The sequence below is a fragment of the Myotis daubentonii genome, chromosome 11, assembly GCF_963259705.1.
Source record: "Myotis daubentonii chromosome 11, mMyoDau2.1, whole genome shotgun sequence".
In the NCBI taxonomy this organism is placed as follows: Eukaryota; Metazoa; Chordata; class Mammalia; order Chiroptera; family Vespertilionidae; genus Myotis; species Myotis daubentonii.
The window spans coordinates 30,993,735-31,065,823 of NC_081850.1; the positions used below are offsets into that span (position 1 = coordinate 30,993,735).

The 72,089-nt window shown below is 40.5% G+C and overlaps 1 protein-coding gene across 1 annotated transcript; it reads left to right on the forward strand.

Annotated features, from left to right (window-relative positions):
• The first annotated feature begins 19,055 nt into the window (after window positions 1-19,055).
• Window positions 19,056-23,827, forward strand: LOC132211918 (uncharacterized). Its single transcript, XM_059656685.1, is given in 3 exon segments — window positions 19,056-22,182; window positions 22,185-23,454; window positions 23,617-23,827. Coding segments are annotated over 2 exon segments (4,341 nt in total). The 5' UTR covers window positions 19,056-19,106; the 3' UTR covers window positions 23,450-23,454; window positions 23,617-23,827.
• The last annotated feature ends 48,262 nt before the right edge of the window (window positions 23,828-72,089 follow it).

Consider the following 72,089-nt stretch of genomic DNA (forward strand, 5'->3'; position numbering starts at 1 on the left):
GATACTCTATCCACTGAGTCAATCCAGCTAGGGCCTCACTGATTTTTATTACTAGTTTCTCAGCCTGATTGTCTGAATTAGGGGCCTCTTGAATGAAGCCAGTTGCTTTGACAACATAAAACATATTGCTCCTAAATTAAATATATGTTCAGGACAAGCATATGTTTAAGCACCCCCGCAAACCAGCCTTGTCCTTAACTGATTTACTGCTAGGACTACATTGATCAACCAGACACTTCACAGATTTTTAAGTCAGGAACAGTAAGCAATTTTGAGTTGAAAAAAAAAATTTTAATGACAGATAAATCCTTGCCTTGACCCAATGATTATAAAAGTGTTAGGGGCACAGAGTCAAAGGTGAAAGACCTATAATGTCACATCACTCAGAGGAATCCTAAGAGCACCCAAGAAAATATGTCAGGCTTCCAAATGCATGTCTCTGCCTTAGAAATATTCAGCAACTTGTTATTCAAATGTTAATAGAGTGTAGAGAAATAGCCCAAAGGGCAAATGTTAAATGCAGTAATGCCACTAACATGTGACTGAACTTGCATGTGCTTCAGGAATGTGGTAGACAGGATTCTTAAAATGGCCCCCAAGGTTCCCAGACCCCTACTGTACACACATTTTCAGTTATTCAATCAAACACCATTTTAGGTGCCGCTGTGAAGGAATTTGCAGATGTAATTAATGTCCCGGGTCAGTTGATCTTATAATAGGGAGATTATCCAGATTGGCTAATCACCTGAGACTATTAAACCTTGGCTTAGAGGTTAGAGACCTACTTGAGAAGTCAGAGATTAGAAGTAGGAGGGGAAATCAATGCCTGAGAAGTCCTTCCCAGCCCTAGGAGAAAGCCAACATCTATGTTGTGAACTGCCTATTGGGGCCACTGTTTAGGAACTGTAGGCAGCTTGGAGTTGCTGAGTCATCACCAGCCAATTGCTAAAAGGGAAAACAACAACTTCAGTTCTACAACTGCAAGGACATGAACTCTGCCAACAATCCGTGAGCTTGGAAGAGGGCCCTATGAGAACCAAGAACGACAGGCCCAGCCAAGAACTACTTGGTTTTAGCCCAGTGAGACCTTAAGTAGAGTATCTCGCCATGCTGTGAAACTGTGAGATAATGCATTTGTGTTAAGTTGCCAAGTTGGTAGTAATTTGTTACACAGCAATAGAAAAATAATACAAGAAATATTTTGCAGAATCATAGTAATAATATGTGGCATGCCAGACCAAATACACACGCCCATTGTGGGTATCCTGGGAATAGCAGTAAGGGTCCATCTGAATAGCGTTTGTCTTTACAGCTATTGTCTTTACTTATTCTTTCAATGGTGGTTTTCTTTGGTAGTTTTTATTGTCTGTTTTCCAGAAGAATTGTTCCCTGCATTATGCTGAGTACTTTGCAGGATTGTTTAATCCTCTCAGCAACCCTGCCTTACAGATGAGATAACAGGCCTGGAGCAGGTAAACATTTCCCAAGGCCTCAAATGATAAACCAGTAGTGGCTTGGAGAAAAGTATTAATTGGGAGCTGGGAATTTGTTTTCTATAGTCACTTCTTTTAGCATCCCTTCTCAAAGAGTTCAGGTATCAAAATTAGAAATCTTGAATTATTTACCATTTTTCCTCGGTTACCCCTTAATTTAACAGGTATCATTAATCTCTTGGTTTCCTTTTTCTTTTTTAATCATTGAGGTTATATCATTTATCACTCTGACAGCAAATTACACATTAATCCAGAACAAGAACTTCTCCCTGAGCAGGCTCATACCCTTCCATGACTTTCCCCTAATTGTTCTCCTGAAACTCAGACCCCATTTCCCAGCCACAGCAGGGGCCCCCACTTGTCTGTCTTCACAAAGCAGAGTCCCAACATGTCACAGATGAACTTATCTTTTGCCAACCTACCTCGCCTCTATTTCCTATCTCTTCATAGCATTTTTATCTCATCAGCTAGCCAAGCTAGGAACTATGATATTATCTATGAATTTCTTTACTCTCATTCTTTACTTGTGATCTGTTAACAAGTCCTTGCTATTTTAACTCTTTAGATAACCAATAAAGTGTTAATATCCAAAATATGTAACAAACTCATACAATTTAACATAAAAAAAATAAGCATTCCAATTTAAAAAATGGGCAGAGAACCTGAATAGACACTTCTCCAAAGAGAGCAATTCAGTGGACATGAAAAGATGCTCAATATCACTAATTATCAGAGAAATGCAAATTAAAACTACAAGGAGATATCATCTTACTCCTGCCAAAATGGCTATCAAAAATAAGTCAACAAACAACAAGAGTTAGGATGTAAAGAAAAGAGAACCCTCATGCACTTTTTGTGGGAATGCAGACTGGAGCAACAACTATGGAAAACAGTATGGAGGTTTTTAAAAATAAAATAAAAACAGAACTACCTTATGACCCACCAATTCCACTTCTAAGTATTTATCTGAACAAAGCCAAAACATTAATTTAAAAAGATATATGCGTCCCTATGTTTATTGCAGCATTATTTACAATAGCCAAGATATGGAAGCAACCTAGGTGCCCATCAATAGCTGATTGGACAAAGAAGATGTGGTACATATATACAATAGAATATGATTCTGTCATATAAAAAAAAGAAGTCTTACCATTTGCAACAACATGGATGGACCTAGAGGGTATTATGCTAAGTGAAATAAGTCAAACAAAGACAAATATCACATAATTTCACTTATATGTAGGATCTAAAGAACAAAATTAACAAAACAGAAACAGACTCATAGATACAGAAAACAAACCGATGGCTGCCAGATGGAAGGGGTGTTGGGGAGATGGGTGAAAAAGTGAAGGGATTAAGAAGTACAAATTGATAGTTACGAAAATAGTCATGGGGATGTAAAGTACAGCATAGGAAATATGATCAATAATATGGTAATAACTATGTATGATACCACGTATGTCCTAGACCAGTGATGGCGAACCTTTTGAGCTCAGCGTGTCGGCATTTTGAAAAACCCTAACTTAACTCTGGTGCCGTGTTACATATAGAAATTTTTTGATATTTGCAACCATAGTAAAACAAAGATTTATATTTTTGATATTTATTTTATATATTTAAATGCCATTTAACAAAGAAAAATCAACCAAAAAATTAGTTCGCATGTCACCTCTAACATGTGTGTCATAGGTTCGCCATCACTGTTCTAGACTGACTGGGCACAATCACTTTGTAAGTTATATAAATGTCTAACCACTATGCTGTACACCTGAAACTATCTATATATATAAAAGGTGCCGAAACCGGTTTGGCTCAGTGGATAGAGCGTCGGCCTGCGGACTGAGGGGTCCTAGGTTCGATTCCGGTCAAGGGCATGTACCTGGGCTGCGGGCACATCCCCAGCGGCCGATCGATGTTTCTCTCTCATCGATGTTTCTAACTCTCTATCTCTCTCCCTTCCTCTCTGTAAAAAATCAATAAAATATATTTTAAAAAAAATAAAAAAATAAAATAAAAGGTTAATATGCTAAGTGTCCAACCATCTGACCAGTCGCTATGATACACACTGACCACAAGGAGGCAGATGTTCAACGCGGGAGCTGCCGTGACCTGCACTGGCCATTTACAGAGAAATGGCATCATGGACCTGGTGCCCACAAAGCAACACTCAGCTTCCCCCAAGTGGGACACAGGCCCTGCCATTACCCCAGAGTGACAGTCCACCAAATAGCAGAGCAACAGCCCACCAAATCGCAGCCGACGCTGCCAAGACCCCATGGTGCAAAGTGCAGCCCACAGCCCAACCCAGCCGAGAAACGGTGGCTGTGGGCTCCGGGTAATGATGTCACGTAGCAATGCCCGGCTTCCTCTCCCTAGAGCAGGGGTGGGCAAACTTTTTGACTCGAGGGCCACAATGGGTTCTTAAACTGGACCGGAGGGCCGGAACAAAAGCATGGACGGAGTGTTTGTGTGAACTAATATAAATTCAAAGTAAACATCATTACATAAAAGGGTACGGTCTTTTTTTTTTTTAGTTTTATTCATTTCAAACGGGCCGAATCCGGCCCACGGGCCGTAGTTTGCCCACGGCTGCCCTAGAGACTACTAGCCTCCTTGCAGTTTCTTCAGCCCAGGAATACGACTTGCTTTATAGCCAAGTACAAACATTTCACACTTTAACCAAATGTCCATGTCTCATCTCATTTGATCCTCTCAGAAGTCCTGGAGTAGGTAGATAGGAGACTTGGTGGAATCCTATTTTCTTTTCATTAACCAGAAAACAGAGACTTAGAACGCTTAGAAACTTGACCCGACTGAATAGAAGTAAGAAATGGTGGACCTTGAAAATGACTTCAGGTTTTCTCACTGCGCAGAATATAGTCAAACACTACATCTACATGATGGAATACTCTGCTGCTATAAAAAAGAAGGAACTCTTACCATTTGCAATGGCATGGAAGGAACTGGAGAGCATTATGCTAAGTGAAATAAGTCAGTCAATGAAGGAAAAATACCACATGATCTCATTCGTTCATGGATAATAAAGACCATTATAAACTTATGAATAATAATAGATACAGAGGCAGAGCTGCCTCAAACAGATTGTCAAATTGCAGCGGGAAGGCCAGGGAGGGTTGGGGGGCAGAAAGGAGGGGGGTAAGAGATCAACCGAAGGACTTGTATGAATGCATATAAGCATAACCAACGGACATAAGACACTGGGGGGTAGGGGAGGCCAGGGGATTGTCAAGGGTGGGGGGAAAAAAAGGACACATATGTAATACCCTTTGTAATACTTTAAGCAATAAAACAATAAAAAAAACACACTGCTGCAGTTAAATATTTTACTCTTTGTTCTCTCTGCATGATCTACAATAATAATCTGCTTTGTGTTGGTATTTACTGCTGTGTTCCTGATAAATTACCTGAAAGAGAAGTTGAGGTGCTTCGCTGGGCTGGAAAAAGTTTAGCTAAATCAGAAAGTAGGTCTAATTAAGCAGTTTATATATAGAATAAATGTCATGGGGATGTAAAGTACAGCATAGGAAAATAGTCATGGGGATGTATATATAAAAGGCTAAGTTGACTTGCGCATGCGTGCTACATATAATGCTCTTGCCGGTGCCAATCGCACCCGTATGTTTCTATCTGTCATTATCAATTGTGAATTTGGTTGACATTTCTATTATGGAGAAAGGGCGAATAGTGTTATTAAAATATTTCTTCTAATTAATTTCCTTTCAATATGCACGAATTCGTGCACCGAGCCTGTAGTTATAAAATAATACTGAATGTCAACTGTAATTGAAATATCTGAGAAATGCAAATCAGAACAATGAGGTATAATCTCACACCTGTCAGAATGGCTATCATCAACAAATCAATACATGACAAGTGCTGGCAAGGATGTGGAGAAAAAGGAACCCTAGTGCACTGCTGGTGGGAATGCAGACTGGTGCAGTCACTGTGGAGAACAGTATGGTGTTTCCTCAAAAAATTAAAAACGGAACTTCCATTTGACCCGGTAATCCCACTTCTAGGAATATATCCCGAGAAAACAGAAACACCAATCAGAAAGGATATATGCACCTCTATGTTCCTAGCAGCATGATTTACAATAGCTAAGATTTAGAAACAGCAGATGAGTGGATTAGAAGATTGTGGTACATCTACACAATGGAGTACTACGCTGCTGTAAAAAACAAGGAATTTGCAACAGCATGAATGGAACTGGAGAGCATTATGCTAAGCGAAATAAGCCTGTCAGAGAAAGATAAATATCATATGATCTCACTCATTTGTGGAATATAATGAACAACATAAACTGATGAACAAAAATAGAACCAGAGTCATAGAAGCATCGAGCAGACTATCCAACCTATGAGGGAAGGTGGGGGATGAGGGGGTAAGAGATCAATCAAAGGACTTGTATGCATGCATATGAGCATAACCAATGGACACAGATGAGGGTGGGGGGTGAGGGCATGTGCTGGGGGGTGGGGGCAGCCAGGGAGAGGTCAAGCGGGGGGAAAGGAGACTTATGTAATACTTTAAACAATAAATAATTTAAATTAAAAAAGAAATATTTAAAAAACACCTAAATTTTAGAACCACTGGTGTAGTTGAACTTAATTGATGTGTGTTCATGAAAGCAGATCTCAGCTTTAATGTAGTGGAAAGAACATCTGACTGAAGCCATAAGACCCAGGTTCTAATCTCAGTTCTGCTACCAGTTCCTAATGTGCTCTTGAACAAGTCAACCTTCAGAACATTACCCTCTGTAAGCCAGAAGACCAGACTAGGTAATTTCTAAACGCCTTTTCAGCACTAAGATTCCCTCTCTGTATAAAGGATATGTACCCTGATGCCAAAGGACAGAGATAGTAGTGGGGAATTGAGAAACAACTGAAAATGCCCCCTCTGCAGTGACCGTGTGAAGCTACCACAGATCAGACATTGCTCTTGCAGGTTCACTCCCTGGCATCTTGAAGCTGCAAATGCTGGATGCTTCACAGGAATTGACCAACCCCTCACCCCAATTAATACACCTGTCCAACCAAACAATTCTACAGGAGGGAAGGGGTCCTTCCTGACCCTCTCATGATCTAGTTACTCCCTGAAGCATGAAATGTGTCTATCCTCTCCTAGCTTTCGTAACTGCCCAGGCATTCAAAAGAAATAGGCAAAGTCCAGGAAAGATTGGGATTGGTAGTAATGGAGGTCATGGTGATACTGTGTGTGTGTGTGTGTGTGTGTGTGTGTGTGTGTGTGTGTGTGTATTGTCCCTTTCTGTTCCCCAAGAACCCAAATAGGAAAATCCCTTCTTCAGTTTTATCCTGCATAATACTGGTTTAGTGATATGAATTAAACATGTTGTTATGTGGGCTGTGTCTAAAATAACAACAAACCTAGGCAAAGAAAAAGATGCCATCAGTGAATGGATAAAGCAGACTAATTAAAAATGCACATGCTGTCCTTTATCTGGAGGTATCAGAATACACGCATGCGCATACACACACACACACACACACACACACACACACACACACATACACACTGGGGCAAAAGGAGGTTTATAGTTGTTCATATGGAAAGTAATAAAATAATAAATAATATACAAGAACTCTGCTTCACATACTCACAACTATAAACCTACTTTTGCCCCACTGTGTGTGTATGTGTGTGTGTGTGTGTGTGTGTGTGTGTGTACTATGATATCCATCTATATATGAAGCTGAGTGGACACAATAAAGCCCCAAAGGTGACTCCATCACTGTAATTGCCAAATACAGAAATACCCATGAAGCCTGGATCAGAACCCAGGACGGGTGAAAGCCCTAGATTCTGGTCTTGTAATCACCAAAAAGGTTTCAATAACTAGAAGAAATCAGGCCTCATTTCCTTCAGGGGAGTTGCCATTTCCAGGTACCTCTGATGCATGGTAGTAAGATTCAGTTTCATATGCATTTATCAGCCTTTGTTCTGTGCCAGGCACTCTGCTAGGTATGCTAGGAATATTTCAGGGTCCCTGTTCCAAGAAGTTGAGAGTCTAGTGGGAGAGACAGACACTTTAACAAATGACTGTGACATAAGGAAGAATTACCTACCAAATACTTAGAAACAAGGAAAAGAGATATTTTAGATCATGTTAAATAGGCAGACAAATCAAGCCTGATATCTTACTCAGAGCAAAATCCAATCACCAGTGGGGCAGACTAAGGACCTGTGTGCCTCCCACTAGGAGGATGAATAAAACAAACACGTGCTAATTGGTAGGGCTACCAACACTTATACACAGGCTTGTCATCAAACAGAAACTCTACGGGGAATTCTCCAAGTTCCTCGACTTGGGGTTGCTGTAAGCAGCATGCTGTGCAGCCAAGCTAGTGTGACAGAGACCTGTAAAATGCCTGTCAGAAGCCTTGACAAGTGAGAAACAGGAAACTGGGGGAGGAGGGACGCTTGTTCTCCATCCTCACCAGCCCGTGAACACCTGCTACTAACAGAGCAAGCTGAGAGACACACTGGGCACGTGTTGGCTGCACCAGTGAATCAGCCCCTCATGATTCAGTGAAAACATGGTCCTTTCCCCGTGCCTTCCGCTGCACAAACCCCTTTCCTTTGCTTTAGCAGGGGTCCTCAAACTACGGCCCGTGGGCCACATGCAAATACAAATATTGTATTTGTTCCCGTTTTGGTTTTTTACTTCAAAATAAATTCCTATGCAGTGTGCATAGGAGTTTGTTCATAGTTTTTTGTTTGTTTTTTTAAACTATAGTCCAATGGTCTGAGGGACAGTGAACTGGCCTCCTGTTTAAAAAGTTTGAGGACCCCTGCTTTATAGTGATTAGACTGGACAGAAAGAGGTAAACTTGAGTAGAATTGACCATTTTGGCAAATGGTAAATTTTTTTAGATGAGAAAATTCACACTAACCCCATCTGTAGGGAGTTTTTCAATTGACAAGAAATAGTTTTATTCATTTATATATCTGACTCTAGCAACCCAGGAGAATGGGCAGGGCATCCCCCACAGTTCCCAGTTTATAGAGGGAGAAACGGAGGTGGTTTCAGGTGGTTGAGGGACTGTGCAGTCACCAGTAAGAAGCAGATTTGATCCTGTGAGCTCAGGTCTTTGGCACCTTTGCAGAATGCTCCTTTCACACTGCTTCTCAAAGAATTCAAGATTTGTCTGTTCTAATCCAGTCTCTGGCTAGCAAGCATTTTAGGTTGAGCCTTTCCTCAAGCAACAGAATTTTAATTTGCCTCCCTCTGAGGGAAGTGCATAGACTGTTTTTTGGGAGCCTGAGGTTCAGAGGGACTAGGACAATGCAGGCAAAAGGTGTGCTGTTAGCATCAGCCAGCAGGAAGCTGTCTGTCTCTAGCTACCTTCTCTGAGCCTCAGCTTCGTAGTCTAAAATGTGAATAGTCATAGCCACCAGGTTTTGTGGGGACACAGCGTGTATTTAATGACTGTGATGTACTAAGCAGCTATGAATGATCATCACTATGACAGCCCTGAATTGTACAATCATTGCATCACGACTCCTGCAAGCTGATGGAGGACTCGGGGTCCGCATGTGTAGAAGGGACTCCTGTACCAGTGTCTGTGGAATTGGGTGTTTGGGGGCACATCGTGCTTCACAGACAGCTGCCAGGAAGGCAAATAGTTACAAAATTAAAAATCTGCACATTGCTCAAGGTATGTTTTTGTCTGTGGTTTGGCATAGTTCAGTGACGGCGAACCTATGACACGCGTGTCAGAGGTGACACGCGAACTCATCTTTTGGTTGATTTTTCTTTGTTAAATGGCTTTTAAATATATAAAATAAATATCAAAAATATACATCTTTGCTTTACTATGGTTGCAAATATCAAAAAATTTCTATATGTGACACGGCACCAGAGTTAAGTTAGGGTTTTTCAAACTGCTGACACGCCGAGCTCAAAAGGTTCGCCATCACTGGCATAGTTTATCCCAATTTTTTTTACTGTAAAATATTTCACTTAGAAATATAACTTTAAACAGCAAATGAAAAATTTTAAAAAGAGTAACTCTATCTAGAAAGAAGTTTTCTTCTGAGAGGGCTCCAGAGTTGGCTTTCCAAAAGTGCCAGCTGCTGGTTTCTTTTATTATGACTTGGTTTAAATATATCCATGGCTGAGGGGGAGGAGCAACTGACAGCAGCTTTGGCTTCCTGCGATGCCTGATGCTTATTTCACTAAGTCAGTGGTGGCACTGATGTGCTTTTCCTTGACAAGAGCTCTAACTGAACCCCCCAGCGTTGATCTGTTCTCCACCAGTTACTGATGGTCTCGCTTCCTCATCTGGAAAGTAGGGCTGATCTTACCTGTCTTGTCCATCTCACAGCTTCTTCATATAGATCAAATAAGTGGATATGTAAGTCTTTAAAACTGTACATAATACTGTACCAGTGTTACCCATGTCTCCCACCCAGTACTTTCTTAAAAATATTCAGTGCAGCCCTGACCAGTTTGGCTCAGTGGATAGAGCGTCGACCTGCGGACCGAAGGGTCCTGGTTTCGATTCCGGTCAAGGGCATGTACCTTGGTTGCGGGCATATCCCCAGTGGGGGGCGTGCAGGAGGCAGCAGATCGATATACCTCTCTCATCGATGTTTCTGACTCTCTATCCCTCTCCCTTCCTCGCTGTAAAAAATCAATAAAATATATTTTAAAAAATATTCAGTGCAACTCAGGAAATGGAATCACCCATTTTGGAGGTGCTGCTAGGCACTCTGAATCTAAGCTCTTCTGATATCCCATTTCTGTGCAATATTAGACATTCTTCTTTGCAACCAGTGTAGCTCTTCAAAACAAACACCATGATACTGATCCTTGAATAAATATTGTGATTTCCTGGACCTTGCTTTCGAATAAATAATCTTGTTAAATGACACTTTCAGCTTGAATCCTTTGAATTAGAGGATAAACCATCAGGTCTGCTCCTTTCTGCCCATAGTTCACAGACTGTTCTTATTCCTTTTCCCTTTCCTCTAACCTTTGACTTGAAATATGGCAGCTTTTCCCACAAGGATTCCATTCAGAGCCCCAGCTGTGCAGGCGCATAGCCACCACTTCTCTTAACAAATGGAGTCAAATGGAACATCTCACCTGGGCTCTGCAGGCCACTGTGTCGCCCAGGTGCACTTTGCTGACATTTTACTTACTCGATAAAGCCTTATGTGATCTTAAGATCAGTCAATGTTGTTATCATTTCTCAAACTCATATCTTATATAAACTATTATATATATTTTAGGATATCTATTTTTAAAATGAAAATAATGCCAAATCTGTTTGTTTTAATAAATCATCTAGATACAGCCATTGAACAAAGAAGGAGGTAGAAGTTTAGGCTTCAAGTCTGAGGTCAGCTACGATGATTAGATAAGTCAATAATAATGATTCTCAAATTTACATCTCTAAACACCAAATCTTCCTGACCTTGTATATTCAATTGCCTTTGGACATCTCTGGAAATCACCAATAAGCATCTTGAATTTAACCTGTCCAAAATCAAATCAAGAAACTTGATTTCTCCTTTCACTTCCCAAATCCGCTTCATCTCTTTGTCCCCATTTTAAGAAGTAGCATCTGCATTTCCCCAGGAGGTCATATCAAAAGCCTTAGAATCATCTTTGACTTTTTTCTTATCCTCCACACGTATAACTCAAACAAGAAGGCTATGCAGTTATGTTATCAGGCAGCCTCCTCATCAGTTCTTGTCAAACTCATAAGATTTCAAACGAGTGACAGACATATAGCAGCACTGTAGCAAAGCAAGCAAGTTTATTAAGGAAACAAAGCAAGCAAATTTATTTAAAATACACTTGGCATAAAGCCTAACTGGACACTCAGTTGGTCTGAGCATGTGCTTAGTGGGGCTCAAAGGGTTTTATGTCCTTCTATCTACAGGTTTCAAGGTTCCTCTGCTGGATATTTTGGGTAGCAGATTAGGTTTCAAAGTGCCCCTTTTACTTTATTGTGGATTTTCTTGGGATATTTGTACACATATCTTTGTCTTGTTTGGCAAGTCCTAAGATGGCTAACTAGTGGTTGAGATGAAACTCCCTTTTTTTCTTCCCGCTTCTCTCGTCCTGCCTTAACAGTTTCCGGGTGATTTGAGCTATGTAATTCTCTGGTTAGAGAGGACAGGTATTAACCATTTTCTCTCAAGTGTCATAAGTTGGGAAAAATAAGTTCTTGCGGTTCACAAGTTGGCTGCAAGCTGCCCAAACTGTTTGGCCTTATTGAATTTTCGTGCACTGGGCCTCTAGTAGATAAATAATATATTATCTGAGCTTCATATTTTGAATTCATAGATTGAGATAATGAAATAGCTTCATGCAGACATTGATCTGTGTGTTTAAAGTGGAGAAACAGACAAACCTCTCTCATAATGTTTATGGTGGCAAGCCCTTTTTGGCTTCCATTCAACATGAAGAAGATTGGAGTCAATTTAGAATAACCCCAGAACTATTCTTTACTAATAGATGAGGGGTGGTACCGCTCATGTTTTTTAAACACCCTAACTTTTAGTCAAGTACTCACAGATAATACAGAGAATATATAAATTGTTCTTTACTTTGAGACACAACTTCTAAAGCCCATAATCATCCATAGAGGTGAGAGTTTTGGAGTGGCTTCTCACCTCGCAGAATTGCCTCCCACTTTCGCCCTTGGAGTTACTAGGAAATTACACCACTCTTTCTAAGGCCAAGGTCGATTTGACCTCTCTGCATTTCCCTCCCTGGGGCCTTCCTCTTCTTCTCAAGTCTCTGGCACAAGTTAACAATTATTTGTCATTTATGGAGGTGGAGGAGTACTTAGGATGCTGCAATTGCAGGATGGGTAAAACCATGGAATAGTTTTACGCTGCCAAAATAAATTTTTTTTTGAATAGCTAGACTTTCTGTTTCTTTACTCATTTGATCTTCACTACCAAATTCCCTTTATTCTGATTTTTATGTCCAATCTCCATGAAGGAAAAAAGAATAGGAAAGATAAATAAGTTTATGTCATCATAATTAGCAAACTACAATGGAGGAGGGTTTGGAGGAGTCTTGCTCATGAGATGGATTTTAGGGGAAACCAAAAAAAAAAATGGTATTAAGCAACAGTGACAAAAAAAAAATAAGTTGGAGAAGCTCAAGAGAAAAAGCTTTAGAACCCAGCCTTCCCTTCTTTATACTAGTAACTATAGTAGTACATGGATAGATCCAATACTTTAGCTCAGAATCCCACCTAAGAATGTCCCAGGGGTCTGATTCTAGTTTGGCAAGTTATAGTGAGAAAGATGAAGAGCAAATGAAAGAGTTAGATGTGCTTTTTACTGGCAGCTCTGTTGCCAAAATTACAACCAAGTTTAAACCTCAGGTTCATGAGGCATACTGTTGCAAAATAAAAAGAAAAATCCATCAATACATCTGAGCACCTGAGACGAGGATGTGGAAACCATTGTGCTCAGCATTCCAAGTGTAGTCCTGAAATATAATGTTAGGCAGAGTGGGAAGCCATAAATGTGAAGTTAAAAGGCTGACTGGATTTTTCAATGGAAGGTTCATTACAAACTCTGATGTGAGATGTGCTCCTTGGCATTTACCCACACAAGCAGAGGCTATGACATTAACATGTGGTTCTTTATGTGAATTCGAATCTGAGTCTTGCTGCTTCCCCAGAAAGAAATTTGAGGTGTAGGGGGTGGGGAGGTGGGGCAGGGAGGAACTAAAATATTTAAATTTCTTCTGCCCCAAAATAGTTTTAGATTTATATGAAGGATATCATCAAAAATAAAAGTGTAAGGCTTTTTAAAATTTCATTCATATATTTGTATTGATTAATGTCATATCAGATACTTTTAAATAAATCTGCACATGGATCTTTAAAAAAACTTAAATTACTGGAAAAAGGTGAACCATTCCCTAATATCACTGATGGTTATTAAATTTGAAGAAGAGAAAGGGAAAATGGTCTTTCTGCTTTTTACAACAAAGCAATTCAAAGGTCTTTTCCAACTGAGAAAAGCAACTTTGAAACGTGTATCTGTGTCCAAGGTTCGGACTGCTTTTTGACGACACATGACATAAATCCTGGTTAGAAAATAATTGTCTGGGACGGTACTGAGTTACTAGGTCATTTAAATCGATGCTGTGTGCTACTGCACACTTAAAATTATATACACTGCTCTTATCCTAGCTACAATCTGTTTCCTTTCGCTAATGCAGTGAAGAACAATTTACTCCAGAATACCAACGTCCTTCTGATTTCATTTTTGCTCCCACATCTGCTGCTGTGGGTGCCAGCCCTAGAAAATAAAACCAAATAAAGAAACACATGGAAGCTTTGGGGAAACAGGTTTTAGAGTAAACATCAACAAAATTTTTAGTTCTGTTTCTGACACTTTGTTCTAATTAACTTTAATGGTTGGTTGCAGTTGTTCTTTTGAGAGGTTTGGAGTTCTTTCTTCCTTCTTCCTGCCCCCCTTCCTTTTTGAGGACATATCTTCCCTTCAGGATTGAGGCAGAGAGTGCACCATTTACAGTTTCCCACAGAGGTTATGGTCTATGGCTCATGCTACTTGCACCATTGAAGTCAGTGGCTGTTTGTAAAAGTTAAGGAGTTCTGATGTTGAGAAGTGAAATGGTTGACAAACCCTAGAAGATACTAATAACCAATGTTTTGTTTAAATCACAGTTGTTGATTTTTCACATAAAAGTTCATAGCTTACTAATCGTCTTGTGAAAAAGATATGCACAATCCCCACAGATAAAGTCACTGCAGAATCTTGCCTTTCCTTTGGCAGCACCAACACTGATTTGGCAGTTCCCTGCTGCTCTTCATTCCATTTGCATATTCATTTTGCTGTTCGGTTGAGATCTTTTTCTTCTCAAATACGCCATGGCTTGCAAGTCTATGTTTGGGTTCATTTTTTTTTTTGTGGGATCCAAGGAATCATAAATCATGCCAAAGCCAGCTGTCTTGCCACCGCCAGAATGGGTTCTGAATCCAAACACAAGATAATATCTGGTGTCTTCTGACATTCTGACTAGGTTTTCCTGAATTTCTGTCCTAGGGGCTGTTGCCTTCCCAGGGTGAAGGACATCAATGAGATTTGTTCCCACTGAAGTAGTCTGTTTGTTGGTCATGAACTTCCTAGTCTGGGTAGTTACTGTTTGTTCATGACAGTGACCAATCTTCAAGCAGCCAGGGAGAAAAAACTTCAGTTGTTTTTTTTAAAAAACTGTTATGTTACTTATACCCACCTGAGAAGCTGTTGAACATTTTTAGTTGTATGTATGTATGTATGTATGTATTACCAAAAAAAGCAGAAGGTAGTTAGAAATGAATTGAGCCTGGGCCATTGTTGCTCTGGGATTAGAACATCAGCCCATGCACCAAAGGGTTGCGGGTTTGATTCCCAGTCAAGGACATGTACCTGGTTTGCAGGTTTGATCTCCGGCCCTGGTTGGGGCACATGCAGTAGGCAACTAATTAATGTGTCTCTTTCATAGCGATTTCCCCCCTCCCCCTCCCCCTCCCCCTCCCCTCCCCCTCCCCCTCCCCTCCCCCTCCCCCTCCCCCTCCCCTCCCCCTCCCCCCCCTCCCCCTCCCCCTCCCCCTCCCCTCCCCCTCCCCCTCCCCCTCCCCTCCCCCTCCCCCCCCTCCCCTCCCCCTCCCCCTCCCCCTCCCTCTCCCTCTCCCTCTCCTTCTCCTTCTCCTTCTCCTTCTCCTTCTCCTTCTTCTTCTTCTTCTTCTTCTTCTTCTTCTTCTCTCTCCTTCCCTCCCTCCCCCCTCCCTCCCTTCTACTCTCTGTAAAATGCAATGGAAAAAATATCCTCACGTGAGGATTAACAAAAATAAAAAATAAATGAATTGAGAAAGCAGACACTGTGGACTGTGGGTAACTAATAAAAAAATCAAATAATTCCTATTCATTGTAAGCCAAGATCTGAGATGTACTTCTGGCTACTATGGGGTTTCAGAGTCAGAATCTAGGGGTTGCAAGGATATCAGGATATGAACCACTCCATCGGTCTTCCAGAGCTTTTTATCATGAAGGACTAGGAGGCTTTCAGTAGAGACTCTTCTGGTCTATCCCAAACCCACCTCTTCTCTTCTAACATCTCAACTTTATTCATGTGTCTAGCACTCAGGAAGGAAATACTGAATATTCCAAGCAAAACAAACAAAAAACTTCAAACAAAATTAACTTTTTGTTAATCCTCACCCAAGGATATTTTTCCATTGATTTTTAGGGAGAGTGGAAGAGAGAGGGAAAGACAGAGAGAAGCATCAATGTGATAGAAACACATCGATTGGTTGTCTCCTGCATGGCTTGGGCCAGGGAGGACCCTGCAACCAAGGGACTTGTCCTAGACCGGAATCAAACCCGGGATCCTTTAGTCCACAGGCCAACGCTCTATCCACTGAGCCAAACCAGGTAGGGCTAACTCATTCTTCTTGACAGCGATTAGTTTAAGAGTAGACATGTGACCCAGTAGTTCCCACCCATGAGATTAGTGGTCAACTTGCTGAAAATTTTCTGAGAGATTTTCTCAGTATTAAACAGAAATAAAGGAAGGAATCAATCACCGCAATTCTTCTTTTGGGTGTTGGGTCTGTTGTTGACTTCTGTAGCCATCCTGTCCTACAACCAGAGAGTGAATCAGTGTGAGGACAAGCCACCAAGCTGTAGATGGCAGAGCAAGAATGAAAGCCTTGTGCCCTTGATGACATTGTTAACCCAATGAAGAATCTTTATAAGTAAAAATTATTAATGTGAGTGTCATCAGCTCCTTCCCCTACCCACTAAACGCAAGCATGAATGATTCCTGACCAATTTCTGGTTGAGGAAGATGTGTCCAAGAGAATCACATCACTTCAGTCTCTGTCAAGACACTGAAGGTAAAAGGTAGATCTATTTATAGTCTCAGATGCAGAGTACAAACAGGGATAGCTAAAGAATGCATTCCTCCTGGCAGGCTAGTCTGTTGGAACTGGAAGTAAGAAAGCAGGACCAAATTGAGCTCCTGGGTTCAGGAAACTGGGAGCAGAAAACCACAGCATCTGGATAGCAGCTTTCATCATAGTGCAATAAGAAGAAGCTGTGACTAGTGATAGGGTCAGAGCCATATTACTGCAAACTTGAGAAGCAAGAAAGAAGACAAGGCCATCTAGGGGCCACATATGAATTATCTTCTTGGGACTCCCTGGATGCCTCAGGAGGAACTTGAGGATGGGGTTGCTGGGTGTGCAGCCAGAAGGCTATTCTTTAGTCAATAGATTATTATGACAAGGAAAACCAAGGGTTCTCCGTTATCAAGCTAACAGTCACTTTGATTTGGGTAAGAATAGAAAACTGATGTGTGGAGAAAAATTCTTTAACAGCTACCATGCCAAAATGGCTTTGCGTAATGGTATATTGGCAAGTTGTTGTTGCTGTTTTGAGTCATTAATGTTGCCTACTCATGACACAAAGAATTAATATATTCTACGGTCAGACTGGTTACCCATGTGAGATTTTATACAACTTAAGTTTTTGAAGTATTGTTTCTAAAACATGGGTGTGCCTAAGACTCACTTAAGGTCCTTGTTTACATTGCTGAATTCTAAAATCTGCAGATTCTCATTATGAAGGCCTGGGTTGGGGCCCAGAAATCTGCATTTAATAAGTTCTCCATGTAACTCTAATATAGGTGATCCCTGAATCACAATCTAAGAAGCTCTGCTGTAAGAATTCTGCATTAAAGAACAAATGTTATATATTAAAAAGAAAGACATGTAGCTTTCCCCTCCAAGAAGACTTTTCATTTGAAATATTGTTCCAGTGTTAGAAATGAAGTTGATACTAAATAGTCCTATTGGAATCTACAAATAGTCCATGAGTTGTGATTCAGCCACCCAGGATCTATTGTATTGCTGTCATTTTTCCTCCTAGAGGTTCCTTAAATTTACAAAAGTAGTTTTTGTTGTTGGGGGTGGGAAGATGAGAAATATGGAAGACAACACTCACTTCATATTTCCTCCCTCACTGCAAGTGGAAGCATAAGAGGAGGTTAAAAGTCCACCATCCTTGAGATCAAGAAGTATTGATTTGTGATTTTTCTAAGTGAAAGGGCGAGGGCTATGCCCTCCATCTTACCCTGGATCCTCCATGTTGGGACAGAGACCATGTGCTCAGAAGAGTGCCTTCTTCCCGGAAGCCCAGGCCCCTGCTGGCCACGCCCGGGATTTCTTTGAACTAGCCAATGACAAGCAAGGGATGTTCGCGCCATAGAGATGACCACATCCTGTGCAACAAGACCCGACTTGGCGCCTGGCCAATCCGAAAGGCCCACAGCTAGCCCCCTCCCCTCACTATTAAAGCCCTGATTTTCCCATGGATATCACTCGGTTTTCCGCTCGCTGCGTCGGCTGGAGGCCCGGGTCGGGTTAGCTAACTCAATAAAGGACCTTCTGCTTTTGCATCGGATTGGCTCCCTGGCATGGTATCTTGGGGATCTTGAATTCTGGGCATAACATTTTGGGGGCTCGCCGGGATCCCCAACACCATCGATGGGACTCCCAGTCCGGAGGGCCTGACTGACCGCGGTAGGTAGGTCGTGTTTTGTTTGTGTCGTGTGTTTTGGTGTGAGCTCACTTCTGAAATCTGTAAATGCCTGTAAATGCCTGTAATAATGATCTGAGTGGATCAACAGGCGGGAGGAGCTGGGGGACGCCCCGATCCTCCATCTGAAGGGGTATAGCTTTGCTTCCGCGGAGTCGGGAGTTCTGTAGGAACCCCCTTAATCTGAGACAGGCAGGAGGAGTCGGGGGGCGCCCCGATCCTCCATCTGAAGAGGGGAAATTTTGCTTCCACGGAGTCGGAAGTTCTGTAGGAACCCCTCAATCTGAGACAGTCGGGTCGCTCCCGCTGGTTGGCACACAACGGTCGTTTTCGGTTTTTGCTTCCATGGAGTTGGAAGCTTGTTTTGGTTTCGCTTCCATGGAGTTGGAATACTATATTTTCGGGCCCCTTAGTTGTCTGTGTTTGTGTTTTTTCGGTTTTATTTTGTGGATTTACTGGATGGACATTATGGGACAGGCTCAAACTACTCCTTTAAGCATTATGGTCGATCATTTCAAAGAGGTAAAGGGAAGGGCCAGCAACCTCAGTGCAGAGGTCCGGAAGGACCGGTGGCGGACTTTTTGTTCTAAGGAGTGGCCGACTTTTGGTGTTGGGTGGCCGCCGGAGGGGACGTTCGATCTCCCCACCATTCGCCGGGTTAGGGACGTCGTCTCCCAACCCAAAGAGGGACATCCTGGTCAACTCTCTTACATTGTTACTTGGCAGGACCTCGTGGAAAATCCACCACCTTGGCTTAGGCCCTTCTTACCTCCACACCCTCCGGAGCCAGAACCCATTCTTGCCTTGCAGGAAGCGGAGAAGAAGAAGGAGAAGAAAGTCACCCTGCCGTCAGCTCCAGCTCCCCGCTACCCGGTTTTGCAGGGGGGAACTGGAGAAGAGTTAATTTTTCCTCCCCCATATCATTTCCACAGGACGCCGGAGAGATTTGATCCTACCCCGTCGCGGGAAGCTGACGCGGTTCCGGGAATGGCTGGGGGCGGGGTTCCGGGAATGGCCGCGGTTCCGGTTCCGGTAGGAGGCCCACCTCTCACCCGGCAAAGAGCTCAACGGGAGCTGTCTGTCGCAGCACCCGACTCCACTATCAAGACCCTGCCCTTACGAGCCGCTGGACCTCCGGATGCGGATGGCAACCAGCCCCATATTTATTGGCCTTTCGCAACTAGCGACCTCTATAACTGGAAGGCACAGAACCCTAAGTTCTCCGAAAAACCGGGGAGACTTATTGACTTGCTAGATTCTGTTCTTTTCACCCATCAGCCCACATGGGACGACTGTCAGCAGCTTTTACAGGTTCTGTTCACGACGGAGGAGAGAGAAAGGATCCTCAATGAGGCCCGAAAGATGGTTCCCGGTGTAGACGGAAATCCGACCACGAACCAGGCCCAGATAGATGTCTCTTTTCCCTTAACTAGGCCTGAATGGGATTTCAACACGGCAGAAGGTAAGGAGAGGCTCTTGGTCTACCGTCAGACTCTAATGGGAGGTCTCCGCAGGGCTGCTAGAAAGCCCACCAATTTGACCAAGGTAGGGAATGTACAGCAGGAAAGAGATGAGTCTCCAGCTGCCTTTCTAGAACGGATCATGGAGGCATATCGCACCTATACCCCCATGGATCCAGAAGCCCCTGAGAATAAGGCAGCTGTAATCATGAGTTTTATAAACCAGTCAGCCATGGACATTAGAAAGAAACTACAGAGAATAGATAGATTAGGAGAAAAGAGTTTACAGGATTTACTGGTAGTAGCAGAGAAGGTGTTCAATAACCGAGAGCCCCCTGAGGATAGGCAAGCCCGCGCCATGGTGGCTGCCAGTGAGAAGCAGACTCGAAACCTGGCCAAGATTCTGCTAGCCACCACCATGGAGTCCCCTGGGGAGCGGACCCGTCACCTTCACCAGCTTGCTGATGGCCAAGAAAGAGGTAAGAGAACCGCCCGGGACGGGAAAAGGAAGCTGCAACAGAACCAGTGTGCTTACTGCAAAGAGATAGGGCACTGGGTCCGAGAATGCCCAAAGAAGGCCGGTAAAAAGGGGAACAAGACAGACCGGGTGGAGGTCTTGGAGCTGGAAGGACTGAGTGATTAGGGAAGTCGGGGTTCGGATCCCCTCCCCGAGCCCAGGGTAACTCTTAAAGTGGAGGGGACGCCTGTTGACTTCCTTGTCGACACTGGAGCACAACATTCGGTTCTCCGCACACCTCAGGGGAAGCTAGCCAGCAAAAAGTCCTGGGTGCAAGGGGCAACTGGCATGAGCCAGTATTCATGGACTACCCGAAGAACAGTAGATCTAGGAACGGGCCGGGTATCCCATTCCTTCATGGTAATACCAGAATGCCCCTACCCCCTATTAGGACGAGACTTGCTAACCAAGATTGGAGCCCAAATAACCTTCAGACAAGGGGGGCCTCAGGTCACCGATGGCGAAGGCCACCCCATCCAGGTCCTGACTCTGAGACTGGAGGATGAATATCGCCTCCACCAAGGGGCGCCCCCAGTAGAGAACAATATGGACAGGTGGCTGCGAGAATTCCCCACAGCCTGGGCAGAGACGGGGGGAGTAGGGCTGGCCGCCCACAGGGCCCCAACGCTGGTAGAACTAAAACCAGGAGAAGGCCCGATGAGAGTCAAACAGTACCCTATGTCCCAGGAGGCTCGGAAGGGAATCCAGCCTCACATCCGGAGACTGCGAAGCCTAGGGGTACTGGTTCCATGCCAATCTGCCTGGAACACCCCCCTCCTGCCAGTCAGAAAGCCTCATACGAATGACTATCGGCCAGTTCAGGACCTCCGGGAAGTAAATAAAAGAGTCCTGGATATACACCCAACCGTTCCTAACCCATACACTCTCCTAAGCTCTCTGGCACCCTCTAGAATCTGGTATACTGTATTAGACTTGAAGGATGCCTTTTTCAGCCTGCCGTTAGCGCCTCAAAGCCAACCCCTGTTTGCCTTCGAATGGCACGACCCCGAGGAAGGTTACAGTGGACAATTAACCTGGACGCGATTGCCCCAAGGATTCAAGAATTCGCCCACCATCTTCGACGAGGCGCTGCATGAAGACCTCGGTGAGTACAGGAGGGAACACCCCAATCTCACCCTTCTTCAATATGTAGATGACATCCTGATTGCTGCCGATACCGCCAAAGATTGTGAGCAAGGGACCAAAGATCTGCTGGCCACCTTAGGAACCTTAGGGTACCGGGCCTCGGCGAAGAAGGCTCAGATATGCCAAAAGAGGGTGAGTTACCTGGGATACATACTGGAGGGCGGACAGCGGCGGTTGTCAGATGCTAGAAAAGAGACAGTCTTGAAAATCCCTGCTCCCACCTCCCGGAGGGAGGTGAGGGAATTCCTAGGATCGGCTGGCTATTGCCGCCTCTGGATACCAAGTTTTGCTGAGATCGCCAGGCCCCTATACGAAGCCACCAAGGAGGGGAAGGCCTTTAAATGGACTGAGACAGAAGAAATTGCCTTTAATCAGATAAAGAAAGCTCTTTTGGCTGCTCCAGCCCTGGGCCTACCAGACATTACAAAACCCTTTCGCCTCTTTGTAGACGAGCGCAAAGGAGTAGCAAAAGGAGTTTTAACCCAGGCTTTAGGCCCCTGGAGTCGCCCAGTAGTGTATTTGTCTAAAAAGCTGGATCCCGTAGCCGCCGGCTGGCCACCGTGCCTAAGAATCATTGCGGCAACCGCGCTCTTAGTCAAGGATGCTGACAAACTGACCCTGGGACAGGAGATCTGGATCACAACCCCGCATGCCATTGAAGGGGTCCTAAAACAACCTCCCGATAGGTGGATGAGCAATGCTCGCATGACCCACTATCAAAGCTTGCTGCTCAACCCCCCTAGAGTACGGTTCCATCCCAGTGCGGCCCTCAACCCTGCTACCCTGCTACCTGACCCTGACCTAGATGCCCCACTGCATGACTGTGCGGGAATCCTGGAGCAGGTACATGGACTTCGGAAGGACCTGACCGATCGGCCCCTCCCGGATGCAGAGGCCACCTGGTTCACGGATGGAAGCAGCTTCGTGCGGAACGGGAGCAGGTACGCGGTGCAGCGGTGGTCACAGACACGAACACCGTGTGGGCGGAGGCTCTGCCCCCTGGGACATCAGCTCAGAGAGCAGAACTCATTGCACTCACCAAGGCACTGACACTGGGGGCTGGAAAACGGCTTAACGTTTACACAGACAGCCGTTATGCATTTGCTACAGCTCATGTTCATGGGGCAATCTACCAGGAAAGAGGGCTATTGACAGCCGAGGGACGGACAATAAAAAATAAGCAGGAAATTCTCGACCTGCTCGCGGCCTTGTGGCTTCCTGCCAAGTTAGCCATAATCCACTGCCAGGGACACCAAAAAGCTGATGACCCGGTAGCGAAAGGCAACCAAAAGGCTGACCAGGTTGCAAAGGCAATAGCCCTTACCTCGGTCCCTACCATGGCCTTACAACTCCCAGACCCAGGGGACCCAGTCTTACCAGACCAGCCCAAGTACTCCCAGGAAGAGTTGCAACATATCAGAAAGCTCCCCAGAGCCCAGGAAATAAAGGGATGGTGGCATACACCAGAAGGAGAACTTATACTGCCGGACTGGCTCGGGGACACGATGTTAAAACATATGCACCAATCCACTCACCTGGGAACCCGGAAAATGAAGGACTTAATCCAACATGCCAGAATCAAAATTCACCAGCAGAATACCAAGATAGATCAGGTTGTGTCTGCCTGCAAGACCTGCCAACTTACAAACGCAAGGGTCGGATCAAATGAAAGAGGGACCAGGCTCAGAGGCACCAAACCGGGAGCACAATGGGAGGTCGATTTCACTGAAATTAAACCAGGGAAGTATGGTTATAAATATCTTTTAGTGTTCATAGACACCTTCTCTGGCTGGGTAGAGGCATACCCAACCAAGCACGAAACAGCTCAGACGGTGGCCAAGAAGCTGCTGGAAGACATCTTACCCAGAGGGCTCCAGAGGGCACACGAGGACATTTGGCCGCGCCTCCGCGCCATCTATGAGACCAGCCCAACCCCAACTCCTCATCAACACAGACCAGGAGATTGGGTCTACGTCAGAAGGCATCATCGAGAAACCCTTGAACCACGTTGGAAGGGTCCTTACACCGTGGTGCTAACAACCCCCACTGCTCTCAAGGTAGACGGCGTCGCGACCTGGGTTCATCACACTCACGTCCGGTCAGCGGACCCCTCCACGATCCGGAAGGACTTCATCACCAAATGGAGCGTCGATCGAGATCAACGCAACCCGCTCAAGCTCAAGCTACGGCGTGCTCGACCTGCGTGATGCTGGTAACATTAAATAGATTTAGATAATGCCTGCACCTTCATGGACACGGCTCCAAAATGACAAGGACAATTCATAGGAAGATCAGAAATAGACTTTAGTATCACATGTCTAGTATCATGTTTTATTGTACTGATATGTTATATTGACCTTTGATTCTTTTGCAGGTTTGAATGTATGTTGGCTGTCCTGGAAGGGAGCTGTGTGGGGTGACCCCCAAAAGTAAAGGGTGTCTAGCTGCCAAGAGGACAAGTGCCCAACTGGGCAGGGAAGGGTGCCCATCAGGTTTTGGTCTCTGTTGAGAGACAGCTAACAGTTGACAGCCTGTAATACTGTCTTGCAGGCCTGCGTGACCATGCCCATGTCAGGGGTAGTAAAGCTGGAAAAAGCCTGTTTAGACTAGAAAGTCTGAGGCATGGTTATGCATAGAAAGAAGGTTTTATACCAACAATTACTGTTTTGTTTTAAATCCATGATAAGAAATTAGCAAGGAAAGTCAGAAAATCTTAGAGTAAATCAGTATGTTTTTCTCCTTATGTAATTCCTCCAAAATCTGGCAATGCTAAGTAAGTACGTTTCTTTGCATAGATTCAGTAAGACTGGTTCCTAATAATGGTTTTATTAACGGAAAACTTTGACTGGAGTATCATGTTTTAAAGAGCCCTGCCTGAGCTCTAAAGACTTGAAGCCACTAAGAATGCCACGAAGAAAGCCTGGTATCCTGCTTGGGAGCCCTGAAAATGGCTGGCGCTGGAGCGTCAGGCCCATGCCCTACCATCACTGGCGGTTGGTAAGAGTAGAAGGGGAGCAGTAAAGATGCCTCTGCATCCCTGCGGAACCCCCACACACTCTGGGCCGCAACAAGTAGGAGGGCTACTGAGATGGGCCTTAAAGCCTGGAGCGTGGGCTCAGGTAGAGTTGCTACAGGTGAGGGATTCACCTAACTCAGCAGATACTGCAGGCAGGCCTGATGGCAGCTGGATGGCTTGGCTTCCTGGCCCTACGGGGCACATTAAGGTTCAACCATGAAATTCCAGCAAAGATAGTCAGTTACCATTCTTGTTGTGTTTATGCAAACATCAGGACAGTAAATAAATTTATCTTGATTTGGCTTTTTAATAGCCATGGAGGAATTTTAAGAAGAAAAATCCTATTTCAATAGAAGTTGTTAAAGCTAAAATGGTTTCTTTCCCTTCCACCGGACCATTTGTTAAGTGTATAAAATAGTTCAGTTGATAGTTCTGTGTGCTCACTATGGGCCCCTAGCGACGGTGAAATAAAAGTGCAGTCCGTCTCATGATTGAGACGGAAGTTCCAAGACAAGGGGGGAATGAAAGGGCGAGGGCTATGCCCTCCATCTTACCCTGGATCCTCCATGTTGGGACAGAGACCATGTGCTCAGAAGAGTGCCTTCTTCCCGGAAGCCCAGGCCCCTGCTGGCCACGCCCGGGATTTCTTTGAACTAGCCAATGACAAGCAAGGGATGTTCGCGCCATAGAGATGACCACATCCTGTGCAACAAGACCCGACTTGGCACCTGGCCAATCCGAACGGCCCACAGCTAGCCCCCTCCCCTCACTATTAAAGCCCTGATTTTCCCATGGATATCACTCGGTTTTCCGGTCGCTGCGTCGGCTGGAGGCCCGGGTCGGGTTAGCTAACTCAATAAAGGACCTTCTGCTTTTGCATCGGATTGGCTCCCTGGCATGGTATCTTGGGGATCTTGAATTCTGGGCATAACACTAAGAGCAGAGATTGCTATTCATCTTTCATTCCCAGCACCCACCAGTGACATTGCTCTACCCATTACCTTGCCTGTAATAGGAGCTGGCTAATGTTAGTGGATTGGGGCATAGTTTCTGAGCTTATACTAATCCTAAAACAACAACAAATATATCCTAAATTCTTAGCTCCAAGAAGGAAGAGAAATATTTTGTATTTGTTTGCCCACCATTGTGTATAGTTGAGCACTAAACAAATGTATGAGAATAACCCATTGAATGCATGAATATATATATACATACTTTATAATCAGTGTTTGCATGCATCAGTTTTTAAAACTAGTTTTTTAGTAACAGAATATTCCATTCAAAGAAAAATTTATGCAGGACCCCTTCGGCTAAGACAGACAAAATCAAACTTGAAAGACTTTTAGTTGAAGATTCCTCCTCTTTGCATCTCCAGCATCCTTTAGCAATAAATAGTTCCTGAACTAATTTCTCTTAACCTAGTTAAAAAATATTGGTGTATACAATCTTCACAATGTTTTTGTGCAGCTTTCTATATTTCAAGATTTTATATTTTATGGGCTATTTAAAAACTAACTTTTGTGTGATCTATCTTCTAACAATAAGCAGAAAATATTTTTTTTCTTACAGGTGAGATATTGCTTAATCTTCAAGCCTTAGGATGTACACACCCTGCACTTTCTTCCTTCATAAAATCTAAAATGTTATTTTACATATGATGAGGAAATATAGTTATTCTAAATAGTTCTTTTTAATTCATTTTATAGATTGCTTCTAACATAAATTCTCCTTATTTACTGTGGTAGCTATGATTTTTCCTATTTCTACACACTTTGCCACCAGGTTTCTTCTGGTTCCCTTGCTGAGTTAGTGGAAATAAAAATCACAGTGCTTCCTGACTCTGACCTCACTAAACTACCTCACTACCATTACCGTCATCATCTTCATCTCAGGGAAATCACAACAACCAGGTGGGCAGATCAGAGTACTTATCTCCTTAACTACAATGATTGACTCAGGAATGAGCATGTGATTTGAGATTGACAGATGGGTACTGGGAAAGACAGCTCTTAATTCCATTCTACTACTATGCTATGAATGTGGAAGTTTGGGGATGTTGGTGATCATGTTGCTCACCAAATGGGAGAAAGCAAAGCAAGATAGGGAATGACATGAAGATATCATTTGAACCCCTGGGTCTGGCTATGTCACACAGCTTCACCTCTGACTTAATAATTGTGGGAGCTTCAACATTCCCTTTTCTCTTAAAATATACTTAGTTAATTTCTGTCACTTAATTAAAAGAGCATCAATTGTATTCAGAAGAATAGGAGAAATTTAAGAACTTATAGAGCCCTGAAGAACATTTACCATATTGAATCAAATTTGCTCTTAATTTTTCATTTTTTTTAGTTTCAAAAGAACCATTGGATGTGAGATTATACTGTAGAATACTGAAACTTGCAGTTAATAAGACTTTTATGAAATAGACATATAGTTACCTATGAAGCTATAAGAATTCTAATATTTTATTTTTACAAACCTCACTGAATATTTTATGTTATATGTAATGTTCTAGGTAAGAAAGTAGAAAGAATTGGGTGTTTCTATTTATTTAACATTTTTTTCTATGCTTTTTGCATTTTCAAAAATTTTAACATAAATTTTACATTAACTTTTAAATTACTTTCAACAAAGTAATGCTAATAATAGTTAACATTTAATCAGGACTTAAAATATGCTCATCACATGCCAGGCTATGTACTTCTTCACATCAGCTTGGTTAATCCTGACAATAACCAAATAGGGTTGGTGTGGTAGCCAGCCATCAAGATAGCCTCTAGTGAAACTTGCCTGCTGGTGTTCACACTCCTATGTATTCCCCACCCACACTGAATAAGGCTGACCTATGTAACCAATAGGTACTGTGAAAAAGATGATGTGTGACTTCTGAGGCTAAGTCATAAAATATGTTGCAGATTCTCCCTTGCTCTCTCTTGGATGACTCACTCTGGTGAATGCTAGTTGCCAGGTTGTGCAGGCCACTTACACAGCCTTACAGAGAAGTCTACATGGAGGAGAGCTGAGAGCTCCTGCTAACCACCAGCATCAACTCATCATCCACACAAAGAGCACATCGGGAATCTCAGTCTAGCCTTTAGAAGATTGAAGCTGCTCCCAACATCTGGAGGGCAACCTCATGAGGGAACCTGAGCCAGAACCATCTAGCTAAGCTGCTCCTGACCCACAGGAACTATGAGATAATACATGTTTGTGGGTGTGTGTTTTTTTAACCCACTCTGTTCTTGGGTAGATGATATGCAGCAAGAGAGAACAAATACAGTCGGTTCTATTGCTATTCCCATTTTATAAGTGAAAAGAGTAAGACTTAAGGAGGCTATGAGCTCAAGATCACAAAGAAAATAAGCGAAAGCACTTGGATTGAAATGAATGCCTATTAGATTTCAGATTTATGCTTCCTACTATGCACACATATTCTTTAAAGGGAAAATAAAGGTAATTCTCAAATGGCTCTTCACACAGCAACCACTTCATGTGCTGTCTCTTTCCCACTAAATCTGGACAAGTAAAAGTAAAATAATACAAACACTATCAATTTTATAGTATAAAAAAGTTGAATATTGGGAATTTCATATGTTGCAATCTTAACAAAAATATGCCCACAGCAATGCCTCCTTTTCTGTGATAGCATATGGATGCTATGACATCTTTTACAAGGTTTGGAGGTAGAAGCAAAGTGTCTCACATATATAAATATCCAGCACACTTTAATTAATTAACAAACATTTCATATATTAAATTTACAAATTATGAAATTTTCAAAGAGGGTAGAAAGAAGAATGGCTTATAATAGATGAGTGAGAAAAAACATGCAGTATATTTCTAACAAAGGCAGCTATGTTCAAGCATATCTGTTGCTTGTCTACTCTCCCTTGTCCTCTGCTCCCTTCTCTGTCATTGCCCTTCCCAAACCTTTGCCTTTACAAGATTGAACCGGGCATCAAGCTGTCATTCTCATAGTCTCCACCTTTCCCTATTCCAGCCACATCATACATCCATATCTCAGCTGTCCTTGGCACGCACAATGCCTGCCACAGAAAAAACACCACTCTGCACCTAAATGTGCATGTGTGCATGTGTGTGCCACTGTGCATGTTCTGTGACCTGACCCTCTCCATCCAGCTGCATTTTCAGTAGCTGTGGTCAATTCTGCCATAACAACTCATCCTTTTCTTTACTAACCCCAGCACAAACCCCATAAGATTAGTCCTGCATTTTCCCTATCTCCAGAATGTTAAAAGCAGAACCCTGTGGCTAACCATGTGAGTTACTCGAAACATGAAGCTGAAATCAAAATGAACCAGCAGAACATAAAAAAAAAACCCACAAAAAACAAAAACAAAACAAAAAAAAAACAGAAAAAGGCATGGGACACCACTGTCCATGTGGGAGAACTCCGGGGAGACTCAAAGCACCCAATAGCTCTGCCTAGAGAGCAAGGTTAGATGGTGCCTTCAGAAAGCCAGTATTTTATAGGAAAGAATGGTTGAAAGAATGTTTTATGAGCTCCTCTAAACTACCATAGTTCTAAAAATAAAAGTAGATAAGAAGAGGGCAAATAAACTGAACTGAGTACTCAAGAAGTGTGGATTTTGGTATAAGCTTTGCCAAAAGCTATCTGTATAAGCCTGGCAATTTTTTCTATTTACCTGAGTCTTATTTTTTCTTCTATAAAAGATGGTGGTATGACTATAAGAATCCTCAAGTCATGTAGATTTTTTTTGGGTATTAATTGGGAAGGGAACCACAATTTAATGAAAATTGAATAAAAATGGTCTCAGCAGGGAAAAGTTAAAGTAATTAGATCATAGAAATTATTAAAAGTGAGCAAATAATGCCCTTTATTGTAACAGATGGATTTTTAAAAAGATGAATATCAGTTGGAATTGATCATCACTTAAGCAACATGGGAGCAAATGTGCTTTATTTATTGAAGTTAGTTTTACCAAAGACTCCCTTGATTGCACTGGATGCAAAGTTGCAATAGGCAACGGGAAAAAAAATGCACATCTCCTCTTAGAACAATTTTCAAAGAGTAGACATGATTATCTCTTCAAATGGTCTATTCCAAGTAGAAAAAAATGTGCAGGTGGCTTTTCATTGATCCTTTGATTTCACAGAGAATTAGAGGTAAGAGATTAAAATTCCTAGCTTGTTCCTTATTTCCTTTGTTCCCTATTTCCTTCATTTTCCAGTATCCATCTGCTCTCTGTCTCCCTCACTGATGCTCACAGTGCTTGAAGGCAGAAGACAGATGATAAAAAATAAAAAAGCAAAAACAATATGGTAAGTGCCAGAGGCAGTGGTTTAACAACTGGCTCTGGGGGATGGCAGGTGCCCTGATTTGTATGCTTGCCAATTTTCATGGTGTAAATACCCCCAATTTGACTGATTTCAAGCCACCAATATAACATCAACTGGCTGCAACATTTCTGAACACAAAGAAACCAGCTCTCAGTAGGTAGTACAAGCCAGCTCTAGCGTGCTACTGAATAGACACACAGACTGTCCTAAAAATATATACATACACATTTTACAGCTGATAGCTCAATTGATGTTTCTTTCTTTTCAGGTCTAACCCACTGGAATTGATAATTATTCAAACTGTGTATACATTTTGGGAGACACCCTGTATATAAGCAAAGTGATTTAGAAGCTCACTACCAACTCTGCAAGGAGGAGGTAAGTTGTGAGGGCTGGGATAACAAGCAGCAGAGGGAGTTGTGAGAGTATGGTGAATTAGAGATGCAGGTAGCTTGCTAGAGAGTACTGGGTTTGTGGTGAGAAATAAGAATAGAAAACTAGAATGGGACTGTGAAGGACCAGGTAGGTCATAATAAGGAGTTAGGGTTGCATCTGGAGAACAGAAGGGAATCTGGGACACATCAAGGTGGCGATTCAATGCAGAATAATGAAAGAAAGTGATTTATTTTAGGAAAATAACTAAGGTGCGATGTGAATTATGGTCATATTCTGAGTCCAACTTGAGCTATTTTAAGCAAAAATTGAAAAATTATTATAACAATTACAACTTCATAACAATGCATATGGGTAATGAAATTCAAAAGCCACTTGGGTTTTCAAGGACTATACCAAGCACTGAAAAGCTGTCAGGAATCCAACACATGTTCTCTTTCTGTCTCAAGTTTGCTTTGCTTTGTACCTCTGTTCACTTCTCTTTTTCAGCAGAGTTGTTTTCTCTACAACTTCATTTATATAAGAAAACAACTGTCCCCAAATGACCTAATAAAATTTTTGTTTGTTTGTTTACCTGCCTCTGATAAGGTAACTACTTCCTATCCAATCATCATGCCACAGAGGGGGCATGGAAAAAGAAGGCTGAATATGAGCCTACAGCTTTATGAAGACAAAAGGGTGGATGTATAGGGGCAGTACTCACAAAAAGAGGTTGCTCCAAGTTTGGTTGAAGTTATCAAAATATTTACTAGAGATTGGAAGTAAGAGAGAATAATAAGGAAGATCCATGTTTGATTTCAAGTCTGTAACACATTTTCTATGTGACCATTAGCAAGTTAGGCTGCTTCTTGAAGACATAATTTTCTCATGAATAATAGAAAGATGACAGTAGTACTAATCTTACTGGATTACTGTGAGGAGTAACTGAGCTAACCTATATGAAAGAACTTAGCACAGTACCTCATATGTACTAAGTCCTAATTAAATATTCATTATTATAATAAAATGCATTATTAGTTTTCAAGTTAATAATGAATATAGAAAATAACTAATTTAGAAAATACTAAAAATAAAGAACAACTTGTAAATAAGTGAAAACACCTACATCATCAGTTTCCAGAATGTTAACACTGTTAACATTTTAGTAGTCTTCAAATGAAAGAGACATTTTTTTACATTTCTGAATAGGATGGAAAAGCCTTTGCAACCATTAGAATGTAGGTGGTAAAGAGGTGGGAAAACTCAACATAAATGTTACAGGCTTAATAATCTCATATAGAGATAAGCTATATTTGCAAGTATACTTGTGTGTGATAAGCTATATTTGCAAGTATACTTGTATCCCAACAGATAAGCTATATTTGTCCTATTTTTCTCCTTGATACAGTTCTGACAAGATCTAATTTTTCAGATCAACGGAGATAAGCAGCAGCAAATTGGCAAAGGAAACTCCGGAGGAGACATTCTTTCAACTATTCAGTCAATAATTACATAGTCACACCTAAATGATATAAGAAGTGATAACCAACAACCTTAGTGGGAGGGAAGACCTCCAAAATATTAGAAAAATAACATAAAAACTCAAAATGGGAGATTTTAGAGTCCTTTAGTGTAGAGGCGAGGGTCTAATAGACACCGTCATAGGGTAGAGTTGACTGAGATCATCTTTTTGGTGATGGCTAACAAAATGATCCCAAATCATCAAGGACATTTTTATGATGCTCTTTGATTGACAGCGATGGGCAATCCTAGAATTTCAATAGTCAATATAATTAAATCATGACACATTAGGAGAATAATTTCTTCACATGTAATGGGAAATCATTTTACTGCACTGCCAACTCTAATAGATGGGCAGAAGCTGTGGAGAGTACTGTGTTAAGAATGACTCTGAGGCTTCCTCTTTACCCTAGCAAAGAGGCTGATGCATTCTCAATAATGTATACCTTGGCATTCAGAGCTGGTAGTGGCTGCCTTTGTGTGTTTATCTATCCTGGCCATAGGGCAGGTAGAGATATTAACACACATACAGAAAAAAAAAAACTGTCAAGAGAAGTGGGAATTATTGGCATAGAACCTAGTTTGGAACAGGCCAAGTTTATCAGTGTTGGATAACATTTTCAAAAAAAAAACAGCCTAAATCCGAGAGACAAGACTAATTTCTTCAGAGAGATGCTCTGTCATTTGGGTGATTTGAGAGGTTTAGAGTGTAATCTAAAATAGTCCCCACCACCTACTCACAACTATTCTTGTATACAACAAGAAATTTCTCAATTTTGAGACATCTCAGATACCTTAATAATGGAAGAGGAATAGCACAAATATTCTGATCATTAAATGTAATATCTTATATGAATAATTAAGAAATATAGATTTGCAATTCTGCCTCTTGTGAACTTGATTAATGTCAATCAGTCATGCAACTCCCCGCTGACCCAAATCTTTAGCCTATGTCCACTCCAAAGAAAGACTCATCATAATATACAAGACTTTCAATAAATAATGGCTCAACTTAGACCTGATTTTATATATGTAAAATTTTATGTCTTCTCCTATCATAAGTAAGACCACCTCCACACACATACATACACAACAGAGTATGGACCAACATCTATAGTTATTATAACTATGGCTGTAGAAAGTAAAATAATTATCATTATAGTTAACATAGCTTACTATGTGAAGACTCTATATTAAAAGTTAAATAAAGGATCTCATATATCTCTCAGAGTAGCCCTTGGAAATGAGAATTATTGTTATCTCCACTTTCCAGGTGAGACATCCAAGGTTTCAAGAGGTTGTCTTGCCCAAGGTCACACAACTAAGTAAAGGAGCCACGATTTAAACCACAACAGTCCAATTCTAACGCCCTCTTGTAGCTGGCCCAACAGAGAAATAGCAGGTCTGATTCATGCAATCCTCATATAGAACCTGACTTTAGACTATTATTCAGGAAGCAGTCAGGATTAAGTTGGGCATCAATGTGCAAAGAAAGTTTCATTTCTTACTTGCAAGAATAAAGATCAGGCTCTATTGTGGTGACCACACTCATATGCTACCCCAGTGCAGCTTGGTCTCTATACTGATGACTTCAAATATCTTTGACCATGACTCATAGTAAGAAATATATTTTACATTGCATCTAAAGGCACTCACACATAAGCATGTATACACACAAACACCTAACAAACAAAACTTCACAGAAGAGTACTTATTCATATTACAATTTTTCTATTCCACTTCATCCCATTCTATTTCATTACTGTTTGAGACTCACCAGATTGACTTCTTGACTGCAATTCTGAATAATGCTGCTCTATACAATTCCTCCAATGGTATATCTCCCACCCTACCTCCCCCTGTTTTCATTTCAATTTACTGCAATATGATCTTGTATTCTGTGAGAGACACATGTATTTTAATAACATTTTGTCACTTATGAAAAAGGTATATTAATTATTTGGTCACATCTGTTGTTTATTCACACACACACACACACACACACACACACACACACACACACACACAAGTATATGTGTAATTAAGTTTCCAGTTGTCTATAGCCTCTGGAAATACTTGGGTAGACTTTCTCCAAGTTGGAAAAGTAAACTTGGGATTGTCTAGCCTAAGATACAGGCTATGTGATGCATATAAAATTCAATGTGAAGGGCCCTGGGGGACATGTTAAATAGTTATCTTCCAAAGTAAAAATGCTCCTTTGCAGACAGAGCTTCCATGTTGACATGTCATTGACCATGGGTTTGGATAGGAACCCCAAGATGAAATTGAAAATCTAAGGGACAAATAACGCAATAACAGGGGTTGGTTTCTATCTGAAGCTGCTTCTCACATTGCCCTTTAAATAGGGCAAATGACAACAGGGACTTATTGACTGTGCTGAACAATAAGGACAGTGCCTAATATCAACTAGGTTATTTTGGAGGCATTGGGATTTTTTTCTCTTTTGTTCCTGAAGGAGAAGTTAATAGTGAAAATGAGAGATATCAGAGTTTATCCATATGGAGGAATGCTGAAGCCCTGATTCACAGATACAGCTACCAGACTTTAAGAAAGGAAAGGCTGCCTGGCCACTGTGGCTCAGTGTTTGAGCATCAACCCATGAAGCAAGAGGTCATCAGTGAGATTCCTGGTCAAGGTATATACCTGGGCTGTGGGTTTGATCCCCAGTAGGGGCTGTAAAGAAGCAGCCAATATTTTCTCTCATCATTGATGTTTCTATCTCTCTATCCCTCACTATTCCTCTCTCTCTAAAATCAATAAAATAAAATATTTTTTAAAAAGGAGTGTCTACTGGTTAATTTTTATGTTGCTTATGTTTCTGAAATATATAAATCCCTTTCTTTTCCCTAAATATTCTTTTATATCTATAAAATCATTATGAATTTTTGTGGGTTTTTTTTTTTTAAATTTGTTGTTTGTGTTTTGAACATCAAGTAAAGGGACTGAGTTTTACATCTGGGTTAGTAAAGTGAGTCCTAAGGACAGAAAATGTGGGGTGAGATGAAGATGTGTAACTGACTGTCAGCAGAAGCAGGCCTTGGAGCTGTAGCTGGCCATGAAAGGGAAAGCCTGTGGGGAATGCACGCAAACATTTCCTGATGGCACTGGATCTTCACAGAATGCAGAGTGGGGTGCTGAATGGATCTTATTTAGATCTTAAAGAGCAATGGCCCAAACTGAATCAAGTTTTCATTTTAAAATATAAATAAACCAACATATGGTTTTTATACTTATGCTTAAATCCAAACTATACATATATTACTTCCCCTCAAAATAATGGCGTTTGTATCAAACAAAAAGACAATGGTTTGGTCACAGACTGGAAACAGTGTTGAGAATCTAGGCTATTAATTCATGACACTAATAAGTGGACCTTCTACAAACTGCCTAAATGCAAGTGACTGAATCTTAATCCAGGACCCTATAGAATTCATATCTTTATATTTACTTTAGGAATTTCTAATTGTATGGTTCTCTTCAATTAAAAAAGCAAAAGCAGAAAATTGGATAAATTCCTACTTTAACAAATTTCTATAGACCACAATCCTTTTTTTATTGTGCTAAAAACCTGACTGAAGCAGCATGTACAAGAACGGTTCACATTTTTTAGTTCACTCTCATTTCTGCTTCACACACACTCCTTCATGCCTTAGCCATACTGGAAACGTGTGCCATAATATGAAGGAAAAGGTCTTCTCATTTTCCGATAGTTATGTTTTAGCAATACTCCTTCCTATAGCCACATACTGTCTATGAGAGCTTGCCCGATAACTAAGATGAACAGGGAAGGGCAGGAGAGCAGAAAAGAATTACTGTCAGTTGCCTCCTCATTATGGAGGTTTTGCCTTCATATATTATTTCATTAAATAAATTTAATCCTCATATATTATCTCCATTTTATTAAAAAAGAAAAAGCTTTAAGAACTTAAGTCACTTGACCAAGGTCACATAAGTGATAAGTGAGATCCACTTCTAGCCACAGCAGAGGTTTCCAAAATGTGTCCAGCTGTGTTAAGTATGTCCCAAAGAAACTAAAAATTGCTTAATCACATAAGCTTGATAAATATTGGATTGAACAACATTAAGAAGGTTTCTTTACTATAGGACTTCTCTGAGTTATTAATATGTTGAGGATGCTTACGAAGAAAGTAATATAGCAAAAAAACTTGTATTACTTTTTTAAAAAGTATAACTCCTGGGATTAGTGTTTGGTGAATTACTGCCTTTGGGAAATAAAAACTACACCAAACTATGTTATCTTCAAAAAGAAAGGATTTGATCAATCTAGAACCAGTGCAAAGACATATCAGAATCTGCCAAAATATGGTTCAGGCCAGGTGGCTGGTAACACATCAAAAATACCCTGGGATTCTGAATACAAGTCAGGAGTCTATTGATTTTGTCTGGTTGCTTGACAGCCTGAGCCCATGGGTGATGTAGGGCTACAAATCCCATCAAATTTACAGGAACTTTCGACAGACTGTCTGCCTCCTATGCTACAGTGATATGGTTGAACCCTTCTAGGGTTTATACAATGATTATATCCTTGGATTACATGCCACTGAAAGTTCCAACTTTCTGACTGAAGAAAGGACCATATTGAGAAAAATAAAAAGCAAAAGACCTCTGCTCTGATGTATGTTTATATTTTTATTTGATATTTATTTTTGCTAAAAATGTAGTGTTTACTATATTATGATAGTAATGATTTCCATTGAAAAAGCAATAATAATTTTTGTTGAAAATTCTGGTAAAAATTCCACACTCTGAAATTATCCTATATAATAAAAGGCTAATATGCAAATCGACTAAACAGCCAAACGACCGATTGCTATGATGCACACTGATCACCAGGGGGCAGACACTCAATGCAGGAGCTGCCCCCTGGTGGTCAGTGCACTCCTACAGGGGGAGCACTGCTCACCCAGAAGCCGGCTCACAGCTGGCAAGTGCAGTGGCAGTGGCAGGAGCCTCTCCCGCCTCCGCGGCAGCACTAAGGATGTCTGACTGAGGGGTCCCAGACTGTGAGAGGGTGGTTCTCAGGTGAAGCACCCTGGAATCTAGCTCTCTCCTCTCTGGTTCTGAGTATATCACCCGGGAACCGAAGCTACCAAGTCACCGCAGCTCGGCAGCTCCTGAGTTGAGTGTCTGCCCCCTGGTGGTCAGCTGGTCACTTAGGCTTTAATATAGACAAATAATTTCCATCAAAAAAGCAATAATAATTTTTGTTGAAAATTCTGGTAAAAATTCCAAACACTGTGAAAGCATATGTAATAAAAAATAACTCTCTTTCAATCTGTCGAACTTGACTTTTCCAAAGTTAGCTACTGAGACCAGTGTCTTGGAAATTCTTTCAGATGTTTTATATACATATGCAAGCATATATACATGAGTGTGTTTATGGGGTTTTTTGCAGAGAAAAACATACATTGATTATTATTATACACAATGTTCTGTTCCCAGTGTTTTGAAGATTTCCCAAATGAAGATCTTTTTTTATGTAACTTAACTTGGGATAGAATGGACTAATGTAATCCATATTAAGTAAAATAGCAAGTTTGACTAGATGCCTGGTCTTTCTAAGAAATACAACTACATTAACTGATACACCATACAACCCACTCATTATATAAGATTATGACATTCTATGATATGAATTTTAATCCTCAAGGAAATGCAAAGCAAGCAGAGGAATGTGGCATGAACAGAAGGTGGAGAGACCAGCAGGAGCTGGTGAGCCATGGACAGAACATGGCTTTTATTGTAAGGTTAATATGAAGCCATTTAAAGTTTGACTGGTGACTGGTGACTCCTGTGCTGTACAATACAGTAGCCAAGAGCCACACATGGCTATTGAGCATCTAAAATGTAGTTAGGCTGAACTGAAATGTGCTACAAGTATAATACACATATTGGATTATGAAAACTTAGGACTTGGAATGAAAAAATGATTATAAAATATCTCAATAATGTTTGAATTGGTTACATACTGAATGATAATATTCTGGAAATATGGAAATAAATAAAATATAATATTAAAGTTAACTTCACCTGTTTATTTTTAATTTTTAATGTAGCTACTAAAAATTTTTAAATAATATATGGGGCTTGCATTATATTTCCATTGGACAGCATAAGAGAGATAAGAAGATCTAAGTAAGTGCACAATGGAAGTGTCACTTGCCTATGGCATTGTTCTTAGCTCTGAAACTTTACTTGAATTCTTTTCTAGAATGGATATTAAGCCTAGGATGAGCTAACATTTTAAAGTGCTTGGTTCCAAAGATAACATGATTCTTAGAAATAAACTGTCTTTGTCTGCATCTGAAGGTTACCACTCATCTGAAAAACAGGGCAGTGTAGCAGAAAAGGATTATAGTATGTGTTATTGGCTCTAAATTCAAGTGTTGACCATGGACATGTCATTTAACCTCGATTTTTTTTTTTTTTACTTGTTAACCAATAATTATATTATGTGCTTACTTTCATTCCAGGGCAATTGTTAGCATCAAATGAGAAAGCAGATAAGCACCGTTTAGTAGTTGATTAAAAAAGTATATTAAAACAGAAAACTAAGAATATTATTGGAAGTTTAAATTTAGAAGCTCCTTAAGAAACCATCTAGCTTAATATACATGTGTTCTTCCCTCACATACCTCTCTCCATTTTACAGATGAGAAAACTGAGTCTGGGCTTCATTCCGAGAGGTTAAAACTAACAGTAAGTAGGTAGTTAGGGTTAGAATCTGATTTACTCATTTTTTTCAGTGAGTACCTAAGTGAGCTTCCACCCATTTATTTGCTTATCCCATAAATACTTACTAAGTATCTATTATGGGCCAGGACAATGAAAGATTCTAATCATAACAATAGCTAGCATTCATTGATTTCCTACTAAGCATTGAATACATTATATAATTTACTTAATTTAATTCAGCAACCATTGAGAAAGGTGTTATGAGAACCTATTTATAAAGTGAGAAACTTAGACTTTACTAGGTTAAGTAATCTGCTCAAGGTCACACAGTTAGTAAGTGATAGATCACGGATTTGACCCATGTTCTCTTTTACTCAAAAGCCCATGCTACCAACCCTTGTGCTTTTTGCCCCAAAGGGTGAAAAGTTGGCAGGGAAGGCAGCCAAGTAGACAATAAACCAAACTGTGGTATAGTTCATTCTATAACAAAGATATGCACGACGTTTTTAAGGAACCCAGAGAAAGCTTAGCTTTTTCCAGTCTTTCCCAATCCGGTAAATGGCACCACCACATACGCATGCAATTAAATCACTCTATGTATATTACTCATGATTGCCCCACTCCTTGTCACGCTCACAACACCCAAGTCAATCGTGGCTCCAGTGTGTAACCCTCATTGTTACACTTCTTTTCCCCACACGGTCACCAGATCACCACTTTCCCACCACCATATGCCACACTTAGCATATTTTTTAAATATGTTTTTATTGATTTCAGAGAGAGGAAGGCAGAGGAGAGAGAGAGAGAGAGAGAGAGAGAGAGAGAGAGAGAGAGAGAGAGAGAGAGAGAGAGAGAAACATCAATGATAGAGAATCATTGATCAGCTGCCTCCTGCACACCCTCTACTGGGGATCAAGCCCGTAACCCAGGCATGTGCCCTGACCAGGAATTGAACTGTCATCTCCTAGTTCATGGGTCAATGCTCAACAACTGAACCACACCAGCTGGGACACACTTACAATATTGAAATGCCTTCTAACTGGCTGCGAATTTTCTTGTGCCCTTCCTACACAAGGCTTTCTCCACCAAGCAACCAGAGTGATCTTTTGACATTGTAAATCTGATTATGCCATTCCCATGAGTCAAACCTTTGAATGGCTCCATATTAACCGTACAATAAAAGTCACATTCTGTACATGGCCTATTAGCTCCTGCTTTTCCTTCCAACTTCCCATTCACATCACCTCCCCTTGCTCCCTTTGCTTTAGCCACATTCACTTCCTTTTAGTTCCCAGAACAAGCCACATCTTTTCCCTCCTAGAGATTTTGCACAGGCTTCTAAGAGCAGTGTTCTCCTCTAGGCATCTGTGTGGTTGGCTCCTTCTCACAATTTAGGCTCAACTTAAATGTTTGTTGGCACCTCTAAACAGGTTTCTATTGTGTTCTATCTTCATAGGACTTTTATCTAATTGACAATACTTATTTATTTCTTTAGAGACATGTTGATTAGATTCACTAGTCTGTAAGCTCCATGAAGGGCAAGGATCAAGTAATCTAGCTGCCCTTTGTATAACCTGTGCCTAGCACATAGTCAATGGTCAACAAATGTTTGTAGAATAAATTAATTATAGTAAATTCTTATTAGAAGGATGGTGAACACATACCAAAAAAGTGAATCAGTCATTCCCACTTCTCTTTGTTTGTTTGAGTAGCTACTTTTCTTTTGCTTTCATGCTCCTGCTGGAAAAATTATAGGCAGCTCATCATGCAGTTTCCCAGAACTGTAAAAGACAATGTGCAATGCTTGTAATGTTCACAGTTTGGGTGATTTCCTTCTATATAGTCCTGCGGCCATGCATTATGGATGGTTCTCTTAAGTAAAAACTGCTGGAGAAATGAATCAGTAAGAGCTAGAAGCTTGTTGCCTACATCCAGACACAGCTGCTTTCCTGGCTCTATTCAATTGTTACTCCCTGGTCACCTAATCCAACTGATCATTTTCCAGAGAGAATAGCATGGTAGCTGGTATTTAATAAGACACACAGTTCTCTCCCAGAAACAAAAAGGGTATGAATGTTTGAGTTCAATTTTTACATCACTATAGTTATTCCTAATCTGCGAGTATGTGCTACTGCACTATCAAAACTCCAGCACAGTAAAAAAATCTAAACCTGTTGATTAGTACTATCTAAATATATATATCTATATATCTATATATATATACTAGTCTATTACATTTCATCAGGGTAAACAGGCAGGGATTGGAGGGAACAGAGTAAAAGCTAACATTTGTCAAGTATCTGTTGATGATAGGAAACTTGATGAGTAATTCACACATTGCTCATTTTATCTTCAGAAAGAAACCCTTTCAGCTAAATATGATCATTACCATTTCATCCCACCTTATGTTGACAGAGCAGAGAACTTAATTAAAACTTACCCAAAGTTACACCATCAGTCAGAGGCAGAGTTAGGATTTGAAATCATGCCTATCTTTCTCTGAAGCCCACTCTCAAGAGAGAGAGAAGAAAGTGAAATTCATGTTTATTTGGGGTTTTTTGATCAACCAACTCAGTTCAAGTTTTGACCAAGGAGAAACTGAAATTATTGCCCTAAATAGTATTTCTCGACCATCTGAGTAGCAGCTGTGAAACATCCATGCCTCTACATCTGGAAGTAGAAATAAATCATATAAATTTTAATATGGAAGTTTGTTTGAAAGAAATATGACGTATTTACTCAGGACTTCCTTTCCCTTTGGGTTTTTAGAAAGCACTGAATTGGCAGGGAGCAGTGTGACAGATGACTAGCTCAGAAATAAGAGACACAAATGGGGACATGAGCACAGAGCAGGAGTGCAGCAGGTTAGTGTGTGATGCTCACACCTGGGACAAGCTCCACACAGTATTCAAAAAGCTGGCCTATCGGTCCACTGTCTACTACTAACATATCTCAGCTTCAGTGACACCCAAACAGATGCCCTTAGGGCAGACCTTCAACGAAGTGCATGGTTCTTATGGCTGAGCAGACACAGGTATTTGATAGCATGAAAGGGGTGGGAGTGAAAACGATGCTATGCACTAACTCCTGTAGACAATGGGTATTCAAACCAGAGATGGATGCTCAAGACAGACAGCATTAGGTTCCAATCCCTACTCATGCCCTGTGGGTGGGATCCTGCCCTGGTTACATAATTTCATTGAGCCCCAATTTCCTCACCTATCAAATGGAAATGATGGGCATTTCCCACCCTTGTGTTGAAGGGAAAGTATCTGGACAGGGGATGCAGTGAATCACAGTTTATTTCCTTCCCCGATTTTCTTCATAGTGTTTCTAAGCACAGAACTGTTTAATTGAGTCACTCTTTTTGTTAGATCTTGACTATCAACATCTCTCCAAAGAATCTCTGAAAACCACTTTCAGAAAGGACAGTGGTGGGGGTGGGGGGGAGGTCAGGGGTAACGTAGGGATAAGGCCACATATGTAATAACTTAATCAATAAAAAAAAAAGATGATTTTGAAAAAAAAAGAAAGGAAGGAAGAAATAACAGTACAACAACAGAGAGCATGTCAGTCTCCACAGTTCCAAGGGTTGATCTGAGAGGTAGAGCAGATTCTACTCCCAGGAGCTCCTAGTAGCATCAATGACACACACTTACTTTGACTTTTCCTCCTTCCTTCTCTCACTTTCCTTACTCCCTCCATCCTGATTTCTGAAATCACCTCTGGTTCTGAATTTTGGGCAAACCCAAACTAAGACAATTTGCAACATCCTAACTGATACACAGTATAACCCAAACCTGCCTGATCCCAGGGATTTGATAATTATTGTACATTTATTATAATATAGCAAAATGATTTTAATACATCAGTTTATTGATCTAAAAATTGGGGGTTATAATTGGTACCTTACATGGGTTTCTAAAGATTTAGGAAACATTGCATACTAATGTACATAGCATAATGTCTGCCACGTAAAAAGCAATTTAAAAATGTTAGCAATTAGTGATTACTATCATCACTTTTACTATGGAATTACGAGTAATGTGACATATGGGCTTCTATTAACCTTGTTGACTAAACTATTCTTTGGCTTTTCAGTTATTCCTCAAAGCATACTGCCCCATTTCCTCCCTAAACCGCATACCACACACAGTCTGTTATAGACAAGATACATTAAAACACCATGTGTGTGCTAGATCATATTACCTGGTTTAATTTCACTTTCTTTCATTCTTTTACCAAACTTTTATTTGCATTTATTTGTTCAGAAAAAGGAAGTATAGGTCTGAGCAATCTTTTTGAGTATTGAACCTCAAAAGATTTAGCAGAAAATTAAGTATTGAGAAAGGACCTAAAGGAAAATCAAATACTGAGTGGGTAAAAGATCAAGAGGAGAGGATTCATCTCAGCTTAATGGATGGCAGTGAAAGAAGGAACAAAAGTGAGACCTGGGTAAAGAAGATTAAGAAACAGTCAAAATTGGGTAAAGGGAAGGAAATTAAATCAGAAATACAGGAAATCAGAGAAGATTTGTAGCGGTAACTCAGAATGTCAAAGAGCCTGAAACTGAGTCCATGAAGCTGTTTCTCAGAGAAAAGTAAGATGCAGCCATGCTAGTATACAATACTAGAGCTGAAGGGTTTCTAAATTAGCCCCACCATTCCATTTTACAAGGGAAGATACTGAGGTTCAGGGTAGATAAGCACATTGCTTTTTCAAGACTAGCTCGCAGTAAGCTGCCAACCTGGGCTGGAACCTAGGATTTCTTATGCTTAGCTTAATGATTGTTTCTACTCTATTATTTCAGATAAAAGACCTTAATGAAAAGGAGTGATTTGATCTAACTGACAAATGAGGCATATTATTAGCAAATTAGATCATATGAGCATTTAGAAGGATAATCATTAATAAATCTTGTTATAAAAAGGTTTATTTGAAATTGTTTATAATCACAAAAATTAGAAACAATCTTATTAGCCAATCATGGTAATATGGTTAAATAATAATGTTGCAGCTATAACAATAGTTCTTTAAAAATAAGGTTCTGCCCTGACCGGTTTGGCTCAGTGGATAGAGTGTCAGCCTGCGGACTGAAGGGTCCCAGGTTCGATTCCAGTCAAGGGCATGTACCTTGGTTGCAGGCACATCCCTAGTGGGAGGTGTGCAGGAGGCAGCTGATCTATGTTTCTCTCTCATCAATGTTTCTAACTCTCTATCCCTCTCCCTTCCTCTCTGTAAAAAATCAATAAAATATATTTAAAAATAAGGTTCCTAACGGATTTTGATGACCTCAAAAACTTTATATAATGTTGAGGGGAAAAGTGCAAGATATAAAATGATAGCAACACTATGATCCCAATTATATAGAAAATGTAAATGGAGAAAATTTGAAAAGTAACATACCAGAGTATGCTAATTATGGCCTCCAGTCTCTGTTTTGGTCATGGATTAATCTTATTTTCTTATAGTTTTGTATTGTACACATTTTCCATAATAAATATCTACTACTTTACTAATTAGAATAAAACACTTAGCTTTATTTTTTAAAGCATCACTGGTAATTATAATGTCTGATATTACAATTTCAGATTATATTCTGTTTTCTACTTTAAGAATAAGTATGGGATTTTAATGTTCTTTTTATACCTTCCAAATACTGCAGACTTACTACCTTTATAACATGACTCCTCACTGTGCAGTAAATTTGAACAGCCTAATTCCTGCAGCAACTGATGTAGAGTGTATGTTATCAGCCTGCATCATTTGTTCCCACATTCACTTATTCAACCAGTATCTACTGAGTACTAACTACACTCATGAGGTGCCTTTACCCAAGAAGAGAAGGCAAGTAATGGATAAAAGAAAAAATTAATTTCAAAAAATTATGGAATAAACAGGGTGGTGTGATAGAATGCAGTGTGCAGGGTGGATCTGCTCATTCATACAGTGTGTTTAGGCAAGGCCTCTGTAGCAGTTGCGCTGGTCCACCGTCAGGACCTGAGATCTCATTTCCCCAGGGGCTGGGATGTTGGCTGCCATGGGCTCACAGCTGAGCCACTCTAGGAATTGTCTTCAGCTGAAGGGAGCTGCCTTGCCCACATTACTCCCCCTTCCCAGGGGCAGCCTACATCCAATGCCTGATTGAAGTGGGGTGCAGGACAAACCTGAAGGGTCATCCTGGCTCCAGACCTTTTCATGAGACTGGATGAGGCATCTCTGTTACTGGACTGCAACTCAGATCTTCTCTGTCCAATCCACCTTCCCTCACCCCTTCACAGGCATTATTCCCAAGGGCCTTCCCAAGTCAACTTTCGGCATACACACCAGCATGTCAGACTCTGCTACCCAAGGAGCATGGCCTAAAACAGCCTCTCCTCTGAGGCAGTATATGATCTGAAATCTGAAAGATGACAAGGAACCTGCCATGCACAGGGCAAGGGAGAAAACAAAGACAAAATCCTTAAAGCAGGGGGAGAACTTTTGAATTTCAAGGAAAGAAAGAAAGCCAATATAGCTGTTTGCCCAAACTCATACACCCAGAGAAGAGTAGAATCAGGATTCAAACTTGGGTTTGTCTGACACGGAAGCCTATGTTCTTTCTGCCAATTTATGAGCTTACCCCAGTTAAGATGGGTCTTTGTTGTGTGAATATAAGTATTCTATTTTAATCATAAAGCATTAACTCTGCCAGAATAATCACCGAGTTTTAAATTCTTTGAATTGGCTCCTCAAATACCTCTGTGACTTTCTTCTTAAAGTATCATTACTATAAGTATCTTAGTAGTTTAATTATACCCCATTAAATGTTCTTTCATATTACCTGTTTGTATTCATAGGAAACTTTTGACAATCACAAGCATACTATTAATTTTACTTGCGCACTTTTTGAATTCATTTATATTTAGTTAATAACTATTTTAGGTCCTTGCTTTAGTCATGCTATTAACTTAAAAATTAACTAGAGTTTTATTTTGTCATCCTGGAAAAAACATTTCATAAATGTTTTCATGGTGCACTTGCAATAACTAAGCAAATTTGCTTTCAGGACTCATCAAAGGTCCGTTTCCTGGATTCAGCAATATATGATAAAACCCACTGTACTCTGAACTCTTAGAGGTCCTCTTTCTGCCTTCAAAGGCCTGGTGTACTCCATCTGAATTTACTAATTCATTCATTCACCCATTCGTCATTTTATCTGTTGCGCAGTACTAATTTGGCACATTCTGTAGGCCAGGCACTGTGCAACTGAGGGACTGTACTATGAAAATCCCTCTTCTTGGAGAATTAAAGCTGAATTGTGGTGGTGATAGGGGTTGAGCACCAAAGCACGGGAGTGAATACAGAGTTGAAAGTGAGTGCGTGGAAAGAACAGTGCTTAGTTCTGGGAGCACTTATAAGAAAGGAGCCTAATCTAGACCAGAAACAAAGGGGATAGAGGCAATGGGGGTGAATGGGTTGGAGTGAGTTGGGGTCAAAGAAAGCTTTCTTATAAAAGTATAATGTGAGCTGAGACCTTGGATGATGGAGGCCAAAAAGGGAAAACTCAATTTAGCAGGAGAGACCAGGGTATAATCAAGTATCTGAAAAAATCCTGAGCTTTGAAAAATGAGCAAAGACAAAATAAAGCTAGAGAACCATCAGGGGTCCAGGGATGGGGGTTTATAATTCATGTTAAGGGCTTTTGTTTTAATTTTTGTAATAGCAGTGGAAGGCCACCAAATTCCTCAAGTGGCAAGTCTCACATGAAATTCTGGATTGACTAAGGCAAGTAGACCCTTTCCTTGCCCACAAGGGCTCACTGTCCAGTGGAAGATAATGGGTGATTAAACAATAATCATGGCACAGACTTGTAATAACTAATGGAAATAAGTAAAGGGTGCAATGGGAATGCTGTGGAGGGTACCTAATTTATACCAGGAGATCAGGGCAGTCTTCCTAGGGGAAGTACTCCTGAACCGAGTCCCAGGGGTACATATCTAACATTGTCCAGATTACAATTCTAATTCATGTGGGTGAGGAGGTACCACACACTAACAAGCAATTCTTGGGATAGCCTACAATGCAACTCAATTCTGACACTATTTACCAGGAGATAGCATCAGATCCCACAGGTTAAGCGCTAAGTCCCACAGAAATGCCCACCCTTTCCACTTCAGATGCCAGTCCCAAGCCCAGGTTGTGTTTCTGATCAACTGGCTATAAATCAGAAGTTTCCACAACCTCTTCTTGGGTTCAATTAATTTGTTAGAGTGGCTCATAGATGTCAGAGAAACATTTTACTTACTAAATTACCAATCTATATATATAAAAAGTCAGTGTCCATGACAACCAGGATGACCAAATGACCGGTCACCATGAGGTGCATTGAGCACTTCTAGGTCCCTTCCCCTGGCCTGCAGGCTCTAATGGATCAGTGATGGTGAATGGGCAAATCGGGGTGGGTGATGGGAGGACCAGGCTGGCTGTCGGTTGGGATCAGCAGCTCATCGCCGGATGCTCAGGGGCTCAGGCCTGTGGGAAAGCATGTGCCGGCAACTTCACCTCCATGCTCCTGTGCCAGGCCTGCCGTTGATGGAACGTGCTGCCTGCTCAGGGCCACTCACGCCGGGACGGGTAGGTCACAGGCACACCCTGCAGCTTCTGTCAATGCATCAAGCCCCAGCACCAGCGGCAGCAGTGGCGGCACCCCAAACAGGCAGCGCATTCCATCAGCAGCTGGTCCAGCGCATGCACATGGAGGTGAAATCACCGGCACACACTTTCCCACAGGCCTGAGCCCCTGAGCAGCCGGGGATGAGCTGATGATCCCAATGGCCTGACAGCCTGGCGGCAGAGGCAGCATTTGGCGTGGGGACTGGTGAACGGGCAGAAGACAGCCCTGATCACAGGAGGCTAGGTCTAGGGACCCTACCCTCACAATTTTGTGTGCTGGGCCTCTAGTATATTATAGAAGGATACAACTCAAACAGTCAGATGGAAGAGATGCATAGGGCAAGGTATGGGGAAAGGGTGCGGAACTTTCTCTCTTTAGGCTTGTGACCCCCGAATCTCAATGTGTTTACCAACCTGGAAATTCTCAAAGCTGTTTTTTGGGTTTTTATGGAGTTTCATTACATAGGCATGATTGATCAAATCACTGACCATTGGTTATAAACTCTATTTTCAGCCCCTCTCTACTCTTGGCTGTCAGGGACTGACTGAAAATTCCAATCCTCTAATCCCATGGTTGGCTCTATAGGCCATCATCCCCATATTTAGGTGCCCCCCCCCCAAGTCACCTCATTAACATAACAAAAGACACCTTTATCACTTGCAATCCTTAGGAAAGCTTAAGGGTTTGAGGAGCTTTGTACCAGAAATGGAGAGGAAGAACAAATATATATATTTCTTGTATGTCACAATATCACAACAACCCACTTACATGATTGTCCATCCCACTAGGGATACCCAAATACATATCTCTGGGTCAAGGTATGGGCTCTGGCTTTGGGATCATGGTTTTGATATTGTTTGCATAATTGGTCTCTATGGAATCAATATACCAAAAGTATTGACATTCCTTTGCAAGGCTCGATGCCATCAGGAGACCGCTCCTAAAAGGCAAGCCTTTGTTGACTCTCCACTACACCTAGGACAGGAACTGGGCTAAGCACTGGAAAAGTGACAAGTACAACCCATGAATACACATCTTTGGTTTTACAGACGTTTTTTAGAATGGTAAGAGATTCTGACGGAGCTGAAACTGAGACTCATAAACATGTCCCAAGTGGAAGTGTGTATTTGGGAAAAAAGAGAAATAATTTGCTTGTTTCACAGAGCATAGAGGAGAGATAGTGCCAATAGAAGAGACATATGGCATCCATCTTTCCTAAGGGACTAGTATTGTTTATTTGATAGATTGCTGATTTGTGTCAACTGGACTACAAGAAGGAGGAACTAGGGCCAGAAGATGAAGGTTCTTGGAAAAGGGAATCTCCTCCCACTAACACCCCACTGCAGGTTTCATTGTAGCCATTTCTGAGCCCAGGGAAACAGCTGGAGAGAGTGCAGCTCCCAGCACTGGCAGAAGGGCCATGATTCCATGAAATGTGTGGCTGGCAGTTTAATGAAGTCTAACACAGATATGCATAAACTTGCCCCTGCACGTTTGTTAACTGCACGTTGCTCTCAGAAGTAACCAGGATAGATTTCTGGGGGCTGTCAGCAAAGGTCCTATTTTGGTTGGGATATAAGCAACCCCAAATTTGGCATTACTGTTGGTGTGGCAGCATTTGTACTCAGAAAGTAATGACATTCAATTTATTTTAGATTGGGAGAAAAGAAACAAGACAACTAAAGCATTATCAGCTAACTTGCTAGATAACTTGGACAAGTAATTCTTTGGGCTTCAGCATTCTTAAATACTCAATGGGATAGAAGATGAAAATATACTAATGAACCTTAACCCAGTAGGCAAAAGGCTCAGAGTAAAGAATGGGGTGCAACTTTACTAAAAGATCTGAAAACCACTGGATTGGCCAAAATCTGAAGGCTACCTAACTCCTCAACTTCCAGCAAAACAGAAAACCTCCTTATTATCTGTGCCCCAGTTGCCTGGCTTGTGGGATTCTCTCTGCTCCACCCCCTTCCAGTCCTGATGATACTTGTCTATAACAGTTGAAAGCTGCACCTCTAGCAACAGTTATGAAAAGAAATCTTAAAACCGATTTCACCGGGCCAGGATTCTATTCTAAACACTTCAGCAAAGTTTGTGATATTTCCACAACTCTAAAAGTATGAATTTGCAAGGTATAAGGAAACTGTTTCAGACACCAAATAGGAAAACACAATCGATCTGGGTGACTGAAGAGGAGAGAGTCACAGAAGTGAGTCTAGCAACCCGAGGAAATGGTGCTGCTATTTAGGGATCGATGTTGAAAGGGGGAAGCTGGTTAAGAAGAAAATGATCTCACTTTTAGACCTATCAAGGCTGAGATGCCAGCAAGACCAGGATTTGGGACTTCCCACAACTGGGACATTGGAGGAAGCCAAAAGATTACAGGGAAAGCAAAAGAACAGAATATTATTTATTAAGCACTTACTATATGCCATTCCTGAAGGAGGCATGCTGCATCAGTATTTTCAGTTAATGCAACCATAAGATACATATTCTCATTGTGATCTTGTAGATATGAAATCAAACTGGAGAGAAAGAAATTCAGTCACCGATCCAAAGCCACACAATTCAAAGGCCTAGATTTGAACATTAATCAAAATATGTGCCTTTTGCACTACACTCTATCTCCCTCCTTAGGGAAACAAACAAAACGAAAAAAGGGACCCCAGATCTTGATGAGTTCTTCACCTGTGAGGTTTATTTGTGTTTTAAACATCTAGTGTTATAGTTCCCATTCTTTATAAAGCTATTATTTATATTTTATTTTGATTCAGAGCTAAGTGTCAGCATTACAATCTTGAGACACACAAAAATTCTCTGCTAACCAGGATCTTGGTTTTCCATGTCGGAACCAGTGAGATTTTGGAATTAAAGCCTGAACATCCAGTTTAAGGCTGGCTTGCTCCTGTCCATTCCTTAGAATGTCTTTATGGAACCAATCAGCTGAGCAACCAAAGGCAGAGGACCAAGAGAGACTGGAGCAACACCAAAGGCTGGAGCAATTGATCACTGTGGCACTGCTATTGGAAAGACCACCCCAGCATGGGAACAGCACTGGCTTTGGTCTCTTGTCTGAGGGTTTGAGGATAACGGAATTGCTTTGGGGTTTGTGCTTCCCATTAAGACGCTTTGGCTTGCTGCAGAGCTGCCCAGGCCACGGTAGCTAGGCAGAGCTCTCATGGGGCCTGATTTGTTCTTCTGGGGCTTGTGGGCAGCTGCATCCATTTCTGACATTGGTTTGAGGTGCTCCAAAAATAGGATCCAACCTACGTGCAGATTCACCCACTTTCGGATGCACTTTTCTCACAGATAGGATGGCTTTCAACTGAGATGTGAAGCACGTGATGCTGCACCTTTTTGGGGAGTGGGAATTAAAAACCACCCCATTTAAATGGAGGATAATGGTGGGTTTGTATCAAGCTGCCCTCACAGTTTTGGCTGATGGAACAGCAGCGACTGAGGCTCCGAGGGAAGCGCTTTGGGAGCAGTTAGGTGACACTTGATAAGGTAAGGTGCTGTACAAAAAGGGACCATTTTCTGGAGGTGGTCCCAAAAGGGAGCTCTGTGGACTGGGTCATGGAACAGACGAGGATGCCCCCTCTCTATTCAAGTAGCTGTTTGGCTCAAATGCTGAGGTTAACATGAGCCCCAGGAGAGCCATTCCCCAGACCCTGGCAAGCTGCCAGTCCCCTCTGGACTCAGCCCCTCCAGGATTTTTTCTCTTTTATTTGCATTTTATGAGTTTGTGTCTCTTTTAACAACCTCTTCCCTTTGTCTGGTTAACCTCTATTTATTTTCTCAAAATCATCACTGAGACTCACCACACGATTCACCTCCTTTGGAAATATTGGACCACTCTGGCCCAGACTGCTTCAGTAGAACTGTTTGGTGTTCTTTTAGCACTACCTCTATATCTCTAATACTGACTTTCACTTATACATTGTTTTATCAGTGTCTTTTCCCATGTTTGTCTTTCCCCTTGAGGCAGACTGGCTCACTGTTGCCCAAACAGATTTCCCCTTTTCCTCTTGGGCACTCAGTGAGACTCTTACTTCCCAGGTTCTTGTGGAGTTAGATATGACCACAGGGTGATATGGGCAGGAGGGGGCACAATCCTCCACATGATCTTTCTTCTCTTGTCTGCTGGCCGGTGCAGAGAGAGTGGAGAGCTCCAAGTTCTGGGGATGTTGGAGCCTCGGTTCCTGAAAGTCTGTTTGAAAGAGTGGCTCTCACTGCTGACCCTTTCTCTTAACTTTAGGCTCTTGAAGAAACCACATCTTTATGTGTTCACCAGCAACCAGAGTGCCTGGCATACACAACATGTGACCGTTTGTGTCTAGTCTTCTTCATTTAGCATGTTTTCCAGATTCATCCAAGTTGTAGCTTATATAAGTACTTCATTTTATCATGGCTGAATAATACTGCATTGTCTGTATATACCACAATTTGTTTAGCCATTCATCCTTTGATAGACACTTGCGCTGTTTTAATCTTTTGACTATAATGAACAATGCTGCAATAAGCATTGTATATAAGTTTCTGTGAGGGCATATGTTTTCATTATTCTTGGGTATATACTTAGGAGTGTACTTCCTAGATGGTGTGATAATTTTATGTTGAACTTTTTGAGGAACTTCTAAGTGGTTTTCCACAATAGCTGCATCATTTTGTAGTCCTCCCAGCAATGTACAGGGATTTTTATTTCTCCACATTTTCACCAACTCTTGTTATTTTCTGAATTTGTTTTACTTTTAAATAATTACATATTTTAACTTTATTTTATTTTTGTTTTTTAACATATCAACAAATGGTGCTGAGATAACTGGATAAGAACATAAAAAATGAATTTACCCCTAACTGGCTTGGCTTGTGGATAGAGCGTCGGCCTGTGGACTCAAGGGTCCCAGGTTCGATTCCGGTCAAGGGCATGTACCTTGGTTGCAAGCACATCCCCAGTAGGGAGTGTGCAGGAGGCAGCTGATCGATGTTTCTCTCTGATCGATATTTCTAACTCTCTATCCCTCTCCCTTCCTCTCTGTAAAAATTTAATAGAATATATTTAAAAAAATAAAAAATGAATTTGGACCCTATTTTGCTCAATTTACAAAATTTAACTCAACATGGATCAATGACCTAAATATAAGAACTCAAGACCCTGAGTATGGCAATAAATTCTTGTATTTGACACCAACAAATATGAGCAACAACAATGAAAAATAAATAAAGTATACCTCATAAAATTTAAAAAACATTTGTGTGTCAAATAAAAGGACATTATAAAAAATGTGAAAAGTCAACCTACAGAATAGTAGAAAATACTAGCAAATTATATATCTGATAAGGGTTTAATATCCAAATACAAAAGAACTACAACTCTATAAACAACAAAAGACAAGCAACCCACATAAGAAAAAAATGGCCAAAGGTCTCAAACAGATATTTCTTCAAAGATACACAAATAGCCAACAAGCATATGAGAAACCCTCCAGCTTCATTAGTAATTAAGGGAATAAAAATCAAAACCACAATGAGATACCACATCATACCCAATGAACATTTGAGAGTCTATATTCCCAACTATAGTTTAAGGCACATAGATGATAATGTCTGCTGTTCTCTGCCTTAATAATTATAAAACCCTGTTCTCACTATATTTCCTGTATCTCAGGCACCCAGAACTCAGATTTACATCAACTCTTTTCTCTTCCCTTTCCCAAACCCAATTCAGGGTTAGTTACCAAGTTCTGGGAATCAGTGGTTCCAAATGAGTTGACATGTTAGACTTTCTTGACAATCAATGCAAAATAATGTACTATTGCTAATAATAAAATGTTTATAAATAATTTACTTTTCAACTAGTATATAAAATGGAGGGGAGTTAAAAATCAACTCTATAAAGTCATTACTCTTACTCAATTGAATTCTGCAATTTTGTTTTTTATCTTTCATGCTAAAGGAACAGATGGAAGTGAGGTCAACAAGCCTGGATTTGTGTATATCACTAAATATGCCCACAGGATTGAGTAGTGCAGCTGAAGTTTATTTATGATGTGTGATAGCTGAACAGAAAGGGTAGAGAACTGCTGTTATAGAATGAATCTCCATGATGTCTCTTGTATTTATATCCTTTCCTTTCCATTCTCCTCATCCCCATGTTTGGTTTAGACATTAACTATAGTTGACTCTTGAACAATACGGTTTGAAACAGCCTGGGTCCACTTATATGCATGTTTTAATAAATATATACAGTACTATAAATGTATTTTCTCCTCGTGATTTTCTCAACATTTTTCTCTAGATTATTTATTGTAAGAATATAGTAACATACATGTAACATACATCTAACATATATTGTAAGAATATAGTAACATACATGTATAATATATATAACATAAAAATATGTTAATGGACGTTTATGTTATCAGTAAGGCTTCTGGTCAACAATCAGCTATAAGTAAGTAAAGTTTTAGAGGAGTCAAAGGTTACATACAAGTTTGACTGTGTGGGGGGATCAGCACCTCTAACCCTCATGTTCTTCAAGAGTCAACTGTATTTAGCTTCCTAGCTGATCTCCCTGCCTCTTGTCTCTATCCTCTGCCCCATCTGGCAATTTATTGCTAGCCTTGCTGTAGATTGACCTTCCTAGAGCACAACCCTGATGATCCTTGTTCACCTGCTAATGTCCTTCCAAGGTATTCGCAGCACCTATGAGGTATCCTCACCAGCTTTATCTCAAATGACTCCCCTTCCCCAGATCTGTACACCAGCTAACCACAACAACATTGCTTTTCTCAAACTTTCCAGGCCTCATCATATCTCCAGGTCATTTTTTCTGAAATAACCTTCCCCTGATTTTAAAGACTTTTTTATAAATGAGAAAACTTAGACTTGCTCAAGTTAAATGATACACTCTTGGTTATAAGACTACTAGTGACAAAATCAGAATGAAGGCCAGGCACAATCAGATAGACTTACCTTTTGACTTGACTTAAAGAAGTTATGGGGGAAAATGAAGTTATGGGAAAACCCAAGGTTAAAGGAAGAAAGGAAGCCAGAGCCAATGAAATACACCAGTCCCCCTCTTGGTTATTAGATCAATGTCAAGGTACCCCAATGCTTTTGTTCAAGTAACCCTTATTTTACTTAATAATGGTCCCAAAGTGCAAGAGTATTTTAAATTTTATCATTGATATGTATGTATAGGAAAAAAAAACCATAGTATACATAGGGTTTGGCACTATCCACTGTTTCCAGCATCCACTGGGTGGTCTTTGAACATATCCCCCACAAATAGGGGGAGACTTCAGTATACTGGTAACATCATTCCCCTTTAATTTCCCCATCCATAAACTAAAACCAGCAATATATTAGACCAAACTATTTCAAAGATTCTTTGATGATTAAGGAATAAATTGTAAGGTAGTTAGTGAATGTAATGTCCTAGAAGATGCTAATCAATAAAACACTCTGACATCTGTGAAATTGCATTTGTTTTTAGTAAACTTGAAACTGTAGAGTATACTGTACAATTTGCATCTTTGTGAAAGGGAGTAGTAACATGCAATCACTACACAAAGAAGTACACAAATTTTCCATGTATAATGACAGAAACTTGCTAAATACAGATTTTTCCCACTAGGCCTGTACCTTATTTTCAAGGGCATTTGGGGACTTGAATATTCTCTTATCACTGCTGTCTACAAAGAAGGGGTGCTTCTTTGTGAACTAGTACTACCTCTCTGCTGGACACATTCCTCAACACTGAAAATGACAACTCCTGCCCCCACAGGGATCATATCACAGGTCTCCATGTCCCTAAAATATTGAGCTGTGCTTTTTTAATTTGGGAAACAGACTCACTGTCAAAAGTGTAATGGGAATACTCATAATCACAGAATAAACCAGGGTCAGAGTTACTCAAAGATAGAGGCAAAAAGGTTTTAATATTAAAAGAAGTATGAATATATTATGGAATAAAAAACAACTGCACAAGCATTTTTACATTAAAATGTGAGCTTTCAGAAGGAAAAGCAGGAGAGCCCTTTTGTGGCAGGCCACTGGGCTCTGCTTTATGACCGCCCGGGAACATCCACTTTTGGGACCTTTTGGGAGCTGACTCTCTTGAGACCAGAGGAAAAGTATCAGGTAGGATTGCCATACCGCTTGCATTTGTTCACCTCCATTTTGGAATTCTATGACCTTCCTGCCTCAGTTGTCTCCTCCGGAAAATGTGGGTCATGAAAACATATTCCCCAACAAACTGACAGGGAGGATTTTAAAATGGCGAGATAGCAAACACAAAAAATGCTTTTAAAATGTGAAATACTGGACAAGGAGTAGTTGCTATTTTTAATTATTATAGCAGAGCTCCATGACGTAGCACTTAAGGATTTAAATTATAATGTATCACTTTACATATATTAGAACTTCTTAGATTGTTTCAGTTGACCATATTTTGTGTTCAAAACAGACCCCAAGCTCCATGGCTTCTATTTTCATGTTATCTTAAAAATAAAATGCTGCATATTAGTCAGGATTCTCTGGAGAAACATACATACATATATATATATATATATATATATAGAGAGAGAGAGAGAGAGAGAGAGAGAGAGAGAGAGAGAGAGAGACTTAGTATGAGGGATTGACTCACGTGATTATGGAGGCTGAGAAGTCCCACAATCTGCTGTCTGCAAGCTGGAGGCCCAGGAGAGCCAGTGGTGTAGATCGAGCCCAAATCCAAAGCCTGAGACTGGAAGCCAATGGCCTTAAGTCCTGGCCCAAGTCTGAAGGTTGAGAACAAGGAGCACTGATGTCCCCGCTCACACAGAGGGCAAAGTCATCCTTCCTCTACCTTTTTGCTCCATTCAGGTCCACATTGGCCAGTTTTTGGTTACCTGGAGGGCAAAGAGGGACGCAAGAGGCAAACCTCTCCAGATCCATAGGTGACAGTTTTAACAAGCAAGGGATCTTACGAAACTTGTCTTGGCAGCCGCAAGATAATTAGACTTCTGCACCTTCCCAGCAAATTTTTAAAGTTTATAGGGTCATGAGATGGTCTCAGTAACACCTTATTCTCTCAGGGCCATGTCCTCAGGCAGCTTCTAGCGCAGGAACCTTATTGCCACCTGCTGAGTGCAGGTCAGCCAGAGGTCATGTCCTCTCCACAAGCTGCTCCAATTCAGGGTAATTAACTTTACTGGGCTTCTGATTCAAATGCAAATCTCTTCCAGAAACACCCTCACAATGTTTACCAGCTATAAAGGCATCCTTCAGTCCCGCCAAGTTGTCTCATAAAAGTAACCATCACAGACTGTATGAGCTACTAAAAAATATGCCTGACCCTTAAACAATGCTAGGGTTAAGAATGCCGACCACTGGCACAGTTGAAAATCTGCTTATAACTTAAATCGGCCCTTCATAGAGGTGGATTCCCAACTATGGATTGAAAATACAGTTGACCCTTAAACAACACGGGTTTGAACTGCATGGAGCCAATTAAACCCAGATTTTTAAATTTAAAAAATCTGTGTTTAATTAGACCCGCTCAGTTCAAACCTGTGTTTAATTGGACCCACTCAGTTCAAACAAATGATTTTAACCATCATGCTTCCTATCTGCATGTGTGAAGAGGTGATACAGTGAGCGCCCTATATTTTTCTATCATCAGGTTTGTTGTAAATGTCCATCGTTTTTTTTATCTGCCTGGGATTTCCCCCCTTTTCTCTAGTAATTCATCCAAATTTTCTCTTTGAAACCAAGACTTCTTATCCTTCATGTGGTTTGATTGGAGTTGACCACAACCTAGCTCACGGTGGGCCTTGGCCTGGACTAAATGAATATATGTATTTCATTAGCTACAATGACTGGTTCAGGAATGGACAGGTGACCATCATAGAAGAACAATGAAAAGAATGCGATCAAATCAGAATACGTGCTCTGGAACCTCTGCTTTTAGCCACCATCAATGCACTGTGAGCTAATTTGAAGTTTGGGGGTTTTGTTTGTTTGTTTGTTTTTTGTCTCTTAAAACCAAAAAAATATGACTAAAGCTATGTTTATAGTATTTTTTGACATAACTTCTTGGATATATGTCTTCTCTACAAGGCTGAAGACTGAGTCTTGGGGAAGTCACATTTGTCTTTTGATATTTTTCCTTCATTTTATTTTTTCCCCTTCATTTTATTTATCCCCCCTATACCTTCTGCCACCTTCTAACCTTCCCCTCGCCCTGCCCCAAATCATCACACTGATGTCCATTTCCATGAGTTCTTTCTCTTTTTTTCCTCAATCCTTCAACCCCTAAAACCTCCCCACAATGTCTTTTGATTTTTAAATCCTTAGCACAATGCTGGTCATGTAGTAGGAGGTCATTAAATTGTTGGTTGACGCATTAAAAACACACAATAGAATGCTTGTACTCAAGGAATTCTTGGCTTATAATTCATTCACCATCTGGAATGCAATTGGATTATTGCAATTGTTTTCCAGGGATAGTTGAGCCTAATGAGTGAAAGGTTTGAGGGGGCACTTGTTTCTAAAAAGTTGTAATCCATCCTCTTCCCTGCCACTGACCAAAGTTGCAACTTCTTTTGACCATACACAATCCTTATCAAGTTTTAAAAGTCTCAGTGTTTCTTAGTAGCTTGATACTTTCAAATAAGTTTCTATCATAAGGAAGAAGACTAAAACAATTACAGCTATGTCCTCATACAGAATATGCCCTCCCCACTTTTTTGAGACTGTCACCTTTCTTCTGTTCTTTAGGTTACAATCTGGATTTTCAGAAGTCTGCTAAAGTTCTATTTGGCCTGCAGTGTTTGTGTGGGTCCTTCCCATACACTTCCTACCTTACCCTCAAGCAAGACCTACTCACCTTGACTCATGCATTAGGCTTTTTGTCTCTGTGTAGCAATTAAAGTTTATTCACCAGAGAGTATGACCAATATGCACCATGAATTTTAAACTGTATCCTTTCTCTTGTCCAACAAACCTTAAGATTTGTTGACTTTGGAAGTACTCATTTATTCATTTAGATTCCCATCTGTGCATCTAAATTCAGACACATTTAATTGGTTACAGGGAAAAGTATAGCAAGAGAAAATTTAGTGTGTAATGAATTGAAGGTGCATTATTTAGATTTCAAGGAAATGCTTTGAAGACTAACCTATCCAAGAATTTGATACCTTGGTTATTAATTACAAATTGAAATCCCAAAAATAGGATTAGTGTTATTAGAATAAGCATATAAATGATTGAGGTGATCCATTATAAGAATCATTCTTGAATTTTATCATAAAATGAGCTTTTATTTCCATAACCTTAGTTTTATTGTTTGGAGGCTGCAGAGTAGGCGTTCAATAGGTACTCTCTTAAAATGGCTTGATTACCATATTGATCATTATAACTATTTAGGTTTAGCCTGAAAGCTATGCATTCCTTTCTTTATTAGCTCTAATCAGCATTCATTCTGAATGTTATTACACTGCCTTGTAAACAATATTGTTTTGCAACCTTAAAGTCAGTAATTCCGTAGAAATTCAATTGGGTTTACAGTAAATCCATGATTACCATATAATCTGTGGAGTCTAAATAATGATGTACTTAGCTGTAGAATTGCATGTAAAACACAGAGCAATGATTACATGGCTATTTGGAGCCTAGGAAAGAAAGAGACGCCAAATGTTTTGATGGTTGAAGAGCTGAAAAATCTTTTGTTTTTAATGTTTCCTTTAAATTATGATCTTCAAACATCTTGATAATACTCTAACTGCTTTAAAAATGGCCTTAAGATCTACTGCTAAATCTTATGCCTTATATTATGGGTTGGGAGTTTGTTTTAATAAATTAAGACTTGATAAAAATAGTAAAGCCATCTGATTTAAAGTGACAATAGAAAAAATTAAGCGGACTGCCTTTAGGAAATAATTTGTCTCTGTTTTAAGGAGCTCTTTCGTGAGTGTGTGGTTTGAGTTTTAAGCAATATTTCTGGATAAAAGCACAAGTAGTCAAACGGTATTTCATCCAGTAGCTCTTGCCTTCTGGTTTATCTCAAGGTTTCAACCAAGGCTAGCCCTACTCCTAATTATGTCATTTAAATCAATGCATGTTGCTCTCCTAATACAGCCCAAGCACGGAGCCACAGTAACTGTTGAGCCTTACAGTCAGAGTGGCCCACAGATGGTAATACAATTGGTCAAAGCCACCATTGCTCCATACCAGAGCCAAGCTGAAAATTCATCGGTCTCTGTACAACATTAAGCTCTGCAGAGAAACCAAAGATGATTAGATGCAAAACCTACCCTCAAGGAGCTCAAAATCTAGTAGAGATTATGAGACAATAAGAGACATCACAATAACTAGAACAAGGAAGCTATCACAGAGGTAGCATTGTATCCTGGGAGGAACGTGGGCCTGGCATTTCAACCACCCAGAGCTTAAGCCAATTCCACCATTTCTTAGCGGTGAATCTCCAGCAAGACACTTTAAACCTCATTTTCCCCTCCATACAATTAGCAAGTAGAATTATGGTGAGGATGAAATATGATGATCTGTGTCAGACAAACTCTCAGCACAGTGCCTGTACATGGGAAGAATTCCACATATGTTAATTATTATGAATAGAGGGAAAATATTATGGGATTGTAGAGTATGAAAAGCAATCACTAAGTTAGTGCAACTGGGAAAGAATGTGAAAAGATGGCATTCGTGAAGCATAAGGAAGGATAACCATGCACCTCAGAGGGAAAAGATAGAGAGGGGGTACAATCTTCAACAGGCTTAGTGTGTGTACAGGTGGGAAAACAATGAGGAAGAAAACTGCAGCTCATAGGCAGATGGTTCACGCTGAACCATCATTTGTGCTGAATTCAGATTTAAAGAATAATAATTGTGAGCATTTTCTGTGAGCCCACCAGGACCAGGATAATAGAGAAGTGGGTGGCCACAACAATGAGGAGGTAAGTTAGAGCCTACTAACAGGGGATCTGGAGTCCCAGGCTGTGAGTGTTATATGTTGGGGGATGACTGAAAAACTCTGAACAGTGAAGGTATGGCATAATTGCATCTGGACTTTTGAAAAATGATTCTGGTAGCAGTGGGAAAGATGCAATGCAAATGGGGAAAACACTTTGTAGCTAGACCAGAGAAAAGCCCACCACAAGAATTCAACAGATGGCGACAAAGGTCTGAGCTGGGTGGTGGCCATGGCAACAAAACAAAGGATGTAATGAAGAGAAACAAAAAATGTAGTGTATTAGCCTTCCAGAGCTGCCATAACAAAGTATCACAGACAGGGTAGCTTAACAAATTTATTCTCTCGTAGTTCTGAGGGGAGAAGTAAAAAATCAAGGTGTCACTAGGGCCATAATCCCTCTGAAGTTTCTAGGAACACGTCCTTCTTTGCCTCTCTCTCAGTTTCTGGTGGTTGTCAGCAATCCTTGGCATCCCTTAGCTTGTAGCTTGCATCACTAACAGTCACTGCCTCCATCTCCCACGGCTTTCCTCCCTGTGTGTCTGTGTTTCTGTACGAAAATCTCCGTCTTCTTTCTCTTATAAAAATTATCAGTCATTGGATTTAGGGCTCACCCTCCTCTAGTATGATCTCATCTTAGTTAATTACATCAGCAAATGTTCTATTTCCAAATAAGGGCACATTCACAAGTACTAGATTTAGGACTTGAGCAATTTAACCACCTCAAACTTAAAAAACGCTAAGATGTGGGGAGCCAGACAGGAGTCCCTTCCATGATATTTTCTAGTCAGAGAAATAAAAGAGGAATCAGCTTTTTTGGTCCTTGATTAGAACAGCTATGTTCATTGAGTAGGAATGACAGGCATAGCCTTCCACAAACTGTCCTTCACTAAGGCCAAGCTGATGTGGACACTTCCATTTTGTCAGCCTCCCTGGCTCTCAACAGAGGAGGGAGGCTCTGCTCAAGCAGAGGTTTAACAAGTAAGGAAAGAAAAGGCTGTGGAACTAGTAAAACTAAATACCGGGCTTGCTCCTTTACATACCTACATGAGCTTCAATGTCCTAATCTGTAAAACAGGTGTGATGAGTTGATATAACAGTTAAATGCTCTTCTCTGGCCCTTTTGCATACTTAAAAGTTTAATAAATATTACCTGGTGCCATGGTAATGATCATTATTATTTCTTTGATTAATGCTAGCCATCTTTTGACAATTGTTGCTTTCATTAGACTGCCTGACTTGACCTTACTCTACTGCACTGACAACTGTGGGGAGCTCTGGCACACTGTCACTGGCATGGTGAATATTTTTAATGATTATCTTAAGGCCACAGTCCAAAGGTAAATAAAGAACACATAAGTCCCTTAACCCTTGGGTCATTTTATTACTCCAACACAGTCTCTGTATTTCCCTTTTCCTTTACTCCAGGAAATTTTTATAAGTAAAATATCTACAAACCACTGGGCATATTTTAAAAATTCATAGATCAAGCCCCATTATGACAAACTCCAGGGGACATTTGAAACGCATTTGTTGTACTAAAATTTTGTTATGCTAAATGTTGTTTGAAACCTAAGCGGTGACTGAAAAATATTTTCCTGAATAGATTTTTATAAAAGCAGTTGCTGTATTGGAGGAATTGTTCCATAAGCATCACATTAACTGACCGCATTGCTCCCTCCTCCCACCTGGTATACTTCTCAATGTGATTCATAAGCATTTACTTTTAAAAGCCATCCGGAGATAGTCTCCCCGATGCTATGAAGTGCTTTAGGGAGCTCAGCAGATTGTCTGGTGCTCCTCAGGGGCAGGGGATGTTTGTCAGTCATTCTTGTACCCCCAGGTACCTGCCTGGTACTTGGAGGGTAACAAAAAAAAAATTGGTAAGTGAATGAATAACTAAATGACTAAATGCTGAACTCATTAGCATCAAATCAGAAGAACCCTTATGAAACTGTGCCCCATTTCTGTTTATTTATAAACACTCACCAAAAATATTTTACATATACTTAGTACCAAAGTAAAACTGGGGTCTCATGAGAGCCAAATGAGCTCAGTGAATCATCTGAGTACCACCTACAGGCCAATCAAGATATTGTTTCTGCTTGGCATTACAAGTGGTTAATTTTTTCCCTTTGCCTGACTTGCAAGCACTCAGGTACAAAATATGTTCCTCTCTTTGAGACTCTCTTAATAATCACTCTGAATCTTGGAACCAGAATCCCCTACTGATGGGTACAAATGAGGGAGAAATATGTCAGCACACATGGGCACTGGCTCGTGGCAATGAAGATTTATTTGATCCAGCCAGCCAACTGAACACCAGAAGCAAGTAATCAAGAGAATGAAACTCCAGGGTGGGTTCTGCCAGTACCTCTTTTGTTCAACAGTATGCCTCTGCCCCATCCATACAGAGCTTGGAGTCTAGGGGACAGTTCATTTGTTAACTCAAATCTTCCTTGAGGATGTTAACCCTGGCAATATTGAGACTTTGCAGCCCAGTTTTTATTCCTAAATGACTTTAAACTTTTGTTTGTTGCTCAGTTGATGTCCTTGGGATTTATTTGGCTGCTGGCTCTGAGTTGCTATTTGAAAAGAGCAGTACCATATGCAGCACATGCATATTCAGTGGTGCAGTTCTTCTTCTAGGGGGAGGTTCCAGGATTCATGATTCACAATATGAATTTGCATCCCAGTTTGCATAAATTTGCATGTAGACTCCACAAGCCTCTAATTTCAAGTATGTAAAATGAAATGAATGCAATCTACAACAATTGTTTTCCAAGGCATTAATCACGCGAAATACATACCAGCTCTCCTTAATCAATTAATTTAATCAGACCCAAGGTTAGGAGAGACAGGGAAGTGGTGAATAATGGTTGCTAAGTGCCTGGCCTATGGCTGGAAGGATAATACAGGGGTTCTTTCCAACCCCTATGTCTCCTGTGGAAGATTACTTTATGGTTTCAACAAAATTGTTGTTCTCTCCCTTCATGAGTGGCCATAAGACTTACTCTGACCAATCAAATGTAGGCAAAGAAGTGAAGCATGATCCTTTGAAGCAGAAGATTTAAGAGTCAGTACATGGTTCAGTATCTCTATCTCTGCCATGATATAAGCAATGTTGGCATAGAGCAACTGTTATATTTGCTTAAAATTTAAGCTTTAAATCCCAGGGTGAATGTCAGGGTGAAGATCAGGGTATTGTAAGCTGCTAACATTTTCAGGTCCTTTGTTGCTGCAGCATATCCTAGCCTATTCTGACTAATGATGCATTTCCTGCGTTATTATTAAGCTAAATTATACTTTGGTTTCAGAGGTTTGTGCCAATTTTGTGTACATAAGAACATGTAAGGCATTGGGGTAAAGACAAAAACATTGAAAGATATGGTCTGTATGGTTAATAAATATGTGAAGCTACTGGATAAATAATCCATATGCTTAAGATTGATTAAATGTCACCATAGTGAAGAATAACACAGCATGTATTATATCCTCCCTATTTCAGCAAGATGGGATTGACTATTTATTTAGATTTCTTAAGAGTGACAAATTTTGGTCTGTACTTGAGATATATACTATCTCTTTGCAGTACCTTGGAATTCTTCATGTTCCACATGGGAAAGGTCTCATGAAGTGCGTAGGTACCTTTCCTAAGTACCTATCCATCCACAATTAATTTAAGAGTGGAGGGATTTTGCCCTGACCAGTTTGACTCAGTGGCTAGAGTGTCAGCCTGTGGACTGAAGAGTCCCAGGTTCAATTCCAGTCAAGGGCATGTACCTTGGTTGCTGGCACATCCCCTGTAGGGGCTGTGCAGGAGGCAGCTGATCAATGTTTCTCTCTCATCGATGTTTCTAACTCTCTATCCCTCTCCCTTCCTCTCTGTAAAAAATCAATAAAATATATTTTTATAAAAAAGAGTGGGGGGATTTGAAATCACAAAAGGGTGCACAATGAGATTTCGAATGATGAAATCTTAACTGAGAAACCAGGGTTTTCTGTATTTCCAAATACAAAAATGTACGTGGTAGAACCTGATATAATATAGGAACATGGATTATAGAAAGAGAGGGTACATCTTTCCTTCCAGTTAAGCAAATCTAGTGGCTTTGCTTCTGCTTCTTCACAATGCTATCCTACAAATTTCACTGGTGAGAAGCCTGACCCTGACTCTAAGAATGTAGAAAGTTAAGGGAAGAAGAAACATCCAATAGTGAAGATTGTTTTTATTCCCATAAGGAAAAGATTAGAAATGTATATAAAACAACTCCCAACAGAGATGAAGGAATCATAAATCACAAACATTTGGTTTCTTATTCTTCCTCCAGGCACACATAGCCAAGAAATGGTTGTGCATTTTGCAACCTCTCCTGCACTAAGTGCATGATTATTTATGCTCTCTAGATTACATTGTAACCATCCTTGAATTGAATCTATCTCCTTCCCAGTATAATCTCCACATAATTAGTAGTTTGAAGGTTGCTTAAGAACTTTACCAGACCTGTGAAAAATAAATTTTCCTTAAAGAAAGAAAAAATATTTATGGAAATTCTACACTGTGTGAAATAAAACCCAAGAAAAGAAAATAAACATTTAGAGTGCCAAAACATTGGGAAAACTAAATACAGAAATGGTAGTCTGTCAAAGGGTTGAAAGTTTATTTTACTTCCCCCAACTGTTCAGAAATTTACTTACATCTCCGATGGTTTTTGGGCAAAGAGAGGTTCCAACAGAGTGAGACCTCCCTGGTAGTTCTTAGATTACAGATACCACAGAATGATTTTTTCTTAACTAAATCAATTTCTTTTTTTAATATATTTTTATTGATTTCAGAGAGGAAGGGAGAGGAAGAGAGAGAAACATCAATGATGAAGGAGAATCATCGATTGGCTGCCTCCTGCACACCCCCCATTGGGGAATGAGCCCCCAACCCGGGCATGTGCCCCACCCGGAAACAAACCCAGGACCCCTCAGTCCACAGGCCTATGCTCTATCCACTGAGCCAAACCAGCTAGGGCTTCTGGTCCACTTTTTTTTTCTTTATTGATTGAGGTATTACATATGTGTCCTTATCCCCCCACCACTCATGCCCTCACCCCCCTGGTGTCTGTGTCCATTGGTTATGCTTATATGCATACATACAAGTCCTTTGGTTGATCTCTCCCCCTTACCCACATAGTCCCCTACCTTCTCTCTGAGGTTTGATGGTCTGATCAATGCTTCTCTGTCTCTGGATCTGTTTTTGTTCATCAGTTTATGTTGTTCATTATATTCCACAAATGAGTGAGATCATATGATATTTATCTTTCTCTGACTGGCCTATTTCACTTAGCATAATGCTCTCCAGTTCCATCCATGCTGTTGCAAATGGTAGAAGTTCCTTCCTTTTTAGAGGAGCATAGCATTCCATTGTGTAGATGTACCACAGTTTTCTAATCCACTCATCTGCTGATGGGCACTTAGGCTGTTTCCAAATCTTAGCTATTATAAATTGTGCTGCTATGAACACAGGGATGCATATATCCTTTCTAATTGGTGTTTCTAGTTTCTTCAATTTCTTGTCCAAAGCCAGAAACAGTATGAATAGAAGACTGGTTTAAAAATCATTTTCTGGGCTCTTTCCTATCTCAGAAGTTTCAGAATCAATTAGAAGTAGAGTTGAACTTTTAAAACTGACTTGATTCCTAGAATAATTAACACCTGTTAATTCAGCTTTTGAATGAAAACTTATCTTTGGATTTCAGACATTTAAATTGGAGGAAAGTTGAGGTAGGGACATATAGAATAGAGTCTTTCCAAATGAGTGCTTCTGTAAAAAGAATTGTGATAGGATTATATTCTTCTGCAATCAAGAGGATCCTATCCCCACAGGGATAGTTCCTAGGAGTATTCCAACAAATCTAAAACTTTACTTCAAGAAGAAAAAGACTTTCTATAGCTTCCTCTAAACCTGTCATTTGTTTGAGCCTTGGCCACACAGTGGTGTAACTAGGTCACCATGGAGTTGTCTGATCTCTTATGGGAGGGGAGGAGAAGTTTGTGGGTTAGTGTCCAATTTGTGATTTGCAATTAACCCTGAATTTTCTCTTCTGGGGAAAATGGAGCACGCAGTATTCAATATCATTCTCTTCTAGGAGTTTGTCCAATTGTATATTTCTATTTGAGGTTTTGGATTCTGACCAGACCAGAACTTTCTTCAGATTCAGAAAGTTAAGTAAGGCAGAAATATTGTCAATCTTGAGACAGAGAAAGAATGCTAAATTACTCTAGTCTATGAATAAGATGCTCCTAGTCCAATCCATTCTTCCCCACTCCTCACTCCTCCTGTATGTAGGAATTTCCTACTGTCCTTTATGTCTTTCAGACAAAGTCACTAATCATCCGAGAGATGCAAATCAAAACGACAATGCAGTACCATCTCACACCTGTCAGAATGGCTATCATCAACAAATCAACAAATGACAAGTGCTGGCAAGGATGTGGAGAAAAAGGAACTCTAGTACACTGCTGGTGGGAATGCAGACTGGTGCAGCCACTGTGGAGAACAGTGTGGAGTTTCCTCAGAAAACTAAAAATGGAACTCCCATTTGACCCTGTGATCCCACTTCTAGGAATATATCCCAAGAAACTAGAAACACGAATCAGAAAGGATATATGCATCCCTATGTTCATAGCAACATAATTCACCATAGCTAAGATTTGGAAACAGCCTAAGTACCCATCAATAGATGAGTGGATTTAAAAACCGTGGTACATCTATACAATGGAATACTACACTGCAGTAAAAAAGAAGTTATTACCATTTGCAACAGCATGGATGGAACTGGAGAGCATTATGCTAAGTGAAATAAGCCAGTCAGAAAAAGATAAATACCACATGATCTCACTCATTTGCGGAATATAATGAACAACATAAACTGATGAACAAAAACAGATCCAGAGACAGAGAAGCATTGATCAAACCGTCAAACCTCAGAGGGAATGTAGGGAAGGGTGGGGGTAAGGGGGAGAGATCAACCAAAGGACTTATATGCAGGCATATAGGCCTAACCAATGGACACAGACACCAGGGGGGTGAGGGCATGAGTGGGGTGGAATAGTGGGTAACGTGGGGATAAGGACACATGTAATAACTTAATCAATAAAAAAATGAATTAAATAAAAAAGAAGAAGAAAAACAGAAGAAATAAAAAGTAAGAGAAACTTAAAAAAAAAACACTTTTCTGTAGCTTTGAAGTCAAGTTAGTGATAATTTTCCACTGGTTTGAAAGGAAGCTTAAGATATGACCTATGATCTCAATGTCACCATAATTTAGCCATCCCTAATATGACCATTCTTTGGAACGCCAACTTTTATTGCTACAATAATTCTCACATTATTTATAAAAAATAAAGTGCCATAAATACTGACCTTCAGGGCCAGCATAAGATATTTTTAATCAGGCTTTTGCCTGGTTGAGGTAAGACTTCAACTCTATAATATTTCATTGCAAATAGCTATGTTAAATTCTCTAAAAATGTCTGGGACATTTAGGGACATAGGTTTTATGCAGCCAGAACAGTGACATTGTAGGGCCTAGAAACAAGCATACTGAAACGCCACTGTGACCCCGATATCATGTGGCATTGAAAACCCCTGTCAGAGAGATTTTGCACTAAAGTAAAAGAGCTACATACATCAGGGTCCTGTGTTGACAATGGAGATTATTTTCAGGGAGGCACTAATTTGCCCTCCAGGGGAACAAAACCCATGTTATTAAAAAAAATCTTTATTGTTGAAAGTATTACATATGTCCCCATTCTCCCCCTTTGACCTCTCCCCTCTGCCTTCCCCAACAAATCTTCACCACCCTATTGTCTGTGTCTATGGGTTATGCATATACATATATGAGTTTATTGGTTGATCTCAATCCATGCCATTTTAAAGAGGTAGTACTTTATCTTATTTTTTTCTCCTGTGCAACAGGTGAGTTTATTTCCCCATTTACACAGGGAAAGCAAACAAATTTAGAATTTAAAGACATGGCTAGTTATGATAATGGGACAAACTGATAATGAAATCATCATGGTTGCAGGAAACTCTTTATTCAGAAGCTTCTGGAATAAAAAGAATTGTGCCTTAGTTGGGGTGTCAGCAGGAAAAACGATTACATTACACACAGATGGCTGAATTGAAGATGTTTTAACAAAGGGACTATTTTTATTAAGAGTGGGCAGGGTAAGGTGACCAACAAGGGAGGCTGTGGCACCCAGAGGTTAGCAATAATGGAAAGTCATTACTACTCTTACATATGAAGGGCAAAGGAAGGAAACAGTGTTATGAAGTCCAGTGAGAGATGGTCCTTTGGAGGAGGGGTCAATGTCTATAGTGATGACATCACTGGAACCATAGTGTAGAACAGGAAGCAAGCAAGAAAGAAATTCCCCAATGTCTCTGTATTCTCCTTTTAAACTCTCCTGTTAGAACCTTTCACTGGATAAATCCCAATGAGAAGGTGAGTTAAATGGAGTCTGTTTCAGGCTTGAGGAGCTCAGAGTAGGGTAGAAAATGAGTTAGGAGGAGGTGGGAAGGCAAAAGGGGAAGAGCCAGTGTGTTGAGAAAAACTACTATCTACCAAATGTTCTTTCTTCTGTCTTCAGAAGGAGTCCATTTTGGTTTTGGGGCAACAATTAGGTCTACACTGACAAAATGCAGTGGAAAAATGAGACCTCATGCTTGTCAAGACACTGAATATTTCCACACACATCAAGGTGTGCTAAGTCTTAACTTGTCTAGCTTTGCTTAATATGAAATCATGTTTTCTTTTTCCTACTGAGTCCCACTTTCTACCCTTTCTTCAACTCATGATTCTGTTCCTCTCTCCCTATACTTGCTTATCCAAATTTATACTCTGCTTCTTTCTATACAACATCAATTTTTAACTAGTGTGCCACAAGAATTTTTAAAACATGCAATACCTGACTATATATAGGCAGGGACAGTGACATTTTCCCCTTAGATTGTCAAATAAAAATATGACAACAGCCAATACAACAATAGCCATCTGGTGTCAATGCCCTATCTTGAACCACAAATACATAGGCCATATAATAGAGTCATGCGCATAATAAGGTTGCATCTAATTGGCTAATTCTTGATAGCAAAAAAAATCCTTATATACAAGTATAGGCATCTAATTTTTTAAAAAGTCACTTTGGAACAAAAAGGATAGGTAATGACTATTATTCTTTTGTTGAAAATCAATAAAAATTATACCTATTTTTTGTCAGGTCATAAAAAATATATTTTTGGTGTGTGAAGAATTTTGCTAATTGGTCTATGTGTGCCATGAGATGAAAAAGGTTGAAAATTGCTGCTATATACCAATATATGATAGCATTATAAGAATATTATCTTTATCAGATATATATGTAATGGGTACCAACATTTGAAACTAATGGCAAGGGATATCAAGGGGAATAATCCAATTTCATCAGTGGATGAGAGCCCACCATATTTTGGGGTGAAATGTGGTGTCAACAGAGCAGGTCTACCATGATAGTATCATAAAGGCCTTCTCTGATCTCAACCAAACATGACATGTGCACGAGAGGGAAGAATGAAGGCAAGGATTTGAGTTGATGAGCAAGAGCACCTTCCAAAACTTGGAGGATAGGAGGAGACTTGAAGTGGAGGGTGGTACTAAAGGCAGACAGATAACTTCCAACTAGGAGGGAAATGGCATAAACAACAGAAGGATTTGAGGTTCTAGAGACCCCATCCCCTCCCAGGTATCAGGATGTTCTCAGAAAGCTACTTGGTGGTGACCCATGAAGAAAAGAGACTCTACCTGCAGGACAGAGGCCTTAGGTAATAACCTGGCTTTTCTTCTTCAAAGCAGTGAGATCTGGTCCAAATTAGTTTAGTCTCCTTCATCAAAAAAAGGGGGGGAGATACTTATAATTTACAGGTAGTAAGAGTAAATATGAGAGCATGCATTAACCATGGGACATACAGTAGGTATCCAAAATTTGTTAACTTTCTTTTCTCCTTTTTAAAGTTTAAAACAATCCTATTTTCTCTACCCTAACCCTAACCCACAAATAGGGGCCAACCATATTTTCCCCTAAATCAGAGGGGAATTAATGTAGTCTGCATTCCTCATGTTTATGTTTGCATTTCAAAGTTCCCTTCCATTGCTAACCCAACACATGTCATAAAAATAAAAGGGGAAAAACAAAACTCACAATATATGTTAGTGAAGGGAAACCTTCTGCTAAGGGGCTTAATTTCTTAGCAGAGATGGAAAAGAAAGATCTAGAAAAAAAGGGAGGGGGCAAAGAGAAGCAGCAATTTTTACAAATCTTGTGTGTCATTTTATAAGTCAAAGTGAGGACAAGAATAAGCGCGATTATGGCAATTTTCAGTCTGTTTGCTATTTTGATTGCTGTGACTGTGCTAGGGAATGGCATCCACTTTCTGAAATGGCATGTATTTATGCCATGATAAATAAAGCAGCAGGCAAATTTGGGGAGCCTCAAAACCAACAGGGTATTTCTCTCCAGAGGTCTGTGAAGCAGTTACAGCAGATTTGGGGCCTTGTGCTAGCATCTTCCGACCTAGGGCAGAGTGTGCCCGTCATCAGGTTACATCGGCTGTGTATCAGTTTCCTATGGCTGCTGTAACAAATTACAAAAAATAAATTTTTGTAATAATTACCATGTAGTGGCTTAAAACAATACACGTTTATTATCTCACAGTCCCAGAGAGTCCAAAATGGGTTAGCAGGATTGCATTTCTTCTAGAGACTCTAGGGAAGAATTTGTTTCCTTGCCTTTTCCAGCTTCTAGAGACTGCCTCCATTCCTTGGCTCATGGCCCTACATCACTCTGACCTCTGCTTCTATTGTCACATGGCCTCTTCTTACCCTGACCCTAGTAGCTCCCTCTTTATAAGGAGTTTTGCGGTTACATTAAACCCATCTGGATAATCCAGGGTATTCTCCCATTTCAAGATTCTTAACTTAATTACAACCTTAAAGTCCCGTCGACCATGTACAGTAATTTATTCACAGGTTTCAGCAGTAGGATGTAGCTATTATTCAGACAAAATCAGCAGTATATGTGTGAAACGTGTGTGTGTGAAATGTAGCCTTAGCAAAAGCCTGACTAGTGTGTTGTTGTTTTTTTCCCCTTTGACAGGCTTTCTGAGCACAAGGTGCTGACAAGCATACTATGTGATTTGGAACTTTAAAAAAAAAACCAGTTCTTTATTAATTTTGAAACTAATTAAGTACAAAAAAATAGTATCCCAAACTGTAGAAGACATAGGAATAAAACAGCCCATAAACACCAGATTGGGGACAAAAGCTGCAAGAATACTAGATATCACATTTTCACACCACCTCCTCTCACTATCAAATCCCCAGCAGAGCACTACAGAAAAATTGCCTGTCAACAGACTGAAATGAATAGTATGTGATCCCTAGTATAATTCCCTTGGAATTCAATTTACACTAAATGCAGAAAGAACCAAGGAAGCAAGTAGAATGGGAGCAGAGAGTGGTCATGCACATTAGGAAAATTAAATCTGCAGTTTCCAAAAGGGAATCATTCATGGTCTGGTCCTCTCTGAGAGAAGTGCCTCTGGCTACAATTCTAATGTGCAATCCTAGTAACTCCTCAGAAGTGAAGATGCCAAGTTACTGTCCTATCCCCAGTGCAGGCTCAGGCATAGACTGGGGCAAATCTCCAGGCCTTTTCTACCTCAACCAATACTGCCTGGTTTACCATTCACCTCAAAAGTGATCCTTGTAAAGGAGTGAAAGTATCATTGCAAATTAGGATATGTTTATTTCTCTCCTAATTCCCAGTGACTGTGGCAGGCACTGTTGGTTGTCCATCCAACAGCCATTTCCCATTCATTCCTTGCTAAGAAAATCTACTTTGCTTATATTGTAAAGAAAAATTGAAAGGCTTTTAAATGGACCAAAAGATTGTAAGATGTCTTCAGTTGAAAACTGTATTGTTTAGAGCTCACTTTTCCAGGGTCTTTGATTTTATGTCATGTTCTTTTGATTGTCTTTGAGCTATTTTACAATCCTGTAGAGATAGAAGTTAACCTGTAGAAAACTGGTGGTAAAACAAATGTTTCTTATCTACAGTTATGCAAATAAATTCTGTACCATGGGAGTTCAATTGACTTTCCTCTTCTACAGTGGAAGAAGCTAGTTTTGCATTGATTAAATAAATACATTTAATCAATCATGATAACCTTATATATTT